The sequence below is a fragment of the Ambystoma mexicanum genome, unplaced genomic scaffold, assembly GCF_040938575.1.
Source record: "Ambystoma mexicanum isolate Mex_15411 unplaced genomic scaffold, UKY_AmexF1_1 Mex_scaf66, whole genome shotgun sequence".
Classification (NCBI taxonomy): Eukaryota; Metazoa; Chordata; class Amphibia; order Caudata; family Ambystomatidae; genus Ambystoma; species Ambystoma mexicanum.
In genome coordinates, this window is record NW_027182484.1 from 214,963 (window position 1) to 287,051 (window position 72,089).

General features: G+C 38.6%; 10 non-coding genes across 10 annotated transcripts; all 10 read left to right on the forward strand.

The window, feature by feature from the left end:
- Nucleotides 1–797: 797 nt before the first annotated feature.
- Nucleotides 798–869, forward strand: TRNAC-GCA (transfer RNA cysteine (anticodon GCA)). The gene has a single exon. It is a non-coding gene; the product is annotated as a tRNA-Cys (tRNA).
- A 1,843-nt stretch (nucleotides 870–2,712) lies between these two features.
- TRNAC-GCA (transfer RNA cysteine (anticodon GCA)) lies at nucleotides 2,713–2,784 on the forward strand. The gene has a single exon. It is a non-coding gene; the product is annotated as a tRNA-Cys (tRNA).
- Nucleotides 2,785–10,272: 7,488 nt separating this feature from the next.
- On the forward strand, nucleotides 10,273–10,344 carry TRNAC-GCA (transfer RNA cysteine (anticodon GCA)). Its single transcript has one exon. It is a non-coding gene; the product is annotated as a tRNA-Cys (tRNA).
- Nucleotides 10,345–13,117: 2,773 nt separating this feature from the next.
- TRNAC-GCA (transfer RNA cysteine (anticodon GCA)) lies at nucleotides 13,118–13,189 on the forward strand. Its single transcript has one exon. It is a non-coding gene; the product is annotated as a tRNA-Cys (tRNA).
- Nucleotides 13,190–23,459: 10,270 nt separating this feature from the next.
- Nucleotides 23,460–23,531, forward strand: TRNAC-GCA (transfer RNA cysteine (anticodon GCA)). Its single transcript has one exon. It is a non-coding gene; the product is annotated as a tRNA-Cys (tRNA).
- Nucleotides 23,532–26,304: 2,773 nt separating this feature from the next.
- On the forward strand, nucleotides 26,305–26,376 carry TRNAC-GCA (transfer RNA cysteine (anticodon GCA)). Its single transcript has one exon. It is a non-coding gene; the product is annotated as a tRNA-Cys (tRNA).
- Nucleotides 26,377–58,170: 31,794 nt separating this feature from the next.
- On the forward strand, nucleotides 58,171–58,242 carry TRNAC-GCA (transfer RNA cysteine (anticodon GCA)). The gene has a single exon. It is a non-coding gene; the product is annotated as a tRNA-Cys (tRNA).
- Nucleotides 58,243–59,125: 883 nt separating this feature from the next.
- On the forward strand, nucleotides 59,126–59,197 carry TRNAC-ACA (transfer RNA cysteine (anticodon ACA)). The gene has a single exon. It is a non-coding gene; the product is annotated as a tRNA-Cys (tRNA).
- A 2,790-nt stretch (nucleotides 59,198–61,987) lies between these two features.
- TRNAC-GCA (transfer RNA cysteine (anticodon GCA)) lies at nucleotides 61,988–62,059 on the forward strand. Its single transcript has one exon. It is a non-coding gene; the product is annotated as a tRNA-Cys (tRNA).
- A 5,655-nt stretch (nucleotides 62,060–67,714) lies between these two features.
- TRNAC-ACA (transfer RNA cysteine (anticodon ACA)) lies at nucleotides 67,715–67,786 on the forward strand. The gene has a single exon. It is a non-coding gene; the product is annotated as a tRNA-Cys (tRNA).
- The last annotated feature ends 4,303 nt before the right edge of the window (nucleotides 67,787–72,089 follow it).

Here is a 72,089-nt window from a genome sequence, read left to right on the forward strand (position 1 = left end):
GAGCAACACATTTCTACATTTGAAATACTCCTGATAATCTCCTGAAACATAGGGTAAACACCATGAAACTGTTTAGGATTTCTTCATATAATACAAGCTGTGTTTTACATTCACCCAAGTTCTACTGGTGATATTATCAGTTTGAAATAGTCCATTGGAAGCTCATATGAATGTTATAAAACTGTGGTGGAAACCAATAATATGCCCCTAATGAAATGTATTAATTTGTACAGCTGACCAGAAGTGCACTGATGTCATTAGTTCTACAAGTTCCATAGAGTCACCCACTCTATCACCTTTTTAAAAAATGGCAGTTTTCAACATTCAAGGGTTTATGTCAGTAATAGAGCGTAGGAGTGTAGTTCAAGAAGTCCCTGTTTCATAACCATATTCCCTCTTCAATAGATCCTGTTAACATGTTTTTCAACCCAATGCACTGTAAGAAACAATAGGATATATCATCATTTCATATACAAAACAATGAACAATTGGGTTTAACTATGCTCTTAGCACAAAATCAACACACTTCAGTAGAGAAGCAGTTACATTTTGCAGAATGTGTGCATTTGACAAAGATTTTTTTCCATGTTCCACGATCTACATGTGATACGAAATGTATGAATTCTTGCAATGGAAATCTCACTGTATTTTACCAAGGCAGATAAAGGACATCCTTTGCACCCCATATACTTATAAGGAGGGTTTGGTGGCTGAAAATGCATTGCTTTGATGGTGATTGCATGTTGCTTGCACTTTGTACATATTACTGAATTAATAAAAGTAAACTTTTCAGAACTGGGGGTATAGCTCAGTGGTAGAGCATTTGACTGCAGATCAAGAGGTCCCTAGTTCAAATCTGGGTGCCCCCTTGTTCAACTGTTTTACCTGTAGAAAAATTTGTTTAATTAAATAAATTGAAGTAAACATTTACAATCTTAGCATTTTATGTAATGAGCAACACATTTCTACATTTGGAATACTTCTGATCATCACCTGAAACATAGGGTAAACACCATTAAGCTGTTTAGGATTTCTTCATATGATACAAGCTGTGTTTTACATTCAACCAAGTTCTACTGGTGATATGATTAGTTTGAAATAGTCCATTGGAAGCTCATATGAATGTTATAAAACTGTGGTGGAAACCAATAACATGCCCTTAATGAAATGTATTAATTTGTACAGCTGACCAGAAGTGCACTGATGTCATTAGTTCTACACGTTCCATACAGTCACCCACTCTATCACCTTTTTAAAAAAGGGCAGTTTTCAGCATTCAAGGGTTTATGTCAGTGGTAGAGCGTAGGAGTGCTTTTCAAGAGGTCCCTGTTTCATAACCATATACCTCTTCAATAGATCCTGTTAAACTGTTTTTCAACCCAGTGCACTGTAAGAAACAATGGGATATATCATAATTTCATATACAAAACAATGTACAATTGGGTTTAACTATGCTCTTAGCACAAAATCAACAAACTGCAGTAGAGAAGCAGTTACATTTTGCAGAATTTGTGCATTTGACAAAAGATTTTTTTTCCATGTTCCAAGATCTACATGTGATACGAAATGTATGAATTCTTGCAATGGAAACCTCACTGTATTTTACCAAGGCAGATAAAGGACATCCTTCGCACCTCATATACTTATAAGGAGGGTTGGTGGCTGAATATGATGCAAATCACATGCTTTGATGGTGATTGCATGTTGCTTGCACTTTGTACATATTATTGAATTAATAAAGGTGAACTTTTAAGAACTGGGGATATAGCTCAGTGGTAGAGCATTTGACTGCATATCAAGAGGTCCCTAGTTCAAATCTGGGTGCCCCCTTGTTCAACTGTTTTACCTGTAGAAATATGTTTTTAATTAAATAAATTGATGAAAACATTTACAATCTTAGCATTTTATGTAATGAGCAACATATTTCCACATTAGAAATACTCCTGATCATCTCCTGAAACATAGGGTAAACACCATGAAACTGTTTAGGATTTCTTCATATGATACAAGCTGTGTTTTACATTCACCCAAGTTCTACTGGTGATATTATCAGTTTGAAATAGTCCATTGGAAGCTCATATGAATGTTATAAAACTGTGGTGGAAACCAATGATATGCCCTTAATGAAATGTATTCATTTGTACAGTTGACCAAAATTGCACTGATGTCATTAGTTCTACAAGTTCCATACAGTCACCCACTCTATCACCTTTTTAAAAAAGGGCAGTTTTCAGCATTCAAGGGTTTAACTCAATGGTAGAGCGTAGGAGTGCAGTTCAAGAAGTGCCTGTTTCATAACCATATACCCTCGTCAATACATCCTGTTAAAATGTTTTTCAACCCAATGTACTGTAAGAAACAATAGGATATATCATCATTTCATATAAAAAACAATGAACAATTGGGTTTAACTATGCTCTTAGCACAAAATCAACAAACTGCAGTAGAGAAGCAGTTACGTTTTGCAGAATTTGTGCATTTGACAAACATTTTTTTTTCCATGTTCCAAGATCTACATGTGATACGAAATGTATGAATTCTTGCAATGGAAACCTCACTGTATTTTACCAAGGCAGATAAAGGACATCCTTCGCACCGCATATACTTATAAGGAGGGTTTGGTGGCTGAAAATGCTTTGCTTTGATGGTGATTGCATGTTGCTTGCACTTTGTACATATTACTGAATTAATAAAGGTGAACTTTTCAGAACTGGGGGTATAGCTCAGCGGTAGAGCATTTGACTGCAGATCAAGAGGTCCCTAGTTCAAATCTGGGTGCCCCCTTGTTCAACTGTTTTACCTGTAGAAATATTATTTTAATTAAATAAATTGAAGAAAACATTTACAATCTTAGCATTTTATGTAATGAGCAACACATTTCTACATTTGAAATACTCCTGATCATCTCCTGAAACATAGGGTAAACACCATGAAACTGTTTAAGATTTCTTCATATGATACAAGCTGTGTTTTACATTCACCCAAGTTCTACTGGTGATATTATCAGTTTGAAATAGTCCATTGGAAGATCATTTGAATGTTATAAAACTGTGGTGGAAACCAATAATATGCTCTTAATGAAATGTATTAATTTGTACAGCTGACCAGAAGTGCACTGATGTCATTAGTTCTACAAGTTCCATACAGTCACCCACTCTATCACCTTTTTAAAAAAGGGCAGTTTTCAGCATTCAAGGGTTTAACTCAATGGTAGAGCGTAGGAGTGCAGTTCAAGAAGTCCCTGTTTCATAACCATATACCCTCGTCAATACATCCTGTTAAAATGTTTTTCAACCCAATGTACTGTAAGAAACAATAGGATATATCATCATTTCATATAAAAAACAATGAACAATTGGGTTTAACTATGCTCTTAGCACAAAATCAACAAACTGCAGTAGAGAAGCAGTTACGTTTTGCAGAATTTGTGCATTTGACAAAAGTTTTTTTTTCCATGTTCCAAGATCTACATGTGATACGAAATGTATGAATTCTTGCAATGGAAACCTCACTGTATTTTACCAAGGCAGATAAAGGACATCTTTTGTACCCCTTACACTTATAAGGAGGGTTTGGTGGCTGAAAATGCATTGCTTTGAGGGTGATTGCATGTTGCTTCCACTTTGTTCATATTCCTGAATTAATAAAGGTGAACTTTTCAGAACTGGGGGCATAGCTCAGTGGTACAGCATTTGACTGCAGATCAAGTGGTCTCTAGTTCAAATCTGGGTGCCCCCTTGTTCAACTGTTTTACCTGTAGAAAAAAAACATTTACAATCTTAGCATTTGATGTAATGAGGAACACATTTCTACATTTGAAATACTCCTGATCATCTCCTGAAACATAGGGTAAACACCATGAAACTGTTTAGGATTTCGTCATATGATACAAGCTGTGTTTTACATTCACCCAAGTTCTACTGGTGATATTATCAGTTTGAAATAGTCCATTGGAAGCTCATATGAATGTTATAAAACTGTGGTGGAAACCAATAATATGCCCTTAATGAAATGTATTAATTTGTACAAATGACCAGAGGTGCACTGATGTCATTAGTTCTACAAGTTCCATACAGTCACCCACTCTATCACCTTTTTAAAAAAGGGCAGTTTTCAGCATTCAAGGGTTTATGTCAGTGGTAGAGCGTAGGAGTGCGTTTCAAGAAGTCCCTGTTTCATAACCATATACCCTCTTCAATAGATCCTGTTAAAATGTTTTTCAACCCAATGCACTGTAAGAAACAATAGGATATATCATCATTTCATATACAAAACAATGAACAATTGGGTTTAACTATGCTCTTAGCACAAAATCAACAAACTGCAGTAGTGAAGCAGTTACATTTTGCAGAATTTGTGCATTTGACAAAAGATTTTTTTTCCATGTTCCAAGATCTACATGTGATACGAAATGTATGAATTCTTGCAATGGAAACCTCACTGTATTTTACCAAGGTAGATAAAGGACATCCTTCGCATCTCATATACTTATAAGGAGGGTTTGGTGGCTGAAAATGCATTGCTTTGATGGTGATTGCATGTTGCTTGCACTTTGTACATATTACTGAATTAATAAAGGTGAACTTTTCAGAACTGGGAGTATAGCTCTGTGGTAGAGCATTTGACTGCAGATCAAGAGGTACCTAGTTCAAATCTGGGTGCCCCCTTGTTCAACTGTTTTACCTATAGAAAAAAACATTTACAATCTTAGCATTTGATGTAATGAGCAACACATTTCTACATTTGAAATACTTCTGATCATCTCCTGAAACATAGGGTAAACACCATGAAACTGTTTAGGATTTCTTCATATGATACAAGCTGTGTTTTACATTCACCCAAGTTCTACTGGTGATATTATCAGTTTGAAATAGTCCATTGGAAGCTCATATGAATGCTATGAAACTGTGGTGGAAACCAATAATATGCCCTTAATGAAATGTATTAATTTGTACAGCTGACCAGAAGTGCACTGATGTCATTAGTTCTACAAGTTCCATACAGTCACCCACTCTATCACCTTTTTAAAAAAGTGCAGTTTTCAGCATTCAAGGGTTTAACTCAGTACAAGAGCGTAGGAGTGCTTTTCAAGAAGTCCCTGTTTCATAACCATATACCCTCTTCAATAGATCCTGTTAAAATGTATTTTTTAACCCAATGCACTGTAAGAAAAAATAAGATATATCATCATTTCATATACAAAACAATGAACAATTAGGTTTAACTATGCTCTTAGCACAAGATCAAGAGAATGCAGTAGAGAAACAGTTACGTTTTGCATAATTTGTGAATTTGACAAAAGTTTTTTTCTATGTTCCAAGATCTACATGTGATACGAAATGTAGGAATTCTTGCAATGGAAACCTCAATGTATTTTACCAAGGCAGATAAAGGACATCCTTCGCACCCCTGATACTTATAAGGAGGGTTTGGTGGCTGAACATGCATTGCTTTGATGGTGATTGCATGTTGCTTCCACTTTGTACATATTACTGAATAAATAAAGGTGATTATTTCAGAAATGGGGGTATAGCTCAGGGGTAGAGCATTTCACTGTAGATCAAAAGGTCCCTAGTTCAAATCTGGGTGCCCCCTTATCCAACTGTTTTACCTGTAGAAAAAAAAAACATTTACAATCTTAGCATTTGATGTAATGAGCAACACATTTCTACATTTGAAATACTCCTGATCATCACCTGAAACATAGGGTAAACACCATTAAGCTGTTTAGGATTTCTTCATATGATACAAGCTGTGTTTTACATTCACCCAAGTTCTACTGGTGATATGATTAGTTTGTAATAGTCCATTGGAAGCTCATATGAATGTTATAAAAGTGTGGTGGAAACCAATAATATGCCCTTAATGAAATGTATTAATTTGTACAGCTGACCAGAAGTGCACTGATGTCATTAGTTCTACAAGTTCCATACAGTCACCCACTCTATCACCTTTTTAAAAAAGGGCAGTTTTCAGCATTCAAGGGTTTATTTCAGTGGTAGAGCGTAGGAGTGCTTTTCAAGAAGTCCCTGTTTCATTTCCATATACCCTCTTCAATAGATCCTGTTAAAATGTTTTTCAACCCAATGCACTGTAAGAAACAATAGGATATATCATCATTTCATATACAAAACAATGAACAATTGGGTTTAACTATGCGCTTAGCACAAAATCAACAAACTGCAGTAGAGAAGCAGTTACATTTTGCAGAATTTGTGCATTTGACAAAAGATTTTTTTCCCATGTTCCAAGATTTACATGTGATACGAAATGTATGAATTCTTGCAATGGAAACCTCACTGTATTTTACCAAGGCAGATAAAGGACATCCTTCGCACCCCATATACTCATAAGGAGGGTTTGGTGGCTGAAAATGCATTGCTTTGATGGTGATTGCATGTTGCTTGCACTTTGTACATATTACTGAATTAATAAAGGTGAACGTTTCAGAACTGGGAGTATAGCTCAGTGGTAGAGCATTTGACTGCAGATCAAGAGTTCCCTAGTTCAAATCTGGGTGCCCCCTTGTCCAACTGTTTTACCTGTATAAATATTTATCAATGAAATAAATTGAAGTAAACATTTACAATCTTAGCATTTTATGTAATGAGCAACACTTTTCTAAATTTGAAATACTCCTGATCATCACCTGAACATAGGGTAAACACCATTAAGCTGTTTAGGATTTCTTCATATGATACAAGCTGTGTTTTACATTCACCCAAGTTCTACTGGTGATATGATCAGTTTGAAATAGTCCATTGGAAGCTCATATGAATGTTATAAAACTGTGGTGGAAACCAATAATATGCCCTTAATGAAATGTATTAATTTGTACAGCTGACCAGAAGTGCACTGATGTCATTAGTTCTACAAGTTCCATACAGTCAACCACTCTATCACCTTTTTAAAAAAGGGCAGTTTTCAGCATTCAAGGGTTTATGTCAGTGGTAGAGCGTAGGAGGGCTTTTCAAGAGGTTCATGTTTCATAACCATATACCCTCTTCAATAGATCCTGTTAAAATGTATTTTTTAACACAATGCACTGTAAGAAACAATAAGATATATCATCATTTCATATACAAAACAATGAACAATTGGTTTTAACTATGCTCTTAGCACAAAATCAGCAAAATGCAGTAGAGAAACAGTTATGTTTTGCAGAATTTGTGCATTTGACAAAAGTTTGTTTTCCATGTTCCAAGATCTACATGTGATACGAAATGTAGGAATTCTTGCAATGGAAACCTCACTGTATTTTACCAAGGCAGATAAAGGACATCTTTTGTACCCCTTATACTTATAAGGAGGGTTTGGTGGCTGAAAATGCATTGATTTGATGGTGATTGCATGTTGCTTCAACTTTGTCCATATTACTGAATAAATAAAGGTGCACATTTAAGAAATGGGGGTATAGCTCAGGGGTAGAGCATTTCACTGCAGATCAAAAGGTCCCCAGTTCAAATCTAGGTTCCCCCTTGTCCAACTGTTTTACCTGTAGAAATTTTTTTTTAATTAAATAGATTGAAGTAAACATTTACAATCTTAGCATTTTATGTAATGAGCAACACATTTCTACCTTTGAAATACTCCTGATCATCACCTGAAACATAGGGTAAACACCATTAAGCTGTTTAGGATTTCTTCATATGATACAAGCTGTGTTTTACATTCACCCACGTTCTACTGGTGATATTATCAGTTTGAAATAGTCCATTGGAAGCTCATATGAATGCTATAAAACTGTGGTGGAAACCAATATAATATGCCCTTAGTGAAATGTATTAATTTGTACAGCTGACCAAAAGTGCACTGATGTCATTAGTTCTACAAGTTCCATACAGACACCCACTCTATCACCTTTTTAAAAAAGGGCAGTTTTCAGCATTCAAGGGTTTATGTCAGTGATAGAGCGTACGAGTGCTTTTCAAGAAGTTCCTGTTTCATGACCATATATCCTCTTCAATAGATCCTGTTAAAATGTATGTTTTAACCCAATGCACTGTAAGAAACAATAAGATATATCATAATTTCATATACAAAACAATGAACAATTGGGTTTAACTATGCTCTTGGCACCAAATCAACAAAATGCAGTAGAGAAACAGTTACGTTTTGCAGAATTTGTGCATTTGACAAAAGTTTTTTTTTCCATGTTCCAAGATCTACATGTGATACGAAATGTATGAATTCTTGCAATGGAAACCTCACTGTATTTTACCAAGGCAGATAAAGGACATCTTTTGTACCCCTTATACATATAATGAGGGTTTGGTGGCTGAAAATGAATTGCTTTGATGGTGATTGCATGTTGCTTCCACTTTGTACATATTACTGAATAAATAAAGATGAACATTTCAGAAATGGGGTTATAGCTCAGGGGTAGAGCATTTCACTGCAGATCAAGAGGTCCCTAGTTCAAATCTGGGTGCCCCCTTGTCCAACTGTTTTACCTGTATAAATATTTATCAATTAAATAAATTGAAGTAAACATTTACAATCTTAGCATTTTATGTAATGAGCAACACTTTTCTAAATTTGAAATACTCCTGATCATCACCTGAACATAGGGTAAACACCATTAAGCTGTTTAGGATTTCTTCATATGATACAAGCTGTGTTTTACATTCACCCAAGTTCTACTGGTGATATGATCAGTTTGAAATAGTCCATTGGAAGCTCATATGAATGTTATAAAACTGTGGTGGAAACCAATAAAGTGCCCTTAATGAAATGTATTAATTTGTACAGCTGACCAGAAGTGCACTGATGTCATTAGTTCTACAAGTTCCATAGAGTCACCCACTCTATCACCTTTTTAAAAAAGGGCTGTTTTCAACATTGAAGGGTTTATGTCAGTGGTAGAGCGTAGGAGTGTAGTTCAAGAAGTTCCTGTTTCATAACCATATACCCTCTTCAATAGATCCTGTTAAAATGTATTTTTTAACACAATGCACTGTAAGAAACAATAAGATATATCATCATTTCATATACAAAACAATGAACAATTGGGTTTAACTATGCTCTTAGCACAAAATCAGCAAAATGCAGTAGAGAAACAGTTACGTTTTGCAGAATTTGTGCATTTGACAAAAGTTTGTTTTCCATGTTCCAAGATCTACACGTGATACGAAATGTAGGAATTCTTGCAATGGAAACCTCACTGTATTTTACCAAGGCAGATAAAGGACATCTTTTGTACCCCTTATACTTATAAGGAGGGTTTGGTGGCTGAAAATGCCTTGATTTGATGGTGATTGCATGTTGCTTCAACTTTGTACATATTACTGAATAAATAAAGGTGCACATTTCAGAAATGGGGGTATAGCTCACGGGTAGAGCATTTCACTGTAGATCAAAAGGTCCCCAGTTCAAATCTAGGTGCCCCCTTGTCCAACTGTTTTACCTGTAGAAATATTTTTTTAATTAAATAAATTGAAGTAAACATTTACAATCTTAGCATTTTATGTAATCAGCAACACATTTCTACATTTGAAATACTCCTGATCATCACCTGAAACATAGGGTAAACACCATTAAGCTGTTTAGGATTTCTTCAAATGATACAAGCTGTGTTTTACATTCACCCAAGTTCTACTGGTGATATGATTAGTTTGAAATAGTCCATTGGAAGCTCATATGAATGTTATAAAACTGTGGTGGAAACCAATAATATGCCCTTAATGAAATGTATTAATTTGTACAGCTGACCATAAGTGCACTGATGTCATTAGTTCTACAAGTTCCATACAGTCACCCACTCTATCACCTTTTTAAAAAAAGGCAGTTTTCAACATTGAAGGGTTTATGTCAGTGGTAGAGCATAGGAGTGCTTTTCAAGAAGTCCCTGTTTCATAATCATATACCCTTTTCAATAGATCCTGTTAAAATGTTTTTCAAACCAATGCACTGTAAGAAACAATAGGATATATCATCATTTCATATACAAAACAATGAACAATTGGGTTTAACTATGCGCTTAGCACAAAATCAACAAACTGCAGGAGAGAAGCAGTTACATTTTGCAGAATTTGTGCATTTGACAAAAGATGTTTTTTCCATGTTCCAAGGTCTACATGTGATACGAAATGTATAAATTCTTGCAATGGAAACCTCACTGTATTTTACCAAGGCAGATAAAGGACATCCTTCGCACCCCATATACTTATAAGGAGGGTTTGGTGGCTGGAAATGCATTGCTTTGATGGTGATTACATGTTGCTTGCACTTTGTACATATTACTGAATTAATAAATGTGAACTTTTCAGAACTGGGGGTATAGCTCAGTGGTAGAGCATTTGACTGCAGATCAAGAGGTCCCTAGTTCAAATCTGGGTGCCCCCTTGTTCAACTGTTTTACCTGTAGAAAAAAACTTTTACAATCTTAGCATTTGATGTAATGAGCAACACATTTCTACATTTGAAATACTCCTGATCATCTCCTGAAACATAGGGTAAACACCATGAAACTGTTTAGGATTTCTTCATATGATACAAGCTGTGTTTTACATTCACCCAAGTTCTACTGGTGATATTATCAGTTTGAAATAGTCCATTGGAAGCTCATATGAATGTTATAAAACTGTGGTGGAAACCAATAATATGCCCTTAATGAAATGTATTAATTTGTACAGCTGACCAAAAGTGCACTGATGTCATTAGTTCTACAAGTTCCATACAGTCACCCACTCTATCACCTTTTTAAAAAAGGGCAGTTTTCAGCATTCAAGGGTTTAACTCAGTACAAGAGCGTAGGAGTGCTTTTCAAGAAGTCCCTGTTTCATAACCATATACCCTTGTCAATAGATCCTGTTAAAATGTATTTTTTAACCCAATGCACTGTAAGAAAAAATAAGATATATCATCATTTCATATACAAAACAATGAACAATTGGGTTTAACTATGCTCTTAGCACAAGATCAAGAAAATGCAGTAGAGAAGCAGTTACGTTTTGCAGAATTTGTGCATTTGACAAAAGTTTTTTTTCCATGTTCCAAGATCTACATGTGATACGAAATGTACGAACTCTTGAAATTGAATCCTCACTGTATTTACCAAGGCAGATAAAGGACATCTTTTGTACCCCATATACTTATAAGGAGGGTATGGTGGCTGAACATGCATTGCTTTGATGGTGATTGCATGCTGCTTCCACTTTGTACATATTACTGAATAAATAAAGGTGAACATTTCAGAAATGGGGGTATAACTCAGGGGTAGAGCATTTCACTGCAAATCAAAAGGTCCCTAGTTCAAATCTGGGTGCCCCCTTGTCCAACTGTTTTACCTGTAGAAATATTTTTTTAATTAAATAAATTGAAGTAAACATTTACAATCTTAGCATTTTATGTAATGAGCAACACATTTCTACATTTCAAATACTCCTGATCATCACCTGAAACATAGGGTAAACACCATTAAGCTGTTTAGGATTTCTTCATATGATACAAGCTGTGTTTTACATTCACCCAAGTTCTACTGGTGATATGATTAGTTTGAAATAGTCCATTGGAAGCTCATATGAATGTTATAAAACTGTGGTGGAAACCAATAATATGCCCTTAATGAAATGTATTAATTTGTACAGCTGACCAGAAGTGCACTGATGTCATTAGTTCTACAAGTTCCATACAGTCACCCACGCTAATACCTTTTTAAAAAAGGGCAGTTTTCAGCATTCAAGGGTTTATGTCAGTGGTAGAGCGTAGGAGTGCTTTTCAAGAAGTTCCTGTTTCATAACCATATACCCTCTTCAATAGATCCTGTTAAAATGTATTTTTTAACTCAATGCACTGTAAGAAACAATAAGATATATCATCATTTCATATAAAAAACAATGAACAATTGGGTTTAACTATGCTCTTAGCACAAAATCAACAAAATGCAGTAGAGAAACAGTTACGTTTTGCAGAATTTGTGCATTTGACAAAAGTTTTTTTTTCCATGTTCCAAGATCTACGTGTGATACTAAATGTATGAATTAATGCAATGGAAACCTCACTGTATTTTACCAAGGCAGATAAAGGACATCTTTTGTAACCCTTACACTTATAAGGAGGGTTTGGTGGCTGAAAATGCATTGCTTTGATGGTGATTGCATGTTGCTTCCACTTTGTACATATTACTGAATAAATAAAGGTGCCTATTTCAGAAATGGGGGTATAGCGCTGGGGTAGAGCATTTCACTGCAGATCAAGAGGTCCCTAGTTCAATTCTGGGTGCCCCCTTGTCCAACTGTTTTACCTGTAGAAATATTTTTTAATTAAATAAATTGAAGTAAACATTTACAATCTTAGCATTTTATGTAATGAGCAACACATTTCTACATTTCAAATACTCCTGATCATCACCTGAAACATAGGGTAAACACCATTAAGCTGTTTAGGATTTCTTCATATGATACAAGCTGTGTTTTACATTCACCCAAGTTCTACTGGTGATATGATCAGTTTGAAATAGTCCATTGGAAGCTCATATGAATGTTATAAAACTGTGGTGGAAACCAATAATATGCCCTTAATGAAATGTATTAATGTGTACAGCTGACCAGAAGTGCACTGATGTCATTAGTTCTACAAGTTCCATAGAGTCACCCACTCTATCACCTTTTTAAAAAAGGGCAGTTTTCAACATTCAAGGGTTTATGTCAGTGGTAGAGCGTAGGAGTGTAGTTCAAGAAGTCCCTGTTTCATAACCATATACCCTCTTCAATAGATCCTGTTAAAATGTTTTTCAACCCAATGCACTGTAAGAAACAATAGGATATATCATCATTTCATATACAAAACAATGAACAATTGGGTTTAACTATGCGCTTAGCACAAAATCAACAAACTGCAGGGGAGAAGCAGTTACATTTTGCAGAATTTGTGCATTTGACAAAAGATTTTTTTCCATGTTCCAAGATCTACATGTGATACGAAATGTATGAATTCTTGCAATGGAAACCTCACTGTATTTTACCAAGGCAGATAAAGGACATCCTTCGCACCCCATATACTTATAAGGAGGGTTTGGTGGCTGAAAATGATGCAAATCACATGCTTTGATGGTGATTGCATGTTGCTTGCACTTTGTACATATTACTGAATTAATAAATGTGAACTTTTCAGAACTGGGGGTATAGCTCAGTGGTAGAGCATTTGACTGCAGATCAAGAGGTCCCTAGTTCAAATCTGGGTGCCCCCTTGTTCAACTGTTTTACCTGTAGAAAAAAACTTTTACAATCTTAGCATTTGATGTAATGAGCAACACATTTCTACATTTGAAATACTCCTGATCATCTCCTGAAACATAGGGTAAACACCATGAAACTGTTTAGGATTTCTTCATATGATACAAGCTGTGTTTTACATTCACCCAAGTTCTACTGGTGATATTATCAATTTGAAATAGTCCATTGGAAGCTCATATGAATGTTATAAAACTGTGGTGGAAACCAATAATATGCCCTTAATGAAATGTATTAATTTGTACAGCTGACCAAAAGTGCACTGATGTCATTAGTTCTACAAGTTCCATACAGTCACCCACTCTATCACCTTTTTAAAAAAGGGCAGTTTTCAGCATTCAAGGGTTTAACTCAGTACAAGAGCGTAGGAGTGCTTTTCAAGAAGTCCCTGTTTCATAACCATATACCCTTGTCAATAGATCCTGTTAAAATGTATTTTTTAACCCAATGCACTGTAAGAAAAAATAAGATATATCATCATTTCATATACAAAACAATGAACAATTGGGTTTAACTATGCTCTTAGCACAAGATCAAGAAAATGCAGTAGAGAAACAGTTACGTTTTGCAGAATTTGTGAATTTGACAAAAGTTTTTTTCTATGTTCCAAGATCTACATGTGATACGAAATGTAGGAATTCTTGCAATGGAAACCTCACTGTATTTTACCAAGGCAGATAAAGGACATCCTTCGCACCCCTGATACTTATAAGGAGGGTTTGGTGGCTGAACATGCATTGCTTTGATGGTGATTGCATGTTGCTTCCACTTTGTACATATTACTGAATAAATAAAGGTGATCATTTCAGAAATGGGGGTATAGCTCAGGGGTAGAGCATTTCACTGTAGATCAAAAGGTCCCTAGTTCAAATCTGGGTGCCCCCTTATCCAACTGTTTTACCTGTAGAAAAAAAACATTTACAATCTTAGCATTTGATGTAATGAGCAACACATTTCTACATTTGAAATACTCCTGATCATCACCTGAAACATAGGGTAAACACCATTAAGCTGTTTAGGATTTCTTCATATGATACAAGCTGTGTTTTACATTCACCCAAGTTCTACTGGTGATATGATTAGTTTGTAATAGTCCATTGGAAGCTCATATGAATGTTATAAAAGTGTGGTGGAAACCAATAATATGCCCTTAATGAAATGTATTAATTTGTACAGCTGACCAGAAGTGCACTGATGTCATTAGTTCTACAAGTTCCATACAGTCACCCACTCTATCACCTTTTTAAAAAAGGGCAGTTTTCAGCATTCAAGGGTTTATTTCAGTGGTAGAGCGTAGGAGTGCTTTTCAAGAAGTCCCTATTTCATAACCATATACCCTCTTCAATAGATCCTGTTAAAATGTTTTTCAACCCAATGCACTGTAAGAAACAATAGGATATATCATCATTTCATATACAAAACAATGAACAATTGGGTTTAACTATGCGCTTAGCACAAAATCAACAAACTGCAGTAGAGAAGCAGTTACATTTTGCAGAATTTGTGCATTTGACAAAAGATGTTTTTCCCATGTTCCAAGATTTACATGTGATACGAAATGTATGAATTCTTGCAATGGAAACCTCACTGTATTTTACCAAGGAAGATAAAGGACATCCTTCGCACCCCATATACTTATAAGGAGGGTTTGGTGGCTGAAAATGCATTGCTTTGATGGTGATTGCATGTTGCTTGCACTTTGTACATATTACTGAATTAATAAAGGTGAATGTTTCAGAACTGGGAGTATAGCTCAGTGGTAGAGCATTTGACTGCAGATCAAGAGTTCCCTAGTTCAAATCTGGGTGCCCCCTTGGTCAACTGTTTTACCTATAGAAAAAAACATTTACAATCTTAGCATTTGATGTAATGAGCAACACATTTCTACATTTGAAATACTCCTGATCATCACCTGAAACATAGGGTAAACACCATTAAGCTGTTTAGGATTACTTCAAATGATACAAGCTGTGTTCTATATTCACCCAAGTTCTACTGGTGATATTATCAGTTTGAAATAGTCCATTGGAAGCTCATATGAATGTTATAAAACTGTGGTGGAAACCAATATTATGCCCTTAATGAAATGTATTCATTTGTACAGCTGACCAAAAGTGCAGTGATGTCATTAGTTCTACAAGTTCCATACAGTCACCCACTCTATCACCTTTTTAAAAAAGGCCAGTTTTCAGCATTCAAGGGTTTAACTCAGTGGTAGAGCGTAGGAGTACAATTCAAGAAGTTCCTGTTTCATAACCATATACCCTCATCAATAGATCCTGTTAAAATGTTTTTCAACCCAATGCACTGTAAGAAACAATAGGATATATCATCATTTCATATAAAAAACAATGAACAATTGGGTTTAACTATGCTCTTAGCACAAAATCAACAAACTGCAGTAGAGAAGCAGTTACGTTTTGCAGAATTTGTGCATTTGACAAAAGTTTTTTTTTCCATGTTCCAAGATCTACATGTGATACGAAATGTATGAATTCTTGCAATGGAAACCTCACTGTATTTTACCAAGGCAGATAAAGGACATCTTTTGTACCCCTTATACATGTAATGAGGGTTTGGTGGCTGAAAATGAATTGCTTTGATGGTGATTGCATGTTGCTTCCACTTTGTACATATTACTGAATAAATAAAGGTGAACATTTCAGAAATGGGGTTATAGCTCAGGGGTAGAGCATTTCACTGCAGATCAAGAGGTTCCTAGTTCAAATCTGGGTGCTCCCTTGTCCAACGGTTTTACCTGTATAAATATTTATCAATTAAATAAATTGAAGTAAACATTTACAATCTTAGCATTTTATGTAATGAGCAACACTTTTCTAAATTTGAAATACTCCTGATCATCACCTGAACATAGGGTAAACACCATTAAGCTGTTTAGGATTTCTTCATATGATACAAGCTGTGTTTTACATTCACCCAAGTTCTACTGGTGATATGATCAGTTTGAAATAGTCCATTGGAAGCTCATATGAATGTTATAAAACTGTGGTGGAAACCAATAATATGCCCTTAATGAAATGTATTAATTTGTACAGCTGACCAGAAGTGCACTGATGTCATTAGTTCTACAAGTTCCATACAGTCACCCACTCTATCACCTTTTTAAAAAAGGGCAGTTTTCAGCATTCAAGGGTCTATGTCAGTGGTAGAGCGTAGGAGTGTAGTTCAAGAAGTCCCTGTTTCATAACCATATACCCTCGTCAATAGATCCTGTTAAAATGTTTTTCAACCCAATGCACTTTAAGAAACAATAGGATATATCATCATTTCATATAAAAAACAATGAACAATTGGGTTTAACTATGCTCTTAGCACAAAATCAACAAACTGCAGTAGAGAAGCAGTTACGTTTTGCAGAATTTGTGCATTTGACAAAAGTTTTTTTTTCCATGTTCCAAGATCTACATGTGATACGAAATGTATGAATTCTTGCAATGGAAACCTCACTGTATTTTACCAAGGCAGATAAAGGACATCTTTTGTACCCCTTACACTTATAAGGAGGGTTTGGTGGCTGAAAATGCATTGCTTTGAGGGTGATTGCATGTTGCTTCCACTTTGTTCATATTCCTGAATTAATAAAGGTGAACTTTTCAGAACTGGGGGCATAGCTCAGTGGTACAGCATTTGACTGCAGATCAAGTGGTCTCTAGTTCAAATCTGGGTGCCCCCTTGTTCAACTGTTTTACCTGTAGAAAAAAAACATTTACAATCTTAGCATTTGATGTAATGAGGAACACATTTCTACATTTGAAATACTCCTGATCATCTCCTGAAACATAGGGTAAACACCATGAAACTGTTTAGGATTTCGTCATATGATACAAGCTGTGTTTTACATTCACCCAAGTTCTACTGGTGATATTATCAGTTTGAAATAGTCCATTGGAAGCTCATATGAATGTTATAAAACTGTGGTGGAAACCAATAATATGCCCTTAATGAAATGTATTAATTTGTACAAATGACCAGAGGTGCACTGATGTCATTAGTTCTACAAGTTCCATACAGTCACCCACTCTATCACCTTTTTAAAAAAGGGCAGTTTTCAGCATTCAAGGGTTTATGTCAGTGGTAGAGCGTAGGAGTGCGTTTCAAGAAGTCCCTGTTTCATAACCATATACCCTCTTCAATAGATCCTGTTAAAATGTTTTTCAACCCAATGCACTGTAAGAAACAATAGGATATATCATCATTTCATATACAAAACAATGAACAATTGGGTTTAACTATGCTCTTAGCACAAAATCAACAAACTGCAGTAGTGAAGCAGTTACATTTTGCAGAATTTGTGCATTTGACAAAAGATTTTTTTTCCATGTTCCAAGATCTACATGTGATACGAAATGTATGAATTCTTGCAATGGAAACCTCACTGTATTTTACCAAGGTAGATAAAGGACATCCTTCGCATCTCATATACTTATAAGGAGGGTTTGGTGGCTGAAAATGCATTGCTTTGATGGTGATTGCATGTTGCTTGCACTTTGTACATATTACTGAATTAATAAAGGTGAACTTTTCAGAACTGGGAGTATAGCTCTGTGGTAGAGCATTTGACTGCAGATCAAGAGGTACCTAGTTCAAATCTGGGTGCCCCCTTGTTCAACTGTTTTACCTATAGAAAAAAACATTTACAATCTTAGCATTTGATGTAATGAGCAACACATTTCTACATTTGAAATACTTCTGATCATCTCCTGAAACATAGGGTAAACACCATGAAACTGTTTAGGATTTCTTCATATGATACAAGCTGTGTTTTACATTCACCCAAGTTCTACTGGTGATATTATCAGTTTGAAATAGTCCATTGGAAGCTCATATGAATGCTATGAAACTGTGGTGGAAACCAATAATATGCCCTTAATGAAATGTATTAATTTGTACAGCTGACCAGAAGTGCACTGATGTCATTAGTTCTACAAGTTCCATACAGTCACCCACTCTATCACCTTTTTAAAAAAGTGCAGTTTTCAGCATTCAAGGGTTTAACTCAGTACAAGAGCGTAGGAGTGCTTTTCAAGAAGTCCCTGTTTCATAACCATATACCCTCTTCAATAGATCCTGTTAAAATGTATTTTTTAACCCAATGCACTGTAAGAAAAAATAAGATATATCATCATTTCATATACAAAACAATGAACAATTAGGTTTAACTATGCTCTTAGCACAAGATCAAGAGAATGCAGTAGAGAAACAGTTACGTTTTGCATAATTTGTGAATTTGACAAAAGTTTTTTTCTATGTTCCAAGATCTACATGTGATACGAAATGTAGGAATTCTTGCAATGGAAACCTCAATGTATTTTACCAAGGCAGATAAAGGACATCCTTCGCACCCCTGATACTTATAAGGAGGGTTTGGTGGCTGAACATGCATTGCTTTGATGGTGATTGCATGTTGCTTCCACTTTGTACATATTACTGAATAAATAAAGGTGATTATTTCAGAAATGGGGGTATAGCTCAGGGGTAGAGCATTTCACTGTAGATCAAAAGGTCCCTAGTTCAAATCTGGGTGCCCCCTTATCCAACTGTTTTACCTGTAGAAAAAAAAACATTTACAATCTTAGCATTTGATGTAATGAGCAACACATTTCTACATTTGAAATACTCCTGATCATCACCTGAAACATAGGGTAAACACCATTAAGCTGTTTAGGATTTCTTCATATGATACAAGCTGTGTTTTACATTCACCCAAGTTCTACTGGTGATATGATTAGTTTGTAATAGTCCATTGGAAGCTCATATGAATGTTATAAAAGTGTGGTGGAAACCAATAATATGCCCTTAATGAAATGTATTAATTTGTACAGCTGACCAGAAGTGCACTGATGTCATTAGTTCTACAAGTTCCATACAGTCACCCACTCTATCACCTTTTTAAAAAAGGGCAGTTTTCAGCATTCAAGGGTTTATTTCAGTGGTAGAGCGTAGGAGTGCTTTTCAAGAAGTCCCTGTTTCATTTCCATATACCCTCTTCAATAGATCCTGTTAAAATGTTTTTCAACCCAATGCACTGTAAGAAACAATAGGATATATCATCATTTCATATACAAAACAATGAACAATTGGGTTTAACTATGCGCTTAGCACAAAATCAACAAACTGCAGTAGAGAAGCAGTTACATTTTGCAGAATTTGTGCATTTGACAAAAGATTTTTTTCCCATGTTCCAAGATTTACATGTGATACGAAATGTATGAATTCTTGCAATGGAAACCTCACTGTATTTTACCAAGGCAGATAAAGGACATCCTTCGCACCCCATATACTCATAAGGAGGGTTTGGTGGCTGAAAATGCATTGCTTTGATGGTGATTGCATGTTGCTTGCACTTTGTACATATTACTGAATTAATAAAGGTGAACGTTTCAGAACTGGGAGTATAGCTCAGTGGTAGAGCATTTGACTGCAGATCAAGAGTTCCCTAGTTCAAATCTGGGTGCCCCCTTGTCCAACTGTTTTACCTGTATAAATATTTATCAATGAAATAAATTGAAGTAAACATTTACAATCTTAGCATTTTATGTAATGAGCAACACTTTTCTAAATTTGAAATACTCCTGATCATCACCTGAACATAGGGTAAACACCATTAAGCTGTTTAGGATTTCTTCATATGATACAAGCTGTGTTTTACATTCACCCAAGTTCTACTGGTGATATGATCAGTTTGAAATAGTCCATTGGAAGCTCATATGAATGTTATAAAACTGTGGTGGAAACCAATAATATGCCCTTAATGAAATGTATTAATTTGTACAGCTGACCAGAAGTGCACTGATGTCATTAGTTCTACAAGTTCCATACAGTCAACCACTCTATCACCTTTTTAAAAAAGGGCAGTTTTCAGCATTCAAGGGTTTATGTCAGTGGTAGAGCGTAGGAGGGCTTTTCAAGAGGTTCATGTTTCATAACCATATACCCTCTTCAATAGATCCTGTTAAAATGTATTTTTTAACACAATGCACTGTAAGAAACAATAAGATATATCATCATTTCATATACAAAACAATGAACAATTGGTTTTAACTATGCTCTTAGCACAAAATCAGCAAAATGCAGTAGAGAAACAGTTATGTTTTGCAGAATTTGTGCATTTGACAAAAGTTTGTTTTCCATGTTCCAAGATCTACATGTGATACGAAATGTAGGAATTCTTGCAATGGAAACCTCACTGTATTTTACCAAGGCAGATAAAGGACATCTTTTGTACCCCTTATACTTATAAGGAGGGTTTGGTGGCTGAAAATGCATTGATTTGATGGTGATTGCATGTTGCTTCAACTTTGTCCATATTACTGAATAAATAAAGGTGCACATTTAAGAAATGGGGGTATAGCTCAGGGGTAGAGCATTTCACTGCAGATCAAAAGGTCCCCAGTTCAAATCTAGGTTCCCCCTTGTCCAACTGTTTTACCTGTAGAAATTTTTTTTTAATTAAATAGATTGAAGTAAACATTTACAATCTTAGCATTTTATGTAATGAGCAACACATTTCTACCTTTGAAATACTCCTGATCATCACCTGAAACATAGGGTAAACACCATTAAGCTGTTTAGGATTTCTTCATATGATACAAGCTGTGTTTTACATTCACCCACGTTCTACTGGTGATATTATCAGTTTGAAATAGTCCATTGGAAGCTCATATGAATGCTATAAAACTGTGGTGGAAACCAATATAATATGCCCTTAGTGAAATGTATTAATTTGTACAGCTGACCAAAAGTGCACTGATGTCATTAGTTCTACAAGTTCCATACAGACACCCACTCTATCACCTTTTTAAAAAAGGGCAGTTTTCAGCATTCAAGGGTTTATGTCAGTGATAGAGCGTACGAGTGCTTTTCAAGAAGTTCCTGTTTCATGACCATATATCCTCTTCAATAGATCCTGTTAAAATGTATGTTTTAACCCAATGCACTGTAAGAAACAATAAGATATATCATAATTTCATATACAAAACAATGAACAATTGGGTTTAACTATGCTCTTGGCACCAAATCAACAAAATGCAGTAGAGAAACAGTTACGTTTTGCAGAATTTGTGCATTTGACAAAAGTTTTTTTTTCCATGTTCCAAGATCTACATGTGATACGAAATGTATGAATTCTTGCAATGGAAACCTCACTGTATTTTACCAAGGCAGATAAAGGACATCTTTTGTACCCCTTATACATATAATGAGGGTTTGGTGGCTGAAAATGAATTGCTTTGATGGTGATTGCATGTTGCTTCCACTTTGTACATATTACTGAATAAATAAAGATGAACATTTCAGAAATGGGGTTATAGCTCAGGGGTAGAGCATTTCACTGCAGATCAAGAGGTCCCTAGTTCAAATCTGGGTGCCCCCTTGTCCAACTGTTTTACCTGTATAAATATTTATCAATTAAATAAATTGAAGTAAACATTTACAATCTTAGCATTTTATGTAATGAGCAACACTTTTCTAAATTTGAAATACTCCTGATCATCACCTGAACATAGGGTAAACACCATTAAGCTGTTTAGGATTTCTTCATATGATACAAGCTGTGTTTTACATTCACCCAAGTTCTACTGGTGATATGATCAGTTTGAAATAGTCCATTGGAAGCTCATATGAATGTTATAAAACTGTGGTGGAAACCAATAAAGTGCCCTTAATGAAATGTATTAATTTGTACAGCTGACCAGAAGTGCACTGATGTCATTAGTTCTACAAGTTCCATAGAGTCACCCACTCTATCACCTTTTTAAAAAAGGGCTGTTTTCAACATTGAAGGGTTTATGTCAGTGGTAGAGCGTAGGAGTGTAGTTCAAGAAGTTCCTGTTTCATAACCATATACCCTCTTCAATAGATCCTGTTAAAATGTATTTTTTAACACAATGCACTGTAAGAAACAATAAGATATATCATCATTTCATATACAAAACAATGAACAATTGGGTTTAACTATGCTCTTAGCACAAAATCAGCAAAATGCAGTAGAGAAACAGTTACGTTTTGCAGAATTTGTGCATTTGACAAAAGTTTGTTTTCCATGTTCCAAGATCTACACGTGATACGAAATGTAGGAATTCTTGCAATGGAAACCTCACTGTATTTTACCAAGGCAGATAAAGGACATCTTTTGTACCCCTTATACTTATAAGGAGGGTTTGGTGGCTGAAAATGCCTTGATTTGATGGTGATTGCATGTTGCTTCAACTTTGTACATATTACTGAATAAATAAAGGTGCACATTTCAGAAATGGGGGTATAGCTCACGGGTAGAGCATTTCACTGTAGATCAAAAGGTCCCCAGTTCAAATCTAGGTGCCCCCTTGTCCAACTGTTTTACCTGTAGAAATATTTTTTTAATTAAATAAATTGAAGTAAACATTTACAATCTTAGCATTTTATGTAATCAGCAACACATTTCTACATTTGAAATACTCCTGATCATCACCTGAAACATAGGGTAAACACCATTAAGCTGTTTAGGATTTCTTCAAATGATACAAGCTGTGTTTTACATTCACCCAAGTTCTACTGGTGATATGATTAGTTTGAAATAGTCCATTGGAAGCTCATATGAATGTTATAAAACTGTGGTGGAAACCAATAATATGCCCTTAATGAAATGTATTAATTTGTACAGCTGACCATAAGTGCACTGATGTCATTAGTTCTACAAGTTCCATACAGTCACCCACTCTATCACCTTTTTAAAAAAAGGCAGTTTTCAACATTGAAGGGTTTATGTCAGTGGTAGAGCATAGGAGTGCTTTTCAAGAAGTCCCTGTTTCATAATCATATACCCTTTTCAATAGATCCTGTTAAAATGTTTTTCAAACCAATGCACTGTAAGAAACAATAGGATATATCATCATTTCATATACAAAACAATGAACAATTGGGTTTAACTATGCGCTTAGCACAAAATCAACAAACTGCAGGAGAGAAGCAGTTACATTTTGCAGAATTTGTGCATTTGACAAAAGATGTTTTTTCCATGTTCCAAGGTCTACATGTGATACGAAATGTATAAATTCTTGCAATGGAAACCTCACTGTATTTTACCAAGGCAGATAAAGGACATCCTTCGCACCCCATATACTTATAAGGAGGGTTTGGTGGCTGGAAATGCATTGCTTTGATGGTGATTACATGTTGCTTGCACTTTGTACATATTACTGAATTAATAAATGTGAACTTTTCAGAACTGGGGGTATAGCTCAGTGGTAGAGCATTTGACTGCAGATCAAGAGGTCCCTAGTTCAAATCTGGGTGCCCCCTTGTTCAACTGTTTTACCTGTAGAAAAAAACTTTTACAATCTTAGCATTTGATGTAATGAGCAACACATTTCTACATTTGAAATACTCCTGATCATCTCCTGAAACATAGGGTAAACACCATGAAACTGTTTAGGATTTCTTCATATGATACAAGCTGTGTTTTACATTCACCCAAGTTCTACTGGTGATATTATCAGTTTGAAATAGTCCATTGGAAGCTCATATGAATGTTATAAAACTGTGGTGGAAACCAATAATATGCCCTTAATGAAATGTATTAATTTGTACAGCTGACCAAAAGTGCACTGATGTCATTAGTTCTACAAGTTCCATACAGTCACCCACTCTATCACCTTTTTAAAAAAGGGCAGTTTTCAGCATTCAAGGGTTTAACTCAGTACAAGAGCGTAGGAGTGCTTTTCAAGAAGTCCCTGTTTCATAACCATATACCCTTGTCAATAGATCCTGTTAAAATGTATTTTTTAACCCAATGCACTGTAAGAAAAAATAAGATATATCATCATTTCATATACAAAACAATGAACAATTGGGTTTAACTATGCTCTTAGCACAAGATCAAGAAAATGCAGTAGAGAAGCAGTTACGTTTTGCAGAATTTGTGCATTTGACAAAAGTTTTTTTTCCATGTTCCAAGATCTACATGTGATACGAAATGTACGAACTCTTGAAATTGAATCCTCACTGTATTTACCAAGGCAGATAAAGGACATCTTTTGTACCCCATATACTTATAAGGAGGGTATGGTGGCTGAACATGCATTGCTTTGATGGTGATTGCATGCTGCTTCCACTTTGTACATATTACTGAATAAATAAAGGTGAACATTTCAGAAATGGGGGTATAACTCAGGGGTAGAGCATTTCACTGCAAATCAAAAGGTCCCTAGTTCAAATCTGGGTGCCCCCTTGTCCAACTGTTTTACCTGTAGAAATATTTTTTTAATTAAATAAATTGAAGTAAACATTTACAATCTTAGCATTTTATGTAATGAGCAACACATTTCTACATTTCAAATACTCCTGATCATCACCTGAAACATAGGGTAAACACCATTAAGCTGTTTAGGATTTCTTCATATGATACAAGCTGTGTTTTACATTCACCCAAGTTCTACTGGTGATATGATTAGTTTGAAATAGTCCATTGGAAGCTCATATGAATGTTATAAAACTGTGGTGGAAACCAATAATATGCCCTTAATGAAATGTATTAATTTGTACAGCTGACCAGAAGTGCACTGATGTCATTAGTTCTACAAGTTCCATACAGTCACCCACGCTAATACCTTTTTAAAAAAGGGCAGTTTTCAGCATTCAAGGGTTTATGTCAGTGGTAGAGCGTAGGAGTGCTTTTCAAGAAGTTCCTGTTTCATAACCATATACCCTCTTCAATAGATCCTGTTAAAATGTATTTTTTAACTCAATGCACTGTAAGAAACAATAAGATATATCATCATTTCATATAAAAAACAATGAACAATTGGGTTTAACTATGCTCTTAGCACAAAATCAACAAAATGCAGTAGAGAAACAGTTACGTTTTGCAGAATTTGTGCATTTGACAAAAGTTTTTTTTTCCATGTTCCAAGATCTACGTGTGATACTAAATGTATGAATTAATGCAATGGAAACCTCACTGTATTTTACCAAGGCAGATAAAGGACATCTTTTGTAACCCTTACACTTATAAGGAGGGTTTGGTGGCTGAAAATGCATTGCTTTGATGGTGATTGCATGTTGCTTCCACTTTGTACATATTACTGAATAAATAAAGGTGCCTATTTCAGAAATGGGGGTATAGCGCTGGGGTAGAGCATTTCACTGCAGATCAAGAGGTCCCTAGTTCAATTCTGGGTGCCCCCTTGTCCAACTGTTTTACCTGTAGAAATATTTTTTAATTAAATAAATTGAAGTAAACATTTACAATCTTAGCATTTTATGTAATGAGCAACACATTTCTACATTTCAAATACTCCTGATCATCACCTGAAACATAGGGTAAACACCATTAAGCTGTTTAGGATTTCTTCATATGATACAAGCTGTGTTTTACTTTCACCCAAGTTCTACTGGTGATATGATCAGTTTGAAATAGTCCATTGGAAGCTCATATGAATGTTATAAAACTGTGGTGGAAACCAATAATATGCCCTTAATGAAATGTATTAATGTGTACAGCTGACCAGAAGTGCACTGATGTCATTAGTTCTACAAGTTCCATAGAGTCACCCACTCTATCACCTTTTTAAAAAAGGGCAGTTTTCAACATTCAAGGGTTTATGTCAGTGGTAGAGCGTAGGAGTGTAGTTCAAGAAGTCCCTGTTTCATAACCATATACCCTCTTCAATAGATCCTGTTAAAATGTTTTTCAACCCAATGCACTGTAAGAAACAATAGGATATATCATCATTTCATATACAAAACAATGAACAATTGGGTTTAACTATGCGCTTAGCACAAAATCAACAAACTGCAGGGGAGAAGCAGTTACATTTTGCAGAATTTGTGCATTTGACAAAAGATTTTTTTCCATGTTCCAAGATCTACATGTGATACGAAATGTATGAATTCTTGCAATGGAAACCTCACTGTATTTTACCAAGGCAGATAAAGGACATCCTTCGCACCCCATATACTTATAAGGAGGGTTTGGTGGCTGAAAATGATGCAAATCACATGCTTTGATGGTGATTGCATGTTGCTTGCACTTTGTACATATTACTGAATTAATAAATGTGAACTTTTCAGAACTGGGGGTATAGCTCAGTGGTAGAGCATTTGACTGCAGATCAAGAGGTCCCTAGTTCAAATCTGGGTGCCCCCTTGTTCAACTGTTTTACCTGTAGAAAAAAACTTTTACAATCTTAGCATTTGATGTAATGAGCAACACATTTCTACATTTGAAATACTCCTGATCATCTCCTGAAACATAGGGTAAACACCATGAAACTGTTTAGGATTTCTTCATATGATACAAGCTGTGTTTTACATTCACCCAAGTTCTACTGGTGATATTATCAATTTGAAATAGTCCATTGGAAGCTCATATGAATGTTATAAAACTGTGGTGGAAACCAATAATATGCCCTTAATGAAATGTATTAATTTGTACAGCTGACCAAAAGTGCACTGATGTCATTAGTTCTACAAGTTCCATACAGTCACCCACTCTATCACCTTTTTAAAAAAGGGCAGTTTTCAGCATTCAAGGGTTTAACTCAGTACAAGAGCGTAGGAGTGCTTTTCAAGAAGTCCCTGTTTCATAACCATATACCCTTGTCAATAGATCCTGTTAAAATGTATTTTTTAACCCAATGCACTGTAAGAAAAAATAAGATATATCATCATTTCATATACAAAACAATGAACAATTGGGTTTAACTATGCTCTTAGCACAAGATCAAGAAAATGCAGTAGAGAAACAGTTACGTTTTGCAGAATTTGTGAATTTGACAAAAGTTTTTTTCTATGTTCCAAGATCTACATGTGATACGAAATGTAGGAATTCTTGCAATGGAAACCTCACTGTATTTTACCAAGGCAGATAAAGGACATCCTTCGCACCCCTGATACTTATAAGGAGGGTTTGGTGGCTGAACATGCATTGCTTTGATGGTGATTGCATGTTGCTTCCACTTTGTACATATTACTGAATAAATAAAGGTGATCATTTCAGAAATGGGGGTATAGCTCAGGGGTAGAGCATTTCACTGTAGATCAAAAGGTCCCTAGTTCAAATCTGGGTGCCCCCTTATCCAACTGTTTTACCTGTAGAAAAAAAACATTTACAATCTTAGCATTTGATGTAATGAGCAACACATTTCTACATTTGAAATACTCCTGATCATCACCTGAAACATAGGGTAAACACCATTAAGCTGTTTAGGATTTCTTCATATGATACAAGCTGTGTTTTACATTCACCCAAGTTCTACTGGTGATATGATTAGTTTGTAATAGTCCATTGGAAGCTCATATGAATGTTATAAAAGTGTGGTGGAAACCAATAATATGCCCTTAATGAAATGTATTAATTTGTACAGCTGACCAGAAGTGCACTGATGTCATTAGTTCTACAAGTTCCATACAGTCACCCACTCTATCACCTTTTTAAAAAAGGGCAGTTTTCAGCATTCAAGGGTTTATTTCAGTGGTAGAGCGTAGGAGTGCTTTTCAAGAAGTCCCTATTTCATAACCATATACCCTCTTCAATAGATCCTGTTAAAATGTTTTTCAACCCAATGCACTGTAAGAAACAATAGGATATATCATCATTTCATATACAAAACAATGAACAATTGGGTTTAACTATGCGCTTAGCACAAAATCAACAAACTGCAGTAGAGAAGCAGTTACATTTTGCAGAATTTGTGCATTTGACAAAAGATGTTTTTCCCATGTTCCAAGATTTACATGTGATACGAAATGTATGAATTCTTGCAATGGAAACCTCACTGTATTTTACCAAGGAAGATAAAGGACATCCTTCGCACCCCATATACTTATAAGGAGGGTTTGGTGGCTGAAAATGCATTGCTTTGATGGTGATTGCATGTTGCTTGCACTTTGTACATATTACTGAATTAATAAAGGTGAATGTTTCAGAACTGGGAGTATAGCTCAGTGGTAGAGCATTTGACTGCAGATCAAGAGTTCCCTAGTTCAAATCTGGGTGCCCCCTTGGTCAACTGTTTTACCTATAGAAAAAAACATTTACAATCTTAGCATTTGATGTAATGAGCAACACATTTCTACATTTGAAATACTCCTGATCATCACCTGAAACATAGGGTAAACACCATTAAGCTGTTTAGGATTACTTCAAATGATACAAGCTGTGTTCTATATTCACCCAAGTTCTACTGGTGATATTATCAGTTTGAAATAGTCCATTGGAAGCTCATATGAATGTTATAAAACTGTGGTGGAAACCAATATTATGCCCTTAATGAAATGTATTCATTTGTACAGCTGACCAAAAGTGCAGTGATGTCATTAGTTCTACAAGTTCCATACAGTCACCCACTCTATCACCTTTTTAAAAAAGGCCAGTTTTCAGCATTCAAGGGTTTAACTCAGTGGTAGAGCGTAGGAGTACAATTCAAGAAGTTCCTGTTTCATAACCATATACCCTCATCAATAGATCCTGTTAAAATGTTTTTCAACCCAATGCACTGTAAGAAACAATAGGATATATCATCATTTCATATAAAAAACAATGAACAATTGGGTTTAACTATGCTCTTAGCACAAAATCAACAAACTGCAGTAGAGAAGCAGTTACGTTTTGCAGAATTTGTGCATTTGACAAAAGTTTTTTTTTCCATGTTCCAAGATCTACATGTGATACGAAATGTATGAATTCTTGCAATGGAAACCTCACTGTATTTTACCAAGGCAGATAAAGGACATCTTTTGTACCCCTTATACATGTAATGAGGGTTTGGTGGCTGAAAATGAATTGCTTTGATGGTGATTGCATGTTGCTTCCACTTTGTACATATTACTGAATAAATAAAGGTGAACATTTCAGAAATGGGGTTATAGCTCAGGGGTAGAGCATTTCACTGCAGATCAAGAGGTTCCTAGTTCAAATCTGGGTGCTCCCTTGTCCAACTGTTTTACCTGTATAAATATTTATCAATTAAATAAATTGAAGTAAACATTTACAATCTTAGCATTTTATGTAATGAGCAACACTTTTCTAAATTTGAAATACTCCTGATCATCACCTGAACATAGGGTAAACACCATTAAGCTGTTTAGGATTTCTTCATATGATACAAGCTGTGTTTTACATTCACCCAAGTTCTACTGGTGATATGATCAGTTTGAAATAGTCCATTGGAAGCTCATATGAATGTTATAAAACTGTGGTGGAAACCAATAATATGCCCTTAATGAAATGTATTAATTTGTACAGCTGACCAGAAGTGCACTGATGTCATTAGTTCTACAAGTTCCATACAGTCACCCACTCTATCACCTTTTTAAAAAAGGGCAGTTTTCAGCATTCAAGGGTCTATGTCAGTGGTAGAGCGTAGGAGTGTAGTTCAAGAAGTCCCTGTTTCATAACCATATACCCTCGTCAATAGATCCTGTTAAAATGTTTTTCAACCCAATGCACTTTAAGAAACAATAGGATATATCATCATTTCATATACAAAACAATGAACAATTGGGTTTAGCTATGCTCTTAGCACAAAATCAACGAACTGCAGTAGAGAAGCAGTTACATTTTGCAGAATTTGTGCATTTGACAAAAGATTTTTTTTCCATGTTCCAAGATCTACATGTGATACGAAATGTATGAATTCTTGCAATGGAAACCTCACTGTATTTTACCAAGGCAGAAAAAGGACATCCTTTGCACCCCATATACATATAAGGAGGGTTTGGTGGCTGAAAATGCATTGCTTTGATGGTGATTGCATGTTGCTTGCACTTTGTACATATTACTGAATTAATAAAGGTGAACTTTTCAGAAATGGGGTTATAGCTCAGGGGTAGAGCATTTGACTGCAGATCAAGAGGTCCCTAGTTCAAATCTGGGTGCCCCCTTGTTCAACTGTTTTGAAGTGGGAGAATGGAAGACCAGGCTCCCGCCCTTCCCCTCTCGCGCTTGGCCTAGAGGATCACGGCCCAGACACCCGCCACGAGAAGAGTTTGCCTATCTACCGGACGACCAAATACCCTGGTACAGGAACATACAGATGTGTCCAGCAGCCCGCCCTGTCCATGCCGACACCTGCAGCACGGATCAACTCGACTAAACCTACAAGTCGTTAGAGATGCCATGACGACCTAGCCAATGGTCAGCACACCTGTGCAAATATACACACCGCACACTCCCGCACCAATCTACACGAAGAATATACTCAGTGCTATGACTTAGGCGACAGACATACTCACGGACGTGCATCTTTATTATTTTCCACATAGGCTCTCAAAATGCAGAAACGCAAGACGCATCATGAACTTATATAAAAAGGCTTGCTCACGCTTCTTTCAAGAGCCATGTACCATAATGAAGAATGTAACTGGGACACGATACTGAGGATAAAGCAATATGATACCGTAACCTAAAGCACCCGGCATCAAACGGTTCCACCTATGCACCAGGCCCAAGTAGCCCGCAGGCAAAAGCTTCCATGAACACTGAACGAGCAAGAACTGGGTTGCTATCCCTGCAAAATAAGCCCGGCGAAGGCACCCCGCCAAGGGCACGATGTTGCAATCTCACACGCTGCAAGCCAACGCCAAGGTCGCACCTGCAAGATAACCCAGGCACACAGTAGGGAAAACAATTTTAATTGTGTTGAATTTTGCCTCAAACACGGTCCCACCTCACGTGACAAAGCCAAACCTGACAAGATGCCAAGCCCAGAAGGAAGGAGACGCCTGAATCCCACGTTTCAAGACACAGGCAGATACAATTAAAAGACTCATTGGACATCTGCAGCAGTGGGAGTAGTCGACCTCCCAACATATGAATAAATCCTCACATTGTTTACACCTACCCATATTAAAACATTGTTGCAAATGACAGGTGCACCGCGAGCTGGGAACAGCGATAGTCCCAGACTGGGAGGCTCGCGAGCGGACCAATTAGAACATGGGGTTCTTATCACTGACGCCATTCACATTGACCAATCCTCAGAGGTCTTCATGTAACAATTTTCATGTATCAAATTGAAGGGACAGCCCAGGTATACCACCTGACTAACCCTCAGCCACTAACACCGTTCTCTATATGTGCGCTATACTAATCCTACCACTCGAGTAACCAATCCAGAGTGGAAATAGGTTTTTTATTAAACTTTGTAAGATGACGCAAGTAGCGCGTCACACTAAGGTAAAAAGGGCCTGCGTGCCACACGATTGTGTGTGTGTCAGGACGGACGCATACGCTCCTTGACCCATCCCTGCCGTTTTGTCTAATAAACAGCAGAGTCACCTTGCTTCTTGCGTGTGTCTCATACTCTATCTCTTTTGGGATATACGGGAGGAGTTGGGGCCTCCCTGCACGGAGGTCTGCGGACGGCCCGGCCGACCCCGGCAGAATTTCCCCCCGACAAGTTAGAGGCACTGCTGAGATCTGTTTAAGATCTGCTTTTTTTTTATTTTTACTTTTTCCAGGTAATCGCGTTGCGAGGAGGCCCGGCGGCACGGCCCCCTCTGCCGTTGCCTCCTTCTGAGGACTACAGGACCATCGCGGAGCTGCGAGAAGACCGGACAGCGCAATCCGGATATTGGCCCTCGGGAGCCGGTTGAGAAGTATCCCGCCCGCGGTTGGCGAGTGTCCAGACGTGGTCCAGACGAGGGGAGGTGGCGAGCCGCTTGGAGGGGTGCACGCAGTCGAGCGGCCCCGCATCAAGAGAACTTGGTGAGCATGCCACGCACAACAAGCAATGTGAAATTGTGAGGGAGGGGGGAGGAATTAAATACGGGAGGTGGGAGGTGTTGCACAGGTGCGCGGAGAAGGTTTGGCAATTTAGTGTTGGCAATGGAATGAATTGTAGCCGAACAAGTGCGAGAGCAGTCGGCTACGTTGCGCGAGAGAGGGGGGTGGAGCACGAAAACATCACGTGCGGCCGCTCGTAGACACTGATTGGCCTAGGTCGCGACTACGTGTAAGGGTGGGTGTGTGTGTGGTTTCCTACGATTTGGCATTTATTGATCAATGAGTAGATGAGGATACCTATTGTTCGAGCAAGAAACTCATAGGTAGATGACGTTTCCCTGTAGGCGGTAGCTAGTTAGTTGCCCAATACGGAAGATAATTGGCTGGTTAAGCCCTCCTGTCGAGGGGCGTATCACACGCGAGGCGACGCAGGGTGCGCAGTCCGGTTATATTATTGATTACCTTGTTCCAGGAGTAACAGGAAGACAGTTGTGAGGTTAACGGAGTAGATTGCAAGTGTATTTTGAACTTAAAGAATATATGAAGAACTTACCAGTAGCTCAAAGAGATCGGTGAAGTCACCAGTAGAGCTTTCATAGGATATCCCGAGCACAAAGCATCTTTCTTTCTGAGAGTGATGGGGAAGAGAACTGTGGTAAGGGAGTGGAAACGGAGATAAACGGTAATGAGTTGATCGGGGGACGTGGCTGCGCACGGAGAACGCCGGCCACGGCAAGTGTAGAAGAAGGAGGAGGAGCAAGTGAAAATAGGACGACTGTATAAGAACGTCATAAGGGGTACGCAGCCGCAGGGGGCTACGTGCACCTCGGCCGCAGAGGGCCATAAGGGTGTCGTGTAAAGAAAGAAAGACAGAAGAAAATATACAAATGTAAAATACTATATTTTTATAATTTTCCTTAGCGGACTATCGCAAGTCCCCAACCTTACGGGGCCAGGTAACGATATAAGGCTGTATATTGCAAACTGCTAGTGAGATAACCGCTACCAAATAGGGGAAGGGTAACAAGTGGAGCGCTACTATGTCATACGGGACAGGATCGGGAGGGTGGGGGAACACCCTCACTACCCCACTACAACACATATGTACAACACTGTCACCCCATAGGGAGAAACTGATTAAGTATAGCATAGAATGGACCCAGGGGACGGATAACAAAATGATAACACCGTGGCCGCCTAATGGTAGCTTCGATCCATATGCCCAACATTCACTATTAAACCATCTGCACAATACATACAAAGGGAAGAAGTTGGCAAACCACGTGGAGGTGTTTAACTTATGGAGGATGTTCCAAGGATCCCGACCAGGACCAAATGGAATGTTCACTGTGGGGGAAATACCGGAAGAAAAAGAGATTAAGGAGGAAGGAGAGGATGGGAAAAAGGGGAGTGAAGACCCAAAGAACACGGGGAACGGACAAGAGGGAGGAGAAAAGAATAATACATCAGATGAAATAAAAAGGAACAGAGCAACGATATACCCCTAGCAAAGGGAGTGAAAACAGAGGGAGTGGGGTTGTACCCTTTAAGGGAGTTAGGAGAGATAGGAAGAGGTCAGCTAAGGGCAGCTGAGGGGTACTCGAACCCGGCATACAGCCCTCCACCATATGTGGCTCATAGGAAGATGCCAGCAGGGGAGAGGAGGACTGGAGAAGAACAAACTGTGGAAGTAGGAAATGATGAGTGGGTAGCTGCATAGATGCTATTAAAATTACGAAGTTCCTTAACAGGAGAAGAGAAGGAGGTAGTAAGGAAAACAGACGAGGATAATACCAGGGAGAGTGAAATGAGGGGGGAAGAGCTGTTACGACAAAAGGAAGAGATTTTGGAGGAACGACTAGCAGAATTAAGGGATGAGCAGAATGAATTGATCAAACAGCTCGAGAGGGAAGAAAGAGAGAGAGCGAGGAAAAGGAAAGAAGGTAAGAACGAATTGGAAAAAATAAGGGAACGAACTGAGGAGCAAAGGAGAGAAGCTGAAAGGGTAAAAGCAGCAGCAGAAAGGGTATCAAGAGCAGTGCTGCGAGAAAAGAAAAGGGAAGAAGAAGAGAAAGAAAGAGAAATGGCAATGTGGAAGAGGAGATTACTATCAGAAACGACTAAGAAATACGAAGAAGGGAGGGTGATAGAGAGTATATTAGAAAGGGAAAGGGTGAAATGGGGAAGGAAGAAAGAGGATGAAAGAATACTGGAACAGATGAGTAGTGAAGTAATGGAGGAATTAAAAAGGAAAAGGGAGGAAAATGGTAGGGAGATGGAGGAGAGAAATGAAGGAGAAAGAGAAGATAGGAGAAGGGAGAGTGAAGTATGGGGGGATGTATATAGAGACACAGAAGTAGCAACAACATTAGCGCAAAGGGGAGCGGTTGATAAAGGAGAAAAAGGAGAACTGGACCTAATAGACTTACAAACAGTAACAATCAAGGGCAAAAAGACCGAGTGGGGGGTGCCGTTTATGACTGACATATGTAGTGAAGAAGAAGAAGGAGTGGAGAAGGAAGGAAGAAACAGTGAAAGGGAAACACTAGATAAACTATACATCACCCGGACCAACACAGACTCACCATGGATCCGTAGAAGAAAGGATGAGCTGGAGAAAAGTGAGGAGGGAGAGCAAGGAATAGCGGAAAGACAGACACATGAGGCCGCACCGTCCCCATCACGCCCTCTCCCATCGCGCCCTACATGCTCAACCACCTCACGCTCGTTACGCACAATAAAACTTGCGCCCTTTACAGACGAACTGACACCCTATGCATGTCGGCTTAGGGACCTCCCTAGACGCAGGCAGGAAAGACGAATACACATGCCCACATTAAATACAGGAAATGATGAAAAAAGGGGAAAAGATGGAGAAGAAAGAGTTACGAGCAGGGGAAATACGGATGAAATTGACGATGTAGAAGAAAGGGAAGAGGAGGAAGGGTGTGAGGACTCGATCTTATGGAACACAAAGGGTAAAACGAGACATAACTTAATGCCACTTCTGGAGAGAGGAGGGGTTAGACCACAGTATGTCCCTTGGAAGCATACAGACAAAGAAAATATAAAATGCAGGCTCCCATCATTAAGTGGAGGTGCGGGTAAGTGGATATATGAAATGGAAAAACACACCGCAGGACAGAAACTGGCAGTAGGAGATGTAAAGGGCCTTCTAATATCGATATTAGGGGATGCAGCGGATGACATTTGGAAGAGAGCGGGATTCCCTGGGGTAGCAATAACAAACACATCGCATGATGGGGCACCATTCGCAAACTGCAGACATGCACTATGGCAGGCACTGAGGGTACAGTACCCAGACACATCAGACATAGGAGCAATTACCTCCCGCAAGATGCGTGAGAACGAAGATCCTGTTGATTATATCCAGGAAATCCAAGAGAAGTGGCGCATGGAAACTAGAGAACAATGGGACAAAACACCAGCAATATTTTATCATATACTAGTACAAGGGCTCCCAGAAGGAGTTCAGAAACAACTAAAGAAAGTAGTGGGAATGGAAGCAAAAGCATGGCCAGAAATACAACTGACTATAGTGCATCATTGCAGGACATGGCAAGGAAAAATGAAACAAAAGGAAGAGGACAGGAAAACGAAGGAGGCTAAACTAGTACAGAAAAAGCTTACTAAATACACAATGGAAGGGGCACTAATAACTACGCCTACAACAATGACCCAAAGCCCCACACAAGTAGTGGCTGCACAAGATTCCTCCCAAATACCACCTTCACAGACTATAACACAACAGGTGCCGCCACTCCAACCATACACGACCAACATGGGAGGAGGATACCCAATGCCAGGAGCTGGGTATTATAATTATAACAGGGGGAGAGGAGGAATTATGAGAGGGAGAGGATACGGATATAACACCCAACAGCAGGTGGGAGGACTTAGAAATTCCTACCCCACAGGGCAACCAGTATACCAGGACAACACTTGGAACTTTCGATGGCAGAGTAGGGAACCAACGGTGTGTTGGAGTTGTGGATTATTAGGGCACATGTCACGCACGTGTAGAGTTAGACCAGGAACACCATCATGGAGTGAACAGGGACAGCCAAGGCCCTCACAGGAACAGCAGGGCATACAGCAGCAGCAGACGTTGCAACAGGGACATGAACAGCAACAACTAATAACACAACAACAGCCACAGACATATTCACTGCCACAACAACAGGTAGCGACAACACAACAACCCCAAGCAAAAACAACCCAACTGGGTAGGGTGACGGTCTTGGGACACAACCCTTACGCAGGAAATGGCCAATCGTTGTACCCTCAATAGGACAGCCCACAGACTGCCTTGGTGTGTCCCATCCTGTCAGTAACACCTAATAGTGCGGAGGAACCACGCATAGAGGTAACGATAGGTGACAAAATATTATCATTCCGTGTTGACACCGGGGCGACCCGGTCTTGCATAAGGGAAGGTAAATTTAAGATGTCAGGCGAAGCCATGAACACCCAAGGATTCTCTGGGGCTAGTGGGTTGGTTCCTTTTACTGATAACATTCCCTTATCTATTGGAGATTATGACCTGTCAGTTCCACTTCTATATTATAGTGCCTCACCAGTAAATATACTGGGGAGAGACATAATGAACAGGTTGAATATGACGATCTCCTTTACTGAGGACGGCATAATTTGCTCTACTCCAGGGATTAACATGCTCACAGCACGACAGATTATGCAAGCATATTGCGGACAGACAGCGATTAGGGCGGAGCCAGTAGATGGCGAACTATTCCAGTACGGGACAGATATGGCATTTGCATGGATGCCAGGGATAGAAGGAAAAATCTGGAGGAGGCCAGACCAGAAACACCTGTTAATGAACCAGAAGGAAAGGTGGTTCCAGTGGACATTGAGAGCATTATAGCAACAGCTGATTACATTGCTGTACATGCCCAAGACAGAGAAGGAAGAGCATGGAGGGCAGTGATAGCACTAGCAGAAGGATGTAGGCTCACCCAGGTGTCAGATGAGGAGCTGTTCTCAGAAGAAAAGGAGGAAGGTGAAATGGTGTTTATGATGAGTGTGGAAATATGGCTAAGAGTGGCGTACAAACAAGTAGCACAGAAAATTGCAATGGCACTTGAGGCACCCGCATGAACCCCAGTCCCCTTCTTTAAGGAGGATATGTCAAAGGTAACCACATCATTGTGGACTACTAGCCCCTATGACGTGGGGTGCATAAAAAGCATAGGGGGAGTAAGGATAAAATTGAAAAAAGGTGCAATACTCCCCAGAGTGAAACAGTACCCACTATCAAAAGAGGCAGATGAGGGCATATATGAAACCATAACGGCCCTTATAAATAATGGCATATTGGTCCCCTCAGAATCACCATGTAACACGGCTGTATACCCAGTGCGCAAGGCTAAAGGGGGGTCTTGGTGCTTCATACAGGATCTCAGGCCCTTGAACAACATAGTAGAAGCAGAATATCCCATAGCAGCAAACCCGGCCACAATATTGTGTGGCATTCCAGCAGAAGCATCACGATTTACAGTGATCGACCTTAAAAATGCTTTTTTCTCAATACCATTGCACCCAGACTCACAAGATCTGACAAGCTTCACTTACAGAAACACAAAATGGAAGCACACCAGATTGCCACAAGGGTATTGCGAATCACCCTCAATTTTCAACAGAGTAATACAGATGGATTTGGGTAACATTGAAGTGGAAAGCACAGTGTTGCAGTATGTGGATGACATAATAATTTGCAGTACAAACGAAAGAACATGCAGAGAGGACTCCTTAAAGATGTTGACAATATTGGCTGAGAAAGGTTACAAGGTAGACATGGAAAAGCTACAGTACTGTCAAGAACAGGTACTTTACATTGGTCAGCTTATATCCCAACATGGAAGAAAGATTGCACCACAAAGAGCACAGGCCATTTCAAACACTCCAATGCCACAAACAGTGAGGGAACTGCAGCAGTTCCTGGGGCTGTGTAACTACTGTGGAGCATGGGTATTACATAGGACCCCTGCTTGAGGCGTTAAGGGAAGCTAATAAAGGGGAGAAAAAGCTGGGGTGGACGATGGAAATGAAAGAGGCTTTTGATGAATTGAAAGATGCGATATCAACTGCTCCGGTACTGGCATCCCCAGACTATGAGCGACAATTTTTTATATTTTCACATTGCGACTCAGCAGTAATGAAAGCAGTATTGGCTCAAAAAACAAGTATGGGTTACAAACCAGTAGCATTTTACAGTGGCCACTTAGATCCTGTGATGTTGGGTCATTTCCCTTGCGAACAAGGTCTCGCCGCAGCTGCTTTTGCGGTAGAAAAAGCATCAGCAATAACCATGGGGTGCCCAACTACACTGTTTGTGGAACATGCCCTATTTGCAATATTGAATAAACCTAAGTCCACCCTAACCACGCAGAGGGCATCAGGTTATGAGATCATCCTATCCAGAGCTGAACTATCAATTGTTAGATGTAGCACGGTCAACCCTGCAAGGTTCCTGGCAGAAGTACTTGAGGAAGGAGATTATTCCCACGATTGTACGCAAATAACTGAAATGTACTCATGTACTAGAAAGGTTGAAGAAAACGCACTAGAGGGAGGTGAGCTCCTGTTCATTGATGGGTCATCAACTATCGACCAACGGGATGGTATAAGGAGGACTGGGGCAGCAGTGGTAAAAAATGATGGAGGTACCGGGGTGTGTGGCCATGAAATGTGTACAATTACCACAGCATTACTCCGCTCAAGCAGCGGAATTAGTTGCACTGATCTTGGCGTTGAAGGAAAGCTTTGACAAACGAGTGACCATATACTCCGACAGCACGTATGTTACATCCACTGTCCACTCAGGGCTGTCGAAATGGAGAAGAAGAGGGTTTAGGAGAGCTGATGGCACTCCAGTGCAACATGCCCTCCTATTGGCTGAACTAATTGAAGTAATAAATGACCCCCAAGAATTAGCTTTAGTCAAATGCACCGCACACACCAATGGTGAAGACCACATCTCAAAAGGGAATGCAGCAGCAGACGCACATGCAAAGTATGCTGCATACTTTGGTGAGATAGGAACCCCCCAGAGTCACAGAGAGGGAGAGGGAGGGGAATGGCTAAGGAGATGTTGATAAGAGAAGGGTACACCCATCTCCCAGCCACACAGATTATGGAGCTACAAGCGGCTGCACCAATGGCCGAAAAAGAAATATGGGTAAAAAGAGGATGCACAATGTCACCAACCGACGCACTATGGCGCCAGGGTGACACTGGAAAGGTTGTAATACCATTGGCACTTTTGAACACCGCCCTGAGCCAACTACATTACCCAGCCCACACAGGCAAGGAAGTAATTGCAGCATGGATTAGGGAAGACTGGTTCTGCCCCGAGTTAAATTCTCATGTGTCAAATTTTATCAGCAATTGTCTCACATGTCAACAGTTTACGGCCGGCCACACTCTGAAGGTGAAAAGAGGTACTATACCCCAGCCAGAGGGACCTTTCCGGCATCTCCATATTGACTATGTTGATATGATCAACGTATGTCAAGGAAATAGGTATATGATTGTAGTAGTATGCCCATTCTCGAGGTGGATTGAAGCAGGGCCCTGTTCACACCCAGATGCATTTAGAGCAGCTAAATTCCTAGTGAGGGAGGTCTTCCCCAGGTGGGGAGTGTGCGAGGTACTGAGGTCAGACAATGGCCCACATTTCGCAAACGATATGTTCCAGCACATTACATCGTTGCTGAACATCAAGCATAAATTTGCATGTGCATACCACCCACAGGCCATTGGTATATGCGAACGCCTGAATGGCCTATTAAAGGAGGCAATTGCAAAGAAGAGTTGGTTATATTGCCTTCCATTAGCCCTATTTGAGCTAAGGAATAGACCAGGGTCCGACCACCACCTCACCCCTCACGAGGTGGTTACCGGACGTCAAATGCGCCTTCCCCTAACGCCAACATCAAGAGCATTTACCGACCATGAGAGTACTGCAAGTGTTCTTGGTGTTGAAATGTACCAATATGTGTCTTCTTTGATTACTAGTGCAGTGTTTGTGTCTCAACAGCTCGAGCGCACGCGGGGCGGGTCTAACAGCAATCAACAAGAAGACGTGGATAAAGAATTGGAAAAGGAAAGAGTGTGTAAAGTTGCTAAAGGTGACCACGTACTACTTTGCAATTTCAACAGGAAGTGGAACAGTCCACGATTCACTGGCCCCCATCTGGTAGAGGAGGTATCAACGAGAGCAGTAAAGCTACAGGACAAGCGTGCCTGGAACCACCTACACGACGTAAAGATCTACAAACTCCAGACCCGCCCCAGCGCCACCGGCAGGGCCACCGGAAGGACAACGACAGCATCACCAGCGGAGGAAGAGATTTCCACCACAACTAACGGCCTAAGTGTCCCTATACCCTGCAACCCCCCAGATTCCCCAGAGACAACTATTAGAAAACAGAGGGGTGATCCCCATACCGCCCACCCCATGGTTACACGATCAAAGGGTAAAGAGACTTCCGCCAGATGAACCCCAAACCCCCTGCCCACTGTAGTAACAATTGAACTGAAGGACACTATTTTTGCACATATACACATGTAAACACCTGAATGTTCTCTTTCTTTTCTCTCGCACATGCAGGTAAAGCGTATTTTTGTACTGTTAAGAAAGTAGATAACTAACTAATTCACTGCCCAGAAGTAGATGGTACCCTCAGACGATAATTACCTGGAAGAATTGTCACACCAATTTGTATATGAAATAAAACGGCCAACGTACCTGAAAGGAAGGAGGGTACGTGTCTACTACACAGCATTCCTCTTGGCCATAGAACATTCAATGCCCCACCTCCAACCATACTTGCCTGCCCTAATTGATAGATCGCTTAGATTGGCGTGTGAACAGCTCTTCGCCTGGGCACTGAATGACTACTTGATAGGGAGAGCTTAATAATAACAACTAACCTTAATAACGAACATATTAAGAACTTTCAGGCGGGCAACTGTAACGTCGCAAGAATAAGCTGCCGGACTGCAGCAAGGTAAGAGCAAAATGCCGGTGAAATTAGCATTTGTAATAAAATTGATAGGGATTTTAATGATCACCGGGTTCTTGGCTGCCTCTGTATGGCAGTACAGCTATGCTATTGATATTATTGCTGTACCCAAACCTAATATACCCCCACCCCCAGCTGCAACAGGTGTTACGTCAGGTGGTACTAGTAAAACCCCGCACCAGGAAAATAGAGTTAAACGCAGCACATACTCAGATAACAAAGGCATTGACAACTATGTACAAGATTCAGCACACGTCTCTAACAACATGTGGTACCAACACATGACCAAAATAGGCAAGCAGACAACAGAAGACAGCTGCTACGTTTGCTCATTGATCCCATACGCCATGAGCGCTTCTCGAACATTTGTTGCCACGGAGATAGATGGAAAAATAGCACGATGTATAATATACCTGGCACTGTTCCAGACGAAAGGAAGATTTCAAGGGACAATGGTGCAACTGGTGTGGAAAACACGAGATACATATCCATATGAAAACAACTTCCTCAAGACTTATTTGAGTTACCACAAGAGCAGTTTACATGCTGAAGGATTCAGATACATAACAAGTGGTCCTGAAAAAGGAGAAACAAAGAAAGTAACACTGCAGTACCTACCGTGTGATTGGTACGCCACTGAAGTCCCTGGTAAAAACGGATGTTGGGAAAGACCACTGATGACAATAACAGGGAAGGTGTACATGAACAACAAATGGGACATAGGAGTGGTTGGCAGCAACATGGTAACAAGAGAAAATATTTCAACTATTGATGGACATAACCATAGATGTTGGATGACTTGGATCAAGTACGTACCCATGCTCACGTGGATGGAGAAGGATGAAGACCCAATAACAATACTGCCTTTAACTGCGCCTAAGGTATGCTACCAACATAAAGGAGAGGTGGATGTAGGATACAATACCAACTGTGAAAGCGTGATGGAGTTACCTGAGGGGGGAGCAGGAACAGCAGTAGTAATGGACCATTATTGGGCCTGTGGAGACAAGGCGTATCACACACTGCCCCCTTTGTGGAATGGTGTATGCACTATAGTACACGTTAATGTACCATCACTAGTGGTACCCCAGAAGCATGTGAATATGGTGAATTTCCCCAAGATGGATGAAGGAAACAAAAGGAAGAAGAGATCTGCACAGCCTCGGAAAGGATCAGAGAACAGACGCAACGGCAACGACACTGTCCTCAACAGAAGGAAAAGACAAGGAGAACCTCTGACAGGAAATTACCTGTGGGGAAGGTTGGAAACAGCACTGACCTCAATACCGCCGGAACACAGACTATTCAGCAGAGCAGCTATGTTCTTCTCCTCAATAATACATCCTGGACTGCAGGCTTACACAAACGCAAAATGGCTCCAGATAACTAGGTGGGAACGAATGATGACAATCAACTCTACAGTAAATAGATTCAATGCAATAAAAGAGGAATTGCGAGCAGTAAGAATGGTTGCACTACAGAACAGATATGTACTGGACCTCCTCACAGCAATGGAAGGAGGAGTTTGCGCAAAGATAGGACAATCATGCTGCACATTCATTCCTGCTAACGATGCTGACAATGGTACACTCACGGAAGCTGTATCACAATTGGCCCAGATGCACTCAAAAATGATGGATGACAGTAAAGGTGTAAAAAAGGATGAGAGCTGGTTTTCAATATTATGGTCATGGATGCCATCATGGCTGTCAGATGGACTGAAGATTATAGTTGGATGCACTATTCTGGCTGGAGCTACACTGATCATAATAAGATTTTGGAAAGCCCGAAAGGCACGCACCACAGACGAGATGATCGAAATGGTTGGTATACACCTCTTGATGCCAACAGATGACGGCCAACACACAGGCACAATAATAAAAGAGAGAGAGAAGTTGCGCAACCAGATCATCACCAACCACCTGGACCCACTATCTGTGAAGCTCGAGAACCCAAGAAACCCCAGGAGCTACATAGGGAAATGGGTATACTGTACTCCTGGAGGAACCTGTGAATATATGTATTGGTCATTTGAAGACCATGTTAACAACTATGGACATTTAGGAGGAATAACTAAGATATGGAGAGTAAGAGGAGATAACGAAAAGGATATGTTTGTGGTCGACAAGTGGACCAGAGGGGGGACTGAAGTGGGAGAATGGAAGACCAGGCTCCCGCCCTTCCCCTCTCGTGCTTGGCCTAGAGGATCACGGCCCAGACACCCGCCGCGAGAAGAGTTTGCCTATCTACCGGACGACCAAATACCCTGGTACAGGAACATACGGATGTGTCCATAAGCCTGCCCAGCAGCCCGCCCTGTCCATGCCGACACCTGCGGCACGGATCAACTCGACTAAACCTACACGTCGTTAGAGATGCCATGACGACCTAGCCAATGGTCAGCAAACCTGTGCAAATATACACACCGGACACTCCCGCACCAATCTACACGAAGAATATACTCAGTGCTATGACGTAGGCGACAGACATACTCACGGACGTGCATCTTTATTATTTTCCACATAGGCTCTCAAAATGCAGAAACGCAAGACGCATCATGAACTTATATAAAAAGGCTTGCTCACGCTTCTTTCAAGAGCCATGTACCATAATGAAGAATGTAACGGGGACACGATACTGAGGATAAAGCAATATGATACCGTAACCTAAAGCACCCTGCATCAAACGGTTCCACCTATGCACCAGGCCCAAGTAGGCCACAGGAAAAGCTTCCATGAACACTGAACGAGCAAGAACTGGGTTGCTGGACCTGCAAAATAAGCCCGGCGAAGGCACCCCTCCAAGGGCACGATGTTGCAATCTCACACGCTGCAAGCCAACGCCAAGGTCGCACCTGCAAGATAACCCAGGCACACAGTAGGGAAAACAATATTAATTGTGTTGAATTTTGCCTCAAACACGGTCCCACCTCACGTGACAAAGCCAAACCTGACAAGATGCCAAGCCCAGAAGGAAGGAGACGCCTGAATCCCACGTTTCAAGACACAGGCAGATACAATTAAAAGACTCATTGGACATCTGCAGCAGTGGGAGTAGTCGACCTCCCAGCATATGAATAAATCCTCACATTGTTTACACCTACCCATATTAAAACATTGTTGATAATGACAGGTGCTCCGCGAGTTGGGAACAGCGATAGTCCCAGACTGGGAGGCTCGCGAGCGGACCAATTAGAACATGGGGTTCTTATCACTGACGCCATTCACATTGACCAATCCTCAGAGGTCTTCATGTAACAATTTTCATGTATCAAATTGAAGGGACAGCCCAGGTATACCACCTGACTAACCCTCAGCCACTAACACCGTTCTCTATATGTGCGCTATACTAACCCTACCACTCGAGTAACCAATCCAGAGTGGAAATAGGTTTTTTTTTAAACTTTGTAAGATGACGCAAGTAGCGCGTCACACTAAGGTAAAAAGGGCCTGCGAGCCCATATTGTGTGTGTGTCAGGACGGACGCGTACGCTCCTTGACCCATCCCTGCCGTTTTGTCTAATAAACAGCAGAGTCACCTTGCTTCTTGCGTGTGTCTCATACTCTATCTCTTTTGGGATATACGGGAGGAGTTGGGGCCTCCCTGCCCGGAGGTCTGCGGACGGCTCGGCCGACCCCGACAGAATTTCCCCCCGACAGTTTTATCTGTAGAAATATTTTTTTAATTAAATAAATTGAAGAAAACATTTACAATCTTAGCATTTTATGTAATGAGCAACACATTTTTACATTAGAAATACTCCTGATCATCTCCTGAAACATAGGGTAAACACCATGAAACTGTTTAGGATTTCTTCATATGATACAAGCTGTGTTTTACATTCACCCAAGTTCTACTGGTGATGTTATCAGTTTGAAATAGTCCATTGGAAGCTCATATGAATGTTATAAAACTGTGGTGGAAACCAATAATATGCCCTTAATGAAATGTATTAATTTGTACAGCTGACCAGAAGTGCACTGATGTCATTAGTTCTACAAGTTCCATACGGTCACCCACTCTATCACCTTTTTAAAAAAAGGGCAGTTTTCAGCATTCAAGGGTTTATGTCAGTGGTAGAGCATACGAGTGCTTTTCAAGAAGTTCCTGTTTCATGACCATATACCCTCTTCAATAGATCCTGTTAAAATGTATTTTTTAACCCAATGCACTGTAAGAAACAATAAGATATATAATAATGTCATATACAAAACAATGAACAGTTGGGTTTAACTATGCTCTTAGCACAAAATCAACAAAATGCAGTAGAAAAACAGTTACGTTTTGCAGAATTTGTGCATTTGACAAAAGGTTTTTTCCAGGTTCCAAGATCTACATGTGATACGAAATGTATGAATTCTTGCAATGGAAACCTCACTGTATTTTACCAAGGCAGATAAAGGACATCCTTCGCACCCCATATACTTATAAGGAGGGTTTGGTGGCTGAAAATGCATTGCTTTGATGGTGATTGCATGTTGCTTGCACTTTGTACTTTTTACTGAATTAATAAAGGTGTACATTTCAGAACTTGGGGTATAGCTTAGTCATAGAGCATTTGACTGTAGATCAAGAGGTCCATAGTTCAAATCTGGGTGCAACCTTGTTCAACTGTTTTACATGTAGAAATATTTTTTTAATTAAATAAATTGAAGAAAACATTTACAATCTTAGCATTTTATGTAATGAGCAACACATTTCTACATTAGAAAGACTCCTGATCTTCTCCTGAAACATAGGGTAAACACCATGAAACTGTTTAGGATTTCTTCATATGATACAAGCTGTGTTTTACATTCACCCAAGTTCTACTGGTGATATTATCAGTTTGAAATAGTCCATTGGAAGCTCATATGAATGTTATAAAACTGTGTTGGAAACCAATAATATGCCCTTAATGAAATGTATTAATTTGTACAGCTAAAACAAAGAGGTGATGGCTGGAAGGTTTAGAATTAATCGTAACCACTGGCAATGCTCTGGGCAACCCTCCAGACCACCGTTCTTCGCCTGCCAAGCCATTACAGAAGGGAAAGACCATATGCAAATCAGACTTGGCCCCACTAGGCTGAAACATGTCTGGGGATGCTTGTGGTCTCGTGCAAAAGGGATGTGACCTAGCAGTTCGGGCTGGACTACCCCTTTGGGGGTGGGACCAAGCCTGATTTGCATATGGTTTTTCCCCTTTTGTAATGGCTTGGCAGGCGAAGAACGATGGTCTGAAGGGTTGCCCAGAGCAATGCCAGAGGTCAAGATTTATTCTAAACCTTCCAGCCATCAACTCTTTTGTTTTGCTATTGTCACCCCGAGTGGGAAGGGTGTGCCCAGACGTGGGTCCCTTGCCTACTGGCCCTAGAGACCCAAGCTACTCCTCACTGATGACGCCCAACAAGGCTGAAACATGTCTGGGGATGCTTGTGGTCTCGTGCAAAAGGGATGTGACCTAGCAGTTCGGGCTGGACTACCCCTTTGGGGGTGGGACCAAGCCTGATTTGCATATGGTTTTTCCCCTTTTGTAATGGCTTGGCAGGCGAAGAACGATGGTCTGGAGGGTTGCCCAGAGCAATGCCAGAGGTCAAGACTTATTCTAAACCTTCCAGCCATCAACTCTTTTGTTTTGCTATTGTCACCCCGAGTGGGAAGGGTATGCCCAGACGTGGGTCCCTTGCCTGCTGGGCCTAGAGACCCAAGCTACTCCTCACTGATGACGCCCAACAAGGCTGAAACATGTCTGGGGATGCTTGTGGTCTCGTGCAAAAGGGATGTGACCTAGCAGTTCGGGCTGGACTACCCCTTTGGGGGTGGGACCAAGCCTGATTTGCATATGGTTTTTCCCCTTTTGTAATGGCTTGGCAGGCGAAGAACGATGGTCTGGAGGGTTGCCCAGAGCAATGCCAGAGGTCAAGATTTATTCTAAACCTTCCAGCCATCAACTCTTTTGTTTTGCTATTGTCACCCCGAGTGGGAAGGGTATGCCCAGACGTGGGTCCCTTGCCTGCTGGGCCTAGAGACCCAAGCTACTCCTCACTGATGACGCCCAACAAGGCTGAAACATGTCTGGGGATGCTTGTGGTCTCGTGCAAAAGGGATGTGACCTAGCAGTTCGGGCTGGACTACCCCTTTGGGGGTGGGACCAAGCCTGATTTGCATATGGTTTTTCCCCTTTTGTAATGGCTTGGCAGGCGAAGAACGATGGTCTGGAGGGTTGCCCAGAGCAATGCCAGAGGTCAAGATTTATTCTAAACCTTCCAGCCATCAACTCTTTTGTTTTGCTATTGTCACCCCGAGTGGGAAGAGTATGCCCAGACGTGGGTCCCTTGCCTGCTGGGCCTAGAGACCCAAGCTACTCCTCACTGATGACGCCCAACAAGGCTGAAACATGTCTGGGGATGCTTGTGGTCTCGTGCAAAAGGGATGTGACCTAGCAGTTCGGGCTGGACTACCCCTTTGGGGGTGGGACCAAGCCTGATTTGCATATGGTTTTTCCCCTTTTGTAATGGCTTGGCAGGCGAAGAACGATGGTCTGGAGGGTTGCCCAGAGCAATGCCAGAGGTCAAGATTTATTCTAAACCTTCCAGCCATCAACTCTTTTGTTTTGCTATTGTCACCCCGAGTGGGAAGGGTATGCCCAGACGTGGGTCCCTTGCCTGCTGGGCCTAGAGACCCAAGCTACTCCTCACTGATGACGCCCAACAAGGCTGAAACATTTCTGGGGATGCTTGTGGTCTCGTGCAAAAGGAATGTGACCTAGCAGTTCGGGCTGGACTACCCCTTTGGGGGTGGGACCAAGCCTGATTTGCATATGGTTTTTCCCCTTTTGTAATGGCTTGGCAGGCGAAGAACGATGGTCTGGAGGGTTGCCCAGAGCAATGCCAGAGGTCAAGATTTATTCTAAACCTTCCAGCCATCAACTCTTTTGTTTTGCTATTGTCACCCCGAGTGGGAAGGGTATGCCCAGACGTGGGTCCCTTGCCTGCTGGGCCTAGAGACCCAAGCTACTCCTCACTGATGACGCCCAACAAGGCTGAAACATGTCTGGGGATGCTTGTGGTCTCGTGCAAAAGGGATGTGACCTAGCAGTTCGGGCTGGACTACCCCTTTTGGGGTGGGACCAAGCCTGATTTGCATATGGTTTTTCCCCTTTTGTAATGGCTTGGCAGGCGAAGAACGATGGTCTGGAGGGTTGCCCAGAGCAATGCCAGAGGTCAAGATTTATTCTAAACCTTCCAGCCATCAACTCTTTTGTTTTGCTATTGTCACCCCGAGTGGGAAGGGTATGCCCAGACGTGGGTCCCTTGCCTGCTGGGCCTAGAGACCCAAGCTACTCCTCACTGATGACGCCCAACAAGGCTGAAACATGTCTGGGGATGCTTGTGGTCTCGTGCAAAAGGGATGTGACCTAGCAGTTCGGGCTGGACTACCCCTTTGGGGGTGGGACCAAGCCTGATTTGCATATGGTTTTTCCCCTTTTGTAATGGCTTGGCAGGCGAAGAACGATGGTCTGGAGGGTTGCCCAGAGCAATGCCAGAGGTCAAGATTTATTCTAAACCTTCCAGCCATCAACTCTTTTGTTTTGCTATTAATTTGTACAGCTGACCAGAAGCGCACTGATGTCATTAGTTCTACAAGTTCCATACAGTCACCCACTCTATCACCTTTTTAAAAAAGGGCAGTTTTCAGCATTCAAGGGTTTATGTCAGTGGTAGAGCATAGGAGTGTAGTTCAAGAAGTCCTTGTTTCATAACCATATACCCTTTTCAATAGATCCTGTTAAAATGTTTTTCAACCCAATGCACTTTAAGAAACAATAGGTTATATCATCATTTCATATACAAAACAATGAACAATTGGGTTTAACTATGCTCTTAGCACAAAATCAACAAACTGCAGTAGAGAAGCAGTTACATTTTGCAGAATTTGTGCATTTGACAAAATATTTTTTTCCATGTTCCAAGATCTACATGTGATACGAAATGTATGAATTCTTGCAATGGAAACCTCACTGTATTTTACCAAGGCAGATAAAGGACATCCTTCGCACCCCATATACTTATAAGGAGGGTTTGGAGGCTGAAAATGCATTGCTTTCATGGTGATTGCATGTTGCTTGCACTTTGTACATATTACTGAATTAATAAAGGTGAACTTTTCAGAACTGGGGGTATAGCTCAGGGGTAGAGCATTTCACTGCAGATCAAAATGTCCCTAGTTCAAATCTGGGTGCCCACTTGTCCAACTGTTTTACCTGTAGAAATATGTTTTTAATTAAATAAATTAAAGTAAACATTTACAATCTTAGCATTTTATGTAATGAGCAACACATTTCTACATTTGAAATACTCCTGATCATCACCTGAAACATAGGGTAAACACCATTAAGCTGTTTAGGATGTATTCATATGATACAAGCTGTGTTTTACATTCACACAAGTTCTACTGGTGATATGATCAGTTTGAAATAGTCCATTGGAAGCTCATATGAATGTTATAAAACTGTGGTGGAAACCAACAATATGCCCTTAATGAAATGTATTAATTTGTACAGCTGAGCAGAAGTGCACTGATGTCATTAGTTCTACAAGTTCCATAGAGTCACCCACTCTATCACCTTTTTAAAAAAGGGCAGTTTTCAACATTCAAGGGTTTATGTCAGTGGTAGAGCGTAGGAGTGTAGTTCAAGAAGTCCAAGTTTCATAACCATATACCCTCTTCAATAGATCCTGTTAAAATGTTTTTCAATCCAATGCACTGTAAGAAACAATCGGATATATCATCATTTCAAATACAAAACAATGAACAATTGGGTTTAACTATGCTCTTAGCACAAAATCAACAAACTGCAGTAGAGAAGCAGTTACATTTTGCAGAATTTGTGCATTTGACAAAATATTTTTTTCCATGTTCCAAGATCTACATGTGATACGAAATGTATGAATTCTTGCAATGGAAACCTCACTGTATTTTACCAAGGCAGATAAAGGACATCCTTCGCACCTCATATACTTATAAGGAGGGTTTGGTGGCTGAAAATGCATTGCTTTGATGGTGATTGCATGTTGCTTGCACTTTGTACATATTACTGAATTAATAAAGTGGAGCGTTTCAGACCTGGGGGTATAGTTCAGTGGTAGAGCATTTGACTGCAGATCAAGAGGTCCCTAGTTCAAATCAGGGTGCCCCCTTGTTCAACTGTTTTACCCGTAGAAATATTTTTTTAATTAAATAAATTGAAGAAAACATTTACAATCTTAGCATTTTATGTAATGAGCAACACATTTCTACATTTGAAATACTCCTGATCATCTCCTGAAACATAGGGTAAACACCATGAAACTGTTTAGGATTTCTTCATATGATACAAGCTGTGTTTTAAATTCACCCAAGTTCTACTGGTGATATTATCAGTTTGAAATAGTCCATTGGAAGCTCATATGAATGTTATAAAACTGTGGTGGAAACCAATAATATGCCCTTAATGAAATGTATTAATTTGTACAGCTGACAAGAAGTGCACTGATGTCATTAGTTCTACAAGTTCCATACAGTCACCCACTCTATCACCTTTTTTAAGAAAAAGGGCAGTTTTCAGCATTCAAGGTTTTAACTCAGTGGTAGAACGTAGGAATGCAGTTCAAGAAGTCCCTGTTTCATAACCATATACCCTCTTCAATAGATCCTGCTAAAATGTTTTTCAACCCAATGCACTGTAAGAAACAATAAGATATATCATCATTTCATATACAAAACAATGAACAATTGGGTTTAACTATGCTCTTAGCACAAAATCAACAAACTGCAGTAGAGAAGCAGTTACATTTTGCAGAATTTGTGCATTTGACAAAATATTTTTTTTCCATGTTCCAAGATCTACATGTGATACGAAATGTATGAATTCTTGCAATGGAAACCTCACTGTATTTTACCAAGGCAGATAAAGGACATCTTTTGTACCCCTTATACTTATAAGGAGGGTTTGGTGGCTGAAAATGCATTGCTTTGATGGTGATTGCATGTTGCTTCCACTTTGTACATATTACTGAATAAATAAAGGTAAACATTTCAGAAATGGGGATATAGCTCAGGGGTAGAGCATTTCACTGCAGATCAAAAGGTCCCTAGCTCAAATCTGGGTGCCCACTTATCTAACTGTTTTACCTGTAGAAATATGTTTTTAATTAAATAAATTGAAGTAAACATTTACAATCTTAGCATTTTATGTAATGAGCAACACATTTCTACATTTGAAATACTCCTGATCATCACCTGAAACATAGGGTAAACACCATTAAGCTGTTTAGGATTTCTTCATATGATACAAGCTGTGTTTTGCATTCACACAAGTTCTACTGGTGATATGATCAGTTTGAAATAGTCCATTGGAAGCTCATATGAATGTTATAAAACTGTGGTGGAAACCAATAATATGTCCTTAATGAAAAGCATTAATTTGTACAGCTGACCAGAAGTGCACTGATGTCATTAGTTCTACAAGTTCCATAGAGTCACCCACTCTATCACCTTTTTAAAAAAGGGCAGTTTTCAACATTCAAGGGTTTATGTCAGTGGTAGAGCGTAGGAGTGCAGTTCAAGAAGTCCCACTTTCATAACCATATACCCATGTCAATAGATCCTGTTAAAATGTTTTTCAACCCAATGCACTGTAAGAAACAATAGGATATATCATGATTTCATATAAAAAACAATGAACAATTGGGTTTAACTATGCTCTTAGCACAAAATCAACAAACTGCAGTAGAGAAGCAGTTACGTTTTCCAGAATTTGTGCATTTGACAAAAGTTTTTTTTCCATGTTCCAAGATCTACATGTGACACGAAATGTATGAATTCTTGCAATGGAAACCTCACTGTATTTTACCAAGGCAGATAAAGGACATATTTTGTACCACTTATACTTATAAGGAGGGTTTGGTGGCTGAAAATGCATTGTTTTGATGGTGATTGCATGTTGCTTGCACGTTGTACATATTACTGAATAAATAAAGGTGAACATTTCAGAAATGTCGGTATACCTCGGGGTAGAGCATTTCACTGCAGATCAAAAAGTCCCTAGTTCAAATCTGGGTGCCCCCTTGTCCAACTGTTTACCTGTAGAAATATGTTTTTATTAAATAAATTGAAGTAAACATTTACAATCTTAGCATTTTATGTAATGAGCAACACATTTCTACATTTGAAATACTCCTGATCATCACCTGAAACATAGGGTAAACACCATGAAACTGTTTAGGATTTCTTCGTATGATACAAGCTGTGTTTTACATTCACCCAAGTTCTACTGGTGATATTATCAGTTTGAAATAGTCCATTGGAAGCTCATATGAATGTTATAAAACTGTGGTGGAAACCAATAATATGCCCTTAATGAAATGTATTAATTTGTACAGCTGACCAGAAGTGCACTGATGTCATTAGTACTACAAGTTCCATACAGTCACCCACTCTATCACCTTTTTAAAAAAGGGCAGTTTTCAGCATTCAAGGGTTTAACTCAGTGGTAGAGCGTAGGAATGCAGTTCAAGAAGTCCCCGTTTCATAACCATATACCCTCTTCAATAGATCCTGTTAAAATGTTTTTCAACCCAATGCACGGTAAGAAACAATAAGATATATCATCATTTCATATACAAAAGAATGAACAATATCAACAAACTGCAGTAGAGAAGCAGTTACATTTTGCAGAATTTGTGCATTTGACAAAAGATTTTTTTTCCATGTTCCAAGATCTACATGTGATACGAAATGTATGAATTCTTGCAATGGAAACCTCACTGTATTTTACCAAGGCAGATAAAGGACATCCTTCGAACCCCATATACTTATAAGGAGGGTTTGGTGGCTGAAAATGCATTGCTTTGATGGTGATTGCATGTTGCTTCCACTTTGTACATATTACTGAATAAATAAAGGTGCACATTTCTGAAATGGGGGTATAGCTCAGGGGTAGAGCATTTGACAGCAGATCAAGAGGTTCCTAGTTCAAATCTGGGTGCCCCCTTGTTGAACTGTTTTACCTGTAGAAATATGTTTTTAATTAAATAAATTGAACAAAACATTTACATCTTAGCATTTTATGTAATAAGCAACACATTTCTACATTTGAAATACTCCTGATCATCTCCTGAAACATAGGGTAAACACCATGAAACTGTTTAGGATTTCTTCGTATGATACAAGCTGTGTTTTACATTCACCCAAGTTCTACTGGTGACATTATCAGTTTGCAATAGTCCATTGGAAGCTCATATGAATGCTATAAAACTGTGGTGGAAACCAATAATATGCCCTTAATTAAATGTATTAATTTGTACAGCTGATCAGAAGTGCACTGATGTCATTAGTTCTACAAGTTCCATACAGTCACCCACTCTATCACATTTTTAAAAAAGGGCAGTTTTCAGCATTCAAGGGTTTATGTCAGTGGTAGAGCGTAGGAGTGCTTTTCAAGAAGTTCCTGTTTCATAACCATATACCCTCTTCAATAGATCCTGTTAAAATGTATTTTTTAACACAATGCACTGTAAGAAACAATAAGATATATCATCATTTCATATACAAAACAATGAACAATTTGGTTTAACTATGCTCTTACCACAAAATCAACAAAATGCAGTAGAGAAACAGTTACGTTTTGCAGAATTTGTGCATTTGACAAAAGTTTGTTTTCCATGTTCCAAGATCTACATGTGATACGAAATGTAGGAATTCTTGCAATGGAAACCTCACTGTATTTTACCAAGGCAGATAAAGGACATCCTTCGAACCCCATACACTTATAAGGAGGGTTTGGTGGCTGAAAATGCATTGCTTTGATGGTGATTGCATGTTGCTTGCACTTTGTACATATTACTGAATTAATAAAGGTGAAGTTTTCAGAACTGGGGGTATAGCTCAGTGCTAGAGCATTTGACTGCAGATCAAGCGCTCCCTAGTTCCAATCTCGGTGCCCCCTTGTCCAACTGTTTTACCTGTAGAAATATTTTTTTAATTAAATAAATTGAAGTAAACATTTACAATCTTAGCATTTTATGTAATGAGCAACACATTTCCACCTTTGAAATACTCCTGATCATCACCTGAAACATAGGGTAAACACCATTAAGCTGTTTAGGATTTCTTCATATGATACAAGCTGTGTTTTACATTCACCCACGTTCTACTGGTGATATGATCAGTTTGAAATAGTCCATTGGAAGCTCATATGAATGTTATAAAACTGTGGTGGAAACCAATAATATGCCCTTGATGAAATTTATTAATTTGTACAGCTGACCAGAAGTGCACTGATGTCATTAGTTCTACAAGTTCCATAGAGTCACCCACTCTATCACCTTTTTTAAAAAGGGCAGTTTTCTACATTCAAGGGTTTATGTCAGTGGTAGAGCGTAGGAGTGTGGTTCAATAAGTCCCTGTTTCATAACCATATACCCTCTTCAATAGATCATGTTAAAATGTTTTTCAACCCAATGCACTGTAAGAAACAATAATATATATCATCATTTCATATACAAAACAATGAACAATTGGTTTTAAAGCACAAAATCAACAAACTGCAGTAGAGAAGCAGTTACATTTTGCAGAATTTGTGCATTTGGCAAAAGATTTTTTTTCCATGTTCCAAGATCTACATGTGATACGAAATGTATGAATTCTTGCAATGGAAACCTCATTGTATTTTACCAAGGCAGATAAAGGACATCCTCCGCACCTCATATACTTATAAGGAGGGTTTGGTGGCTGAAAATGCATTGCTTTGATGGTGATTGCATGTTGCTTGCACTTTGTACATATTACTGAATTAATAAAGGGGAGCGTTTCAGACCTGGGGGTATAGTTCAGTGGTAGAGCATTTGACTGTAGATCAAGAGGTCCCTAGTTCAAATCTGGGTGCCCCCTTGTTCAACTGTTTTACCCGTAGAAATATTTTTTTAATTAAATAAATTGAAGAAAACATTTACAATCTTAGCATTTTATGTAATGAGCAACACATTTCTACATTTGAAATACTCCTGATCATCTCCTGAAACATAGGGTAAACACCATGAAACTGTTTAGGATTTCTTCGTATGATACAAGCTGTGTTTTACATTCACCCAAGTTCTACTGGTGATATTATCAGTTTGAAAAAGTCCATTGGAAGCTCATATGAATGTTATAAAACTGTGGTGGAAACCAAAAAATATGCCCTTAATGAAATGTATTAATTTTTACAGCTGACCAGAAGTGCACTGATGTCATTTGTTCTACAGGTTCCATACAGTCACCCACTCTATCACCTTTTTAAAAAAGGGCAGTTTTCAGCATTCAAGGGTTTAACTCAGTGGTAGAGCGTAGGAATGCAGTTCAAGAAGTCCCCGTTTCATAACCATATACCCTCTTCAATAGATCCTGTTAAAATGTTTTTCAACCCAATGCATGGTAAGAAACAATAAGATATATCATCATTTCATATACAAAAGAATGAACAATATCAACAACCTGCAGTAGAGAAGCAGTTACATTTTGCAGAATTTGTGCATTTGACAAAAGATTTTTTTTCCATGTTCCAAGATCTACATGTGATACGAAATGTATGAATTCTTGCAATGGAAACCTCACTGTATTTTACTGTATTTATGAATGTTATAAAACTGTGGTGGAAACCAATAATCTGCCCTTAATGAAATGTATTAATTTGTACAGCTGACCAGAAGTGCACTGATGTCATTAGTTCTACAAGTTCCATACAGTCACCCACTCTATCACCTTTTTAAAAAAAAGGGCAGTTTTCAGCATTCAAGGGTTTAACTCAGTGGTAGAGCATAGGAATGCAGTTCAAGAAGTCCCTGTTTCATAACCATATACCCTCTTCAAAAGATCCTGTTACAATGTTTTTCAACCCAATGCACTGTAAGAAACAATAAGATATATCATCATTTCATATACAAAACAATGAACAATTGGGTTTAACTATGCTCTTAGCACAAAATCAACAAACTGCAGTAGAGAAGCAGTTACATTTTGCAAAATGTGTGCATTTGACAAAATATTTTTTTTCCATGTTCCAAGATCTACATGTGATACGAAATGTATGAATTATTGCAATGGAAACCTCACTGTATTTTACCAAGGCAGATAAAGGACATCTTTTGTACCCCTTATACTTATAAGGAGGGTTTGGTGGCTGAAAATGCATTGCTTTGATGGTGATTGCATGTTGCTTCCACTTTGTACATATTACTGAATAAATAAAGGTGAACATTTCAGAAATGGGGATATAGCTCAGGGGTAGAGCATTTCACTGCAGATCAAAAGGTCCCTAGTTCAAATCTGGGTGCCCCCTTGTCCAACTGTTTTACCTGTAGAAATATGTTTTTAATTAAATAAATTGAAGTAAACATTTACAATCTTAGCATTTTATGTAATGAAAAACACATTTCTACATTTGAAATACTCCTGATCATCTCCTGAAACATAGGGTAAACACCATGAAACTGTTTAGGATTTCTTCGTATGATACAAGCTGTGTTTTACATTCACCCAAGTTCTACTGGTGATATTATCAGTTTGAAATAGTCCATTGGAAGCTCATATGAATGTTATAAAACTGTGGTGGAAACCAATAATATGCCCTTAATGAAATGTATTAATTTGTATAGCTGACCAGAAGTGCACTGATGTCATTAGTTCTACAAGTTCCATACAGTCACCCACTCTATCACCTTTTTAAAAAAGGGCAGTTTTCAACATTCAAAGGTTTATGTCAGTGGTAGAGCGTAGGAGTGTAGTTCAAGAAGTCCCTGTTTCATAACCATATACCCTCTTCAATAGATCCTGTTAAATGTTTTTCAACCCAATGCACTGTAGGAAACAATAAGATATATCATCATTTCATATACAAAACAATGAACAGTTGGGTTTAACTATGCTCTTAGCACAAAATCAACAAACTGCAGCAGAGAAGCAGTTACATTTTGCAGAATTTGTGCATTTGACAAAATATTTTTTTTCCATGTTCCAAGATCTACATGTGATACGAAATGTATGAATTCTTGCAATGGAAGCCTCACTGTATTTTACCAAGGCAGATAAAGGACATCTTTTGTACCACTTATACTTATAAGGAGGGTTTGGTGGCTGAAAATGCATTGCTTTGATGGTGATTGCATGTTGCTTCCACTTTGTACATATTACTGAATAAATAAAGGTAAACTTTTCAGAAATGGGGGTATAGCTCGGGGTAGAGCATTTCACTGCAGATCAAAAGGTCCCTAGTTCAAATCTGGGTGCCCCCTTGTCCAACTGTTTACCTGTAGAAATATGTTTTTATTAAATAAATTTAAGTAAACATTTACAATCTTAGCATTTTATGTAATGAGCAACACATTTCTACATTTGAAGTACTCCTGATCTTCTCCTGAAACATAGGGTAAACACCATGAAACTGTTTAGGATTTCTTCGTATGATACAAGCTGTGTTTTACATTCACCCAAGTTCTACTGGTGATATTATCAGTTTGAAATAGTCCATTGGAAGCTCATATGAATGTTATAAAACTGTGGTGGAAACAAATAATATGCCCTTAATGAAATGTATTAATTTGTACAGCTGACCAGAAGTGCACTGATGTCATTAGTTCTACAAGTTCCATACAGTCACCCACTCTATCACCTTTTTAAAAAAGGGCAGTTTTCAGCATTCAAGGGTTTAACTCAGTGGTAGAGCGTAGGAATGCAGTTCAAGAAGTCCCCGTTTCATAACCATATACCCTCTTCAAAAGATCCTGTTAAAATGTTTTTCAACCCAATGCACGGTAAGAAACAATAAGATATATCATCATTTCATATACAAAAGAATGAACAATATCAACAAACTGCAGTAGAGAAGCAGTTACATTTTGCAGAATTTGTGCATTTGACAAAAGATTTTTTTTTCCATGTTCCAAGATCTACATGTGATACGAAATGTATGAATTCTTGCAATGGAAACCTCACTGTATTTTACCAAGGCAGATAAAGGACATCCTTCGAACCCCATATACTTATAAGGAGGGTTTGGTGGCTGAAAATGCATTGCTTTGATGGTGATTGCATGTTGCTTGCACTTTGTACATATTACTGAATTAATAAAGGTGAGCTTTTCAGAACTGGGGGTATAGCTCAGTGGTAGAGCATTTGACTGCAGATCAAGAGGTCCCTAGTTCAAATCTGGGTGCCCCCTTGTTCAACTGTTTTACCTGTAGAAATATGTTTTTAATTAAATAAATTGAAGTAAACATTTACAATCTTGGCATTTTATGTAATGAGCAACACATTTCTACATTTGAAATACTCCTGATCATCACCTGAAACATAGGGTAAACACCATTAAGCTGTTTAGGATTTCTTCATATGATACAAGCTGTGTTTTACATTCACCCAAGTTCTACTGGTGATATGATCAGTTTGAAATAGTCCATTGGAAGCTCTTATGAATGTTCTAAAACTGTGGTGGAAACCAATAATATGCCCTTAATGAAATGTATTAATTTGTACAGCTGATCAGAAGTGCACTGATGTCATTAGTTCTACAAGTTCCATAGAGTCACCCACTCTATCACATTTTTAAAAAAGGGCAGTTTTCAGCATTCAAGGGTTTATGTCAGTGGTAGAGCCTAGGAGTGCTTTTCAAGAAGTTCCTGTTTCATAACCATATACCCTCTTCAATAGATCCTGATAAAATGTATTTTTTAACACAATGCACTGTAAGAAACAATAAGATATATCATCATTTCATATACAAAACAATGAACAATTGGGTTTAACTATGCTCTTTACACAAAATCAACAAAATGCAGTAGAGAAACAGTTACGTTTTGCAGAATGTGTGCATTTGACAAAAGTTTGTTTTCCATGTTCCAAGATCTACATGTGATACGAAATGTAGGAATTCTTGCAATGGAAACCTCACTGTATTTTACCAAGGCAGATAAAGGACATCTTTTGTACCCCGTATACTTATAAGGAGGGTTTGGTGGCTGAAAATGCATTGCTTTGATGGTGATTGCATGTTGCTTCCACTTTGTACATATTACTGAATAAATAAAGGTGCACATTTCTGAAATGGGGGTATAGCTCAGGGGTAGAGCATTTGACAACAGATCAAGAGGTCCCTAGTTCAAATCTGGGTGCCCACTTCTTCAACTGTTTTACCTGTAGAAATATGTTTTTAATTAAATAAATTGAACAAAACATTTACAATCTTAGCATTTTATGTAATGAGCAACAAATTTCTACATTTGAAATACTCCTGATCATCTCCTGAAACATAGGGTAAACACCATGAAACTGTTTATGATTTCTTCGTATGATACAAGCTGTGTTTTACATTAACCCAAGTTCTACTGGTGATATTATCAGTTTGCAATAGTCCATTGGAAGCTCATATGAATGCTATAAAACTGTGGTGGAAACCAATAATATGCCCTTAATGAAATGTATTAATTTGTACAGCTGATCAGAAGTGCACTGATGTCATTAGTTCTACAAGTTCCATAGAGTCACCCACTCTATCACATTTTTAAAAAAGGGCAGTTTTCAGCATTCAAGGGTTTATGTCAGTGGTAGAGCCTAGGAGTGCTTTTCAAGAAGTTCCTGTTTCATAACCATATACCCTCTTCAATAGATCCTGTTAAAATGTATTTTTTAACACAATGCACTGTAAGAAACAATAAGATATATCATCATTTCATATACAAAACAATGAACAATTGGGTTTAACTATGCTCTTAGCACAAAATCAACAACATGCAGTAGAGAAACAGTTACGTTTTGAAGAATTTGTGCATTTGACAAAAGTTTGTTTTCCAGGTTCCATGATCTACATGTGATACGAAATGTGGGAATTCTTGCAATGGAAACCTCACTGTATTTTACCAAGGCAGATAAAGGACATCTTTTGTACCCCTTATACTTATAAGGAGGGTTTGGTGGCTGAAAATGCATTGATTTGATGGTGATTGCATGTTGCTTCAACTTTGTACATATTACTGAATAAATAAAGGTGCACATTTCAGAAATGGGGGTATAGCTCAGGGGTAGAGCATTTCACTGCAGATCAAAAGGTCCCCAGTTCAAATCTTGGTGCCCCCTTGTCCAACTGTTTTACCTGTAGAAATATTTTTTTAATTAAATAAATTGAAGTAAACATTTACAAGCTTAGCATTTTATGTAATGAGCAACACATTTCTACCTTTGAAATACTCCTGATCATCACCTGAAACATAGGGTAAACACCATTAAGCTGTTTAGGATTTCTTCATATGATACAAGCTGTGTTTTACATTCACCCAAGTTCTGCTGGTGACATGATCAGTTTGAAATAGTCCATTGGAAGCTCATATGAATGATATAAAACTGTGGTGGAAACCAATAATATGCCCTTAATGAAATTTATTAATTTGTACAGCTGACCGGAAGTGCACTGATGTCATTAGTTCTACAAGTTCCATAGAGTCACCCACTCTATCACCTTTTTAAAAAAGGGCAGTTTTCAGCATTCAAGGGTTTAACTCAGTGGTAGAGCGTAGGAATGCAGTTCAAGAAGTCCCTGTTTCATAACCATATACCCTCTTCAATAGATCCTGTTAAAATGTTTTTCAACCCAATGCACTGTAAGAAACAATAAGATATATCATCATTTCATATACAAAACAATGAACAATTGGGTTTAACTATGCTCTTAGCACAAAATCAACAAACTGCAGTAGAGAAGCAGTTACATTTTGCAAAATTTGTGCATTTGACAAAATATTTTTTTTCCATGTTCCAAGATCTACATGTGATACGAAATGTATGAATTCTTGCAATGGAAACCTCACTGTATTTTACCAAGGCAGATAAAGGACATCTTTTGTACCCCTTATACTTATAAGGAGGGTTTGGTGGCTGAAAATGCATTGCTTTGATGGTGATTGCATGTTGCTTCCACGTTGTACATATTACTGAATAAATAAAGGTGAACATTTCAGAAATGGGGATATAGCTCAGGGGTAGAGCATTTCACTGCAGATCAAAAGGTCCCTAGTTCAAATCTGGGTGCCCCCTTGTCCAACTGTTTTACCTGCAGAAATATGTTTTTAATTAAATAAATTGAAGTAAACATTTACAATCTTAGCATTTTATGTAATGAGAAACACATTTCTACATTTGAAATACTCCTGATCATCTCCTGAAACATAGGGTAAACACCATGAAACTGTTTAGGATTTCTTTGTATGATACAAGCTGTGTTTTACATTCACCCAAGTTCTACTGGTGATATTATCAGTTTGAAATAGTCCATTGGAAGCTCATATGAATGTTATAAAACTGTGGTGGAAACCAATAATATGCCCTTAATGAAATGTATTAATTTGTACAGCTGACCAGAAGTGCACTGATGTCATTAGTTCTACAAGTTCCATACAGTCACCCACTCTATCACCTTTTTAAAAAAGCTCAGTTTTCAACATTCAAAGGTTTATGTCAGTGGTAGAGCGTAGGAGTGTAGTTCAAGAAGTCCCTGTTTCATAACCATATACCCTCTTCAATAGATCCTGTTAAATGTTTTTCAACCCAATGCACTGTAAGAAACAATAAGATATATCATCATTTCATATACAAAACAATGAACAATTGGGTTTAACTATGCTCTTAGCACAAAATCAGCAAACTGCAGCAGAGAAGCAGTTACATTTTGCAGAATTTGTGCATTTGAAAAAAAAATTTTTTTCCATGTTCCAAGATCTACATGTGATACGAAATGTATGAATTCTTGCAATGGAAGCCTCACTGTATTTTACCAAGGCAGATAAAGGACATCCTTCGAACCCCATATACTTATAAGGAGGGTTTGGTGGCTGAAAATGCATTGCTTTGATGGTGATTGCATGTTGCTTGCACTTTGTACATATTACTGAATTAATAAAGGTGAGCTTTTCAGAACTGGGGGTATAGCTCAGTGGTAGAGCATTTGACTGCAGATCAAGAGGTCCCAAGTTCAAATCTGGGTGCCCCCTTGTTCAACTGTTTTACCTGTAGAAATATGTTTTTAATTAAATAAATTGAAGTAAACATTTACAATCTTAGAATTTTATGTAATGAGCAACACATTTCTACATTTGAAATATTCCTGATCATCACCTGAAACATAAGGTAAACACTATTAAGCTGTTTAGGATTTCTTCATATGATACAAGCTGTGTTTTACATTCACCCAAGTTCTCCTGGTGATATGATCAGTTTGAAATAGTCCATTGGAAGCTCTTATGAATGTTCTAAAACTGTGGTGGAAACCAATAATATGCCCTTAATGAAATGTATTAATTTGTACAGCTGACCAGAAGTGCATGATGTCATTAGTTCTACAAGTTCCATAGAGTCACCCACTCTATCAACTTTTTAAAAAAGGGCAGTTTTCAACATTCAAGGGTTTATGTCAGTGGTAGAGCGTAGGAGTGTAGTTCAAGAAGTCCCTGTTTCATAACCATATACCCTCTTCAATAGATCCTGTTAAATGTTTTTCAACCCAATGCACTATAAGAAACAATAAGATATATCATCATTTCATATACAAAACAATGAACAATTGGGTTTAACTATGCTCTTAGCACAAAATCAACAAAATGCAGTAGAGAATCAGTTACATTTTGCAGAATTTGTGCATTTGACAAAAGATTTGTTTTTCATGTTCCAAGATCTACATGTGATTTGAAATGTATGAATTCTTGCAATGGAAACATCACTGTATTTTACCAAGGCAGATAAAGGACATCTTTTGTACCCCTTATACTTATAAGGAGGGTTTGGTGGCTGAAAATGCATTCTATGATGGTGATTGCATGTTGCTTCCACTTTGTACATATTACTGAATAAATAAAGGTGCCGATTTCTGAAATGGGGGTATAGCTCAGGGGTAGAGCATTTGACAGCAGATCAAGAGGTCCCTAGTTCAAATCTGGGTGCCCCCTTGTTCAACTGTTTTACCTGTAGAAATATGTTTTTAATTAAATAAATTGAACAAAACATTTACAATCTTAGCATTGTATGTAATGAGCAACACATTTCTACATTTGAAATACTCCTGATCATCTCCTGAAACATAGGGTAAACACCATGAAACTGTTTATGATTTCTTCGTATGATACAAGCTGTGTTTTACATTCACCCAAGTTCTACTGGTGATATTATCAGTTTGCAAAAGGCCATTGGAAGCTCATATGAATGCTATAAAACTGTGGTGGAAACCAATAATATGCCCTTAATGAAATGTATTAATTTGTACAGCTGATCAGAAGTGCACTGATGTCATTAGTTCTACAAGTTCCATAGAGTCACCCACTCTATCACATTTTTAAAAAAGGGCAGTTTTCAGCATTCAAGGGTTTATGTCAGTGGTAGAGCCTAGGAGTGCTTTTCAAGAAGTTCCTGTTTCATAACCATATACCCTCTTCAATAGATCCTGTTAAAATGTATTTTTTAACACAATGCACTGTAAGAAACAATAAGATATATCATCATTTCATATACAAAACAATGAACAATTGGGTTTAACTATGCTCTTTGCACAAAATCAACAAAATGCAGTAGAGAAACAGTTACGTTTTGCAGAATTTGTGCATTTGACAAAAGTTTGTTTTCCATGTTCCAAGATCTACATGTGATACGAAATGTAGGAATTCTTGCAATGGAAACCTCACTGTATTTTACCAAGGCAGATAAAGGACATCTTTTGTACCCCTTATACTTATAAGGAGGGTTTGGTGGCTGAAAATGCATTGCTTTGATGGTGATTGCATGTTGCTTCCACTTTGTACATATTACTGAATAAATAAAGGTGCACATTTCAGAAATGGGGTTATAGCTCAGGGGTAGAGCATTTCACTGCAGATCAAAAGGTCCCCAGTTCAAATCTTGGTGCCCCCTTGTCCAACTGTTTTACCTGTAGGACTATTTTTTTAATTAAATAAATTGAAGTAAACATTTACAATCTTAGCATTTTATGTAATGAGCAACACATTTCTACATTTGAAATACTCCTGATCATCTCCTGAAACATAGGGTAAACACCATGAAACTGTTTAGGATTTCTTTGTATGATACAAGCTGTGTTTTACATTCACCCAAATTCTACTGGTGATATTATCAGTTTGCAATAGTCCATTGGAAGCTCATATGAATGCTATAAAACTGTGGTGGAAACCAATAATATGCCCTTAATGAAATGTATTAATTTGTACAGCTGATCAGAAGTGCACTGATGTCATTAGTTCTACAAGTTCCATACAGTCACCCACTCTATCACATTTTTAAAAAAGGGCAGTTTTCAGCATTCAAGGGTTTATGTCAGTGGTAGAGCGTAGGAGTGCTTTTCAAGAAGTTCCTGTTTCATAACCATATACCCTCTTCAATAGATCTTGTTAAAATGTATTTTTTAACACAATGCACTGTAAGAAACAATAAGATATATCATCATTTCATATACAAAACAATGAACAATTTGGTTTAACTATGCTCTTAGCACAAAATCAACAAAATGCAGTAGAGAAACAGTTACGTTTTGCAGAATTTGTGCATTTGGCAAAAGATTTTTTTTCCATGTTCCAAGATCTACATGTGATACGAAATGTATGAATTCTTGCAATGGAAACCTCACTGTATTTTACCAAGGCAGATAAAGGACATCCTTCGCACCTCATATACTTATAAGGAGGGTTTGGTGGCTGAAAATGCATTGCTTTGATGGTGATTGCATGTTGCTTGCACTTTGTACATATTACTGAATTAATAAAGGGGAGCGTTTCAGAACTGGGGGTATAGTTCAGTGGTAGAGCATTTGACTGCAGATCAAGAAGTCCCTAGTTCAAATCTGAGTGCCCCCTTGTTCAACTGTTTTACTCGTAGAAATATTTTTTTAATTAAATAAATTGAAGAAAACATTTACAATCTTAACATTTTATGTAATGAGCAACACATTTCTACATTTGAAATACTCCTGATCATCACCTGAAACATAGGGTAAACACCATTAAGCTGTTTAGGATTTCTTCATATGATAGAAGCTGTGTTTTACATTCACCCAAGTTCTACTGGTGATATGATCAGTTTGAAATAGTCCATTGGAAGCTCATATGAATGTTATAAAACTCTGGTGGAAACCAATAATATGCCCTTAATGAAATTTATTAATTTGTACAGCTGACCAGAAGTGCACTGATGTCATTAGTTCTACAAGTTCCATAGAGTCACCCACTCTATCACCTTTTTTAAAAAGGGCAGTTTTCTACATTCAAGGGTTTATGTCAGTGGTAGAGCGTAGGAGTGTGGTTCAATAAGTCCCTGTTTCATAACCATATACCCTCTTCAATAGATCATGTTAAAATGTTTTTCAACCCAATGCACTGTAAGAAACAATAGTATATATCATCATTTCATATACAAAACAATGAACAATTGGGTTTAACTATGCTCTTAGCACAAAATCAACAAACTGCAGTAGAGAAGCAGTTACATTTTGCAGAATTTGTGCATTTGGCAAAAGATTTTTTTTCCATGTTCCAAGATCTATATATGATACGAAATGTAGGAATTATTGCAATGGAAACCTCACTGTATTTTACCAAGGCAGATAAAGGACATCTTTTGTACCCCTTATACTTATAAGGAGGGTTTGGTGGCTGAAAATGCATTGATTTGATGGTGATTGCATGTTGCTTCCACTTTGTACATATTACTGAATAAATAAAGGTGAACATTTCAGAAATGGGGGTATAGCTCACGGGTAGAGCATTTCACTGCAGATCAAAAGGTTCCTAGTTCAAATCTGGGTGCCCCCTTGTCCAACTGTTTTACCTGTAGAAATATGTTTTTAATTAAATAAATTGAAGTAAACATTTACAATCTTAGCATTTTATGTAATGAGCAACACATTTCTACATTTGAAATACTCCTGATCATCTCCTGAAACATAGGGTAAACACCATGAAACTGTTTAGGATTTCTTCGTATGATACAAGCTGTGTTTTACATTCACCCAAGTTCTACTGGTGATATGATCAGTTTGAAATAGTCCATTGGAAGCTCATATGAATGTTATAAAACTGTGGTGGAAACCAATAATATGCCCTTAATGAAATGTATTAATTTGTACAGCTGACCAGAAGTGCACTGATGTCATTAGTTCTACAAGTTCCATACAGTCACCCACTCTATCACCTTTTTAAAAAAGGGCAGTTTTCAACATTCAAAGGTTTATGTCAGTGGTAGAGCGTAGGAGTGTAGTTCAAGAAGTCCCTGTTTCATAACCATATACCCTCTTCAATAGATCCTGTTAAATGTTTTTCAACCCAATGCACTGTAAGAAACAATAAGATATATCATCATTTCATATACAAAACAATGAACAATTGGGTTTAACTATGCTCTTAGCACAAAATCAACAAACTGCAGCAGAGAAGCAGTTACATTTTGCAGAATTTGTGCATTTGACAAAATATTTTTTTTCCATGTTCCAAGATCTACATGTGATACGAAATGTATGAATTCTTGCAATGGAAGCCTCACTGTATTTTACCAAGGCAGATAAAGGACATCCTTCGAACCCCATATACTTATAAGGAGGGTTTGGTGGCTGAAAGTGCATTGCTTTGATGGTGATTGCATGTTGCTTGCACGCACTTTGTACATATTACTGAATTAATAAAGGTGAACTTTTCAGAACTGGGGGTATAGCTCAGTGCTAGAGCATTTGACTGCAGGTCAAGAGGTTCCTAGTTCAAATCTGGGTGCCCCCTTGTTCAACTGTTTTACCTGTAGAAATATGTTTTTAATTAAATAAATTGAAGTAAACATTTACAATCTTAACATTTTATGTAATGAGCAACACATTTCTACATTTGAAATACTCCTGATCATCACCTGAAACATAGGGTAAACACCATTAAGCTGTTTAGGATTTCTTCATATGATACAAGCTGTGTTTTACATTCACCCAAGTTCTACTGGTGATATGATCAGTTTGAAATAGTCCATTGGAAGCTCATATTAATGTTATAAAACTGTGCTGGAAACCAATAATATGCCCTTAATGAAATGTATTAATTTGTACAGCTGACCAGAAGTGCACTGATGTCATTAGTTCTACAAGTTCCATAGAGTCACCCACTCTATCACCTTTTTAAAAAAGGGCACTTTTCAACATTGAAGGGTTTATGTCAGTGGTAGAGCGCAGGAGTGTAGTTCAAGAAGTCCCTGTTTCATAACCATATACCCTCTTCAATAGATCCTGTTAAAATGTTTTTCAACCCAATGCACTGTAAGAAACAATAGGATATATCATCATTTCATATACAAAACAATGAACAATTGGGTTTAACTATGCTCTTAGCACAAAATCAACAAACTGCAGTAGAGAAGCAGTTACATTTTGCAGAATTTGTGCATTTGACAAAAGATTTTTTTTCCATGTTCCAAGATCTACATGTGATACGAAATGTATGAATTCTTGCAATGGAAACCTCACTGTATTTTACCAAGGCAGATAAAGGACATTCTTCGCACCCCTTATACTTATAAGGAGGGTTTGGTGGCTGAACATGCATTGCTTTGATGGTGATTGCATGTTGCTTCCACTTTGTACGTATTACTGAATAAATAAAGGTGAGTATTTCAGAAATGGGGATATAGCTCAGGGGTAGAGCATTTCACTACAAATCAAAAGGTCCCTAGTTCAAATCTGGGTGCCCCCTTGCCCAACTGTTTTACCTGTAGAAATATTTTTTAGTGAAATAAATTGAAGTAAACATTTACAATCTTAGCATTGTATGTAATGAGCAACACATTTCTACATTTGAAATACTCCTGATCATCACCTGAAAAATAGGGTAAACACCATTAAGCTGTTTAGGATTTCTTCATATGATACAAGCTGTGTTTTACATTCACCCAAGTTTTACTGGTGATATTTTCAGTTTGAAATAGTCCATTGGAAGCTCATGAAGTGGGAGAATGGGAGAAAAGACTCCCCCCAATATCCTCGCGCCCCTGGCCTAGACAATCGCGACCCAGACACCCACCACGAGATGAATTTGCCTATCTACCAGACGACCAAATACCCTGGTACAGGAACGTACGGATGTGCCCATCAGCCTGCCCACCAGCCTGCCCACCAGCCTGCCCTGCTCAAGCCGACACCTGCGGCATGGATGAACTCGACTAAACCCTTCAACAGTAAATAAACACATTGTTAGAGATGCCATGACGACCTAGCCAACTGTCAGAACACCCGTGCAACCATGCACACTGGACACCCCCACACCAATCCACACGAAGAACATACTCAGTGCTATGACGTAGGTGACGGACACACCCACTGACGCGCATCTTTATTATTTTTCACATAGGTTTTTCGAAAAGCTGAAACGCAAGACGCACAAAACACTCATCTAAATGCTTGCTGACGCTTCTCCTAACCCTTACATTATGATGAAAATACAACGTAGACATGATCCCGCATATGAAGCAATGTGATACCACAACTTAAAGTGCTGTGCATTAAACATCCCCACCTATGCACCAGGCCCAAGTAGGCCGCAAGCAAGAGCCTCCACGAACATTGGACGAGCAAGAGTACAATTGCTGACCCTGAAGAACGCGCCCAGCGCGAACTGACAGCCAAGGTAGCGATGTTGCAACTCGCATGCCACCAGCCGACGCCAAGGTCACACCTGTAAGCTCAGCCAGACACACAGTGGAAAATACAACCTTAAATGTGCAGAATTCTGCCTCAACCATGGTCTCTCCTCATGTGACCAAGCCAAATCTGACAGGGTGCCAGACCCAGGAAGGAGAAGTCGCCTGGGTCCCACGTTTGAGACACAGGCTGCAACAATGAAATGACCCAATGGACACCTACAGCGATGGGAATGGTCTGCTCTCAGGCATATGAGCAAATCCACGCATTGTCTGCAAGAACACATAGTTACATATTGTTGCAAATGACAGGTACACTGCGAGCTGGGAACAACGATGGTCCCAGGCTGGGGGGCTCGCGAGTCGACCAATCGGAACATGAGGCACTCATCACTGATGCCACTAACATTAGCCAATCATTAGGTGTCTTTGTGTAACAATTTTCAAGTATCTAATAGAAGGGACAACCCAAGTATACCACCTGACTGACCCTTAACCACTAACAGCGTTCTCTATACGTATGCTATACTAACCCTACCACTCGAGGAACCAATCCAGAGTGGCGATAGGTTTTTGCTAACTTTCCCAGGTGACGCAAGTAGCGCGTCATACTGAGGCAAAAAGGGGCCTGCGAGCCCCATGAATTTCGAGAGTCTGGACGGACGCGTACGATCCTAGACCCATCCCTGCCGTTATTCAATAAACAGCAGAACCACCTTGCTTCTTGTGTGTGTCTCATACTCATTTTTGGGATACATGTGAGGAGTTGGGGCCTCCCAGCCCGGAGGTCCGCGGAAGGCCCAGCCGACCCCGGGAGAAACAGCCCAACACTCATATGAATGTTATAAAACTGTGGTGGAAACCAATAATGTGCCCTTAATGAAATTTATTAATTTGTACAGCTGACCAGAAGTGCACTGATGTCATTAGTTCTACAAGTTCCATACAGTCACCCACTCTATCACCTTTACAAAAAAGGGCAGTTTTCAACATTCAAGGGTTTATATCAGTGGTAGAGCGTAGGAGTGTAGTTCAAGAAGTCCCTGTTTCATAACCATATACCCTCTTCAATAGATCCTGTTAAAATGCTTTTCAACCCAATGCACTGGAAGAAACAATAGGATATATCATCATTTCATATACAAAATAATGAACAATTGGGTTTAACTATGCTCTTAGCACAAAATCAACAAACTGCAGTAAAGAAGCAGTTACATTTTGCATAATTTGTGCATTTGACAAAATATTTTTTTTCCATGTTCTAAGATCTACATGTGATACGAAATGTATGAATTCTTGCAATGGAAACCTCACTGTATTTTACTAAGGCAGATAAAGGACATCCTTCGCACCCCATATACTTATAAGGAGGGTTTGGTGGCTGAAAATGCATTGCTTTGATGGTGATTGCATGTTGCTTGCACTTTGTACATATTACTGAATTAATAAAGGTGAACTTTTCAGAATTGGGGATATAGCTCAGTGGTAGAGCATTTGACTGCAGTTCAAGAGGTCCCTTGTTCAAATGTTTTACCTGTAGAAATATTTTTTTTATTAAATAAATTGAAGAAAACATTAACAAGGTTAGCATTTTATGTAATGAGCAACACATTTCTACATTTGAAATACTCCTGATCATCACCTGAAATATAGGGTAAACACCACTAAGCTGTTTAGGATTTCTTCATATGATACAAGCTGTGTTTTACATTCACCCAAGTTCTACTGGTGATATGATCAGTTTAAAATAGTCCATTGGAAGCTCATATGAATGTTATAAAACTGGTGGAAACCAATAATATGCCCTTAATGAAATGTATTAATTTGTACAGCTGACCAGAAGGGCACTGATGTCATTAGTTCTACAAGTTCCATAGAGTCACCCACTCTATCACCTTTTTAAAAAAGGGCAGTTTTCAACATTGAAGGGTTTATGTCAGTGGTAGAGCGTAGGAGTGTAGTTCAAGAAGTCCCTGTTTCATAACGATATACCCTCTTCAATAGATCCTGTTAAAATGTTTTTCAACCCAATGCACTGTAAGAAACAATAGGATATATCATCATTTCATATACAAAACAATGAACAATTAGGTTTAACTATGCTCTTAGCACAAAGTCAACAAACTGCAGTAGAGAAGCAGTTACATTTTACAGAATTTGTGCATTTGACAAAAGATTTTTTTTCCATGTTACAAGATTTACATGTGATACGAAATGTATGAATTCTTGCGATGGAAACCTCACTGTATTTTACCAAGGCAGATAACGGACATCCTTCGCACCCCATATACTTATAAGGAGGGCTTGGTGGCTGAAAATGCATTGCTTTGATGGTGATTGCATGTTGCTTGCACTTTGTACATATTACTGAATTAATAAAGGTGAACATTTCAGAACTGGGGGTATAGCTCAGTGGTAGAGCATTTGACTGCAGGTAAGGAGGTCCCTAGTTCAAATCTGGGTGCCCCCTTGTTCAACTGTTTTACCTGTACAAATATTTTTTTAATTAAATAAATTGAAGAAAACATTTACACTCTTAGCATTTTATGTAATGAGCAACACATTTCTACATTTGAAATACTCCTGATCATCTCCTGAAACATAGGGTAAACACCATGAAACTGTTTAGGATTTTTTCGTATGATACAAGCTGTGTTTTACATTCACCCAAGTTCTACTGGTGATATTATCAGTTTCAAATAGTCCATGGGAAGCTCATATGAATGTTATAAAACTGTGGTGGAAACCAATAATATGCCTTTAATGAAATGTATTAATTTGTACAGCTGACCAGAAGTGCACTGATGTCATTAGTTCTAAAAGTTCCATAGAGTCACCCACTCTATCACCTTTTTAAAAAAGGGGAAGTTTTCAGCATTCAAGGGTTTAACTCAGTGTTAGAGCTTAGGAGTGCAGTTCAAGAAGTCCCTGTTTCATAACCATATACCCTCGTCAATAGATCCAGTTAAAATGTTTTTCAACCCAATGCACTGTAAGAAACAATAGGATATATCATCATTTCATATAAAAAACAATGAACAATTGGGTTTAACTATGCTCTTAGCACAAAATCAACAAACTGCAGTAGAGAAGCAGTTACATTTTGCAGAATTTGTGCATTTGACAAAAGATTTTTTTTCCATGTTCCAAGATCTACATGTGATACGAAATGTATGAATTCTTGCAATGGAAACCTCACTGTATTTTACCAAGGCAGATAAAGGACATCCTTCGCACCCCATATACTTATAAGGAGGGTTTGGTGGCTGAAAATGCATTGCTTTGATGGTGATTGCATGTTGCTTGCACTTTGAACATATTACTGAATTAATAAAAGTGAACAATTCAGAAATGGGGATA